This window comes from Carassius carassius, chromosome 40 (assembly GCF_963082965.1).
Source record: "Carassius carassius chromosome 40, fCarCar2.1, whole genome shotgun sequence".
In the NCBI taxonomy this organism is placed as follows: Eukaryota; Metazoa; Chordata; class Actinopteri; order Cypriniformes; family Cyprinidae; genus Carassius; species Carassius carassius.
This window is the reverse complement of record NC_081794.1, coordinates 7,812,990-7,883,947: the sequence shown is the minus strand read 5'-3', so window position 1 is coordinate 7,883,947 and position 70,958 is coordinate 7,812,990. Positions and strand designations below refer to the sequence as shown.

The window sequence follows — 70,958 nt, the reverse complement described above, 5'->3', positions numbered from 1 at the left end:
CTCTGCTCATGAAGATTATTGGTGACTTGTTTTTGTTCATGAAGATCATTGGTGACTTGCATTTGTTCATGAAGATCATTGGTGACTTGCATTTGTTCATGAAGATCAATGGTGACTTGCCTCTGTTCATGAAGATCAATGGTGACTTGCCTCTGTTCATGAAGATCAATGGTGACTTGAATTCTCCCATGAAGAACCCCGGTGACTTGACTCTGTCCTTGAAGATCACCGGTGACTTGACTCTGTCCTTGAAGATCACCGGTGACTTGACTCTGTCCTTGAAGATCACAGGTGACTTGACTCTGTCCTTGAAGATCACCGGTGACTTGACTCTGTCCTTGGAGATCACCGGTGACTTATTTCTGTCCTTGAAGATCACCGGTGACTTGAAAAGTGCACTCTGGAAGGTCAACGTTGACTAGCCCTGACTCTGGAAGGTCAACAGTGACTAGCCCTGACTCTGGAAGGTCATCGGTGACTAGCCCTGACTCTGGAAGGTCAACGGTGACTAGCCCTGACTCTGGAAGGTCAATGGTGACTAGCCCTGACTCTGGAAGGTCAACGGTGACTAGCCCTGACTCTGGAGGGTCCAAGAGCACCTGACTCGACTCTGGAGGGTCCCCGAGCACCTGACTCGACTCTGGAGGGTCAACCGGAACCTGACTTAACTCTGGAAGGTCAACGGGAACCTGACTCGACTCAGGACCGGCGACCATCTTGGGCAGTGGCGATTGGTTGGTGGCCATCTTGGGCAGTGGCGATGGGTCGGTGGCCATCTTGGGCAGTGGCGTTGGGCCGGCAGCCCTCTTGGGCAGCGGTGATGAGCTGATGGCCATCTTGGGCAGTAGTGCTGGGCTGGCGGCCATCTTGTGCTGTGGCGCTGGGCTGGCGGCCATCTTGCGTCGTGACACTGGGCTGGCGGCCATCTTGTGCTGTGGCACTGGGCTGGCGGCCATCTTGCATCGTGGCGCTAGGTTGGTGACCACCTTGTGCTGTGGCGCTGGGCTGGCGGCCATCTTGGGCAGTGGCACTGGGCTGGCGGCCATCCCACCGGAAGAGACAGGAGTGGCTGGGGCATCCCACGGAAGCCGATGCTGTAAGTAACACACAAATTCCCAGAACCCATATGTGTCCAGCTGAGCCAGTTCCTCTTGTGGAACCGGGTCATCCAGCCTGCTATTAAAATATTCCTTTAAGGCCGCCTCATTATAACCCATGCCCTCAGCCAGGGACCAGAACACCTGTGCCATGGCCCCCACATCATTACCCTCCTGGCGGAGGAAGATTAACTTTAATTATTTAGCCCTCCACTCCACCATACTGGCTGGGGAGGAGACATGAAAGGACATACCGCTGGATCTGTATGGATGGAGTCCTTCTGTGACGATCGCGACCCAAGTAAGACACAGGAGAGGGAGAGATCCAATTACAGGTGTGATTTTAATGGGATAATCCAAAACGAAGTCAAACAAGCCAGGGTCAAATCCAGAGAACAGTCCAAAATAAAACAAACAGGAAAGGGACAGGAAAGGGACAGGAAGGGAACAGGAAGACGAGGAATCTCGGAGGACGAGAAGACTGGGATCACGAAGGGTAAGGACTCCATACAGACAACATGAAAGGACTGGTAAATATAGGGAGGCTAATGACAATTAAGTGAAGGCACCCGGTGCAATTAGCAGGAGTGCAATTACTGTGATGAAAGGACAAGACTAGTGGAATTCTAGTGCGTACGGTGAAGTGCCTAAGGGGAAGTGAGCCCACTAGTGGACTCCCAGGGAAACAGAGACTAGACAGCGTGACAGCAGTAACCATGTTTACAGCCACACTCACACATTATGTTTCTAGCATGTTTTCTAGCATGTTTATAGGATTCTAGCATATTTTAGCTACTTCATTTTGTGTTGCTACAGTATAAAGTTTCTTCTATTTTTTTCTACATTGCATGTTTTACCATGTTGCTAATGCACTGCTACCAAGTTTTAACACATGACTAGAATGTTGTAGCATAAAACTAGGCTAGCTACTGATAAACAGCTTAAATACATTGTTGTATAATAGTTATAAAGCACCAATCACAATTTGCACTTGAATATTTCTATAGACACTGCAGTTGTAATATTACATCACACTCAGCGGTGTCTTTAAAAAAATATATAATTTATCCAAAATGTAAAAATATACTCTACTGCCAATTTAAAGTTTGCATTCTTTTAATTCAGCCAAGAAGCCATGGCGTGACGTATCAGTCTACTATTGTTTACATGTCCTCTTAGAGAGTTAGCCAAATTTGAACTTTGGAACTTAGTTGGGAACGAATTTCGCTTGAGTTTGCATTTCTTGTTTCCCACATTTGCATGCCAGTTTGATACAGAAATTCTGTAAGTCTGGTCAGTTAGAGTTTGATGGTCAAACCTTGAGCTCTAGGCCACATCAATTGAATTAAATTAATTACATAGAAAATTAGTACTGCATGTTAGTTTTGGAAAGCCAACATAATTATTAAATGTAGTTTTATGTTTCCCCCCAACTTCTGTCCCTGTTTGACTTGAAATTGATTAAGTGTGGTACTAAAACATAGCAAATACAAACGATATGCCATAATTAAAAGTTGCTTGAGTGAAATATATGCTCTCTGATGTGAAAGAGTGACTCACTTGTCCTAGGAATTGTTTCAGGAAACTCTGGGAGGAGGTAGGCTAGCTTTCCCGGAATGCTGCTTTCTATCTGACATGAACCCAGCTTGAAACTCTCACGTCATGATGTGGGAAGGAATAGTGAACAGCCTGATGAACGGTTGCAGGGAATATGTGCTCAGTTACAGCACTGAAACATGCCATGGCCACACAAACAGCAAGTCAAGCACATCTGCGTTAAGCTATAGTTTTGTGCACTGTATGTTTCATGTTGCTGCTATTTTTTTTATCTTATCCTGCACACAGTGTGTGTGTGAGTCCACAGATGTCCAGATGTTTCAATCAGTGTGTTTATGTGTGTAAGATTGCCAACTTTTTACTAAGCCCTTTATGATAAAAGTGTTGAAGAACTATCGCTCTGGGATGGATCAACACAATGTGCAGCTGTGATACGTCCTGGAGACTCAAAGGAAGTAGTGTGCAATTTATAAAACTGCCTATTATTTTTATATTTGTATCTGCACCTGTTTTTCTCAACTTGTTAACCTCATACTCTGTGTGCTTCTCTCAGACTGAATCAGTGTCTTTTCAAAGATAAAATAATATTACCTACATTTTTTTTTATATAGAAAGGACTTACTTTTATCCAGCAAGGATACATTAAATTGACCAAAAGTGACATTAAAGTCATTGTTACAAACAAAATATCTTTTACCAAACAAATGCTGTTCTTATTCATCAAATACTATAAAAAGGATTATGGTTTCCACAAAACTATTTTCAACATCTATGATAGTAAGAAATGTTTTCTAAGCATCAAATCAGCATATTAGAATGATTTCTGAAGGATCATGTGACACTGAAGACTTGAGAAATGGCTGCTGGTTTGCCATCACAGGCATAGGGAACACCTATTTTAAGTTCACAATATTACTGCTTTACTGAATTTTTTGATCAAATAAATGGAGAAGCTGAGATACAGCATCTGCCCTATAAGCTCAACATGTAAACCATTTGTGTTACAACATAAAAAGATACTTCAAATGTGCTTTTTACTTCCTCAGTGTTTGGACTTGTGCCTTTGCATAGTAGATGATAAAGCAGCCTAAAAATCCATTGACGTCAGTAAGATGCTGTTACACTGAGCACTAAAAAGGACTGAATTCATTACAATGCAAGTTAACATTATCAAACAGGTCATACATTGCAAAATGGTGAACTAGTATACATATTGAATGTTGTTTTTAAATGTTTTGGCACTCCCTGTCAAAGTATTATTGCAAATTAGATTTAATTAAATTGTAATGTTCTGTGAAAAGTGTGTTTCTGGAATTGATACAATCAGATGATGTCATCATCTTTCCCACCCCTAATCTCCTTTTAATGTACACCCTTAGTGAGGTGATGCTGGCAACAGTAACTTCAACAAACAAAGGCTTTCACAGAAAAGGTGCCACCAATAAGAACGATGCACAAGAAATATCCTGAACGTAAAGAGTATCCCAATATCCCAAACTCTCCACCTTATTTCTCAATGTGGACGTGAGTTAGGCTATTTCCTGTGAATGTGCAAGACTTTCCATAAACAATAAGAAGAATAAAAAAGTGCAGTAAATGGTAAAATGCGACAAACGTTTGTTTATGACTATTATATTAAGCAGCATAACAGACTGCTTTTGCATTGCTAAGATAACATTCATTTTAAAAAATAGCAGCACTGTCTGTTATATAAAAAAATTACATGGAGCACTTTGTGCAGAAAATGTGAGAAATTTGTAGTTCCCTTTCGAGCGAACTCGAACTGCGTCCTCTAGGGGGCGCTTTGGGGAACACCTCGTCATGACCCGTGTCTGAAGCATACACTGAAAAAACTTGTTGGCCGGCGACAGCCTCCGACGTCACTACCGGCGCGACTATAAATAAGCGACCGGAGAGCACGTCATTATCTTCTTCATCTTCACTGACTGTTTTGTTTGAAGTGTGCATCTGAAAGAACCGGTAAGGGCGATCTTTCTCTGTTTATCATGGCGACTACTAGCAAGCGTTTAGATGATGTGTGCATCCTTGTCAGCGTTATTTGACACCCGATCTTTGCGTCATTTGTTTGGGTGAAGAGCACGCACGCGATATCTTTGAGGAGGCAATCTGCGTGCATTGTGAGCATTTTTTCAATGGAAAAGGCTCCGCTCTCGTTCATCTCTCTTCTGAAAGAAAAGGGGAAAAAAAGGCAGCCATCTGCTTCCCGCGGTTCAGGACCTGTCCGCGTTGAGGCGTGGAACAGAATGAGCTCGTAAGAATACAGGTTGATCTATCTGAATGGTTTAAAGAGGGACTTTCCCTTTCGCGCTCGTAAAAAAAAAAAAAAAAAAAAAGAGCCTTCTCAATTCTCCTGCCCTGCGTATGTAGAGCTGTTGGAGGTTATTGAGCGATAACATCTGAGCGATAACCTCTGATAACCAAGCTGTTGGAGGTTATTTCTGCAGGATCTCCATACAGAGATTAAAAAGAAATGAAAGATGCCGTTTTCTTCTCGCATCCATCGGTTTCGGCATGAAAGTAATCTGCCGACATCAAGGTGATGCACGAAAGCGGCTACGAGGGAATGCCCCCTGTAGAAATAGCAAATTTTTTTATAAATTATTAATAAATAATTTTTATCTGTGAAAAAAAAATTCTTTCTGCAGGGGATACATCCTCTCTTAATCTCCCTCCTTGCCATTTAAGCCCCTTCAAATCATCTCGCTTAAATTGCAAGGCATTCGCAGTAGCAGGTCAGGCTGTGGATTTATTACAGCACAATGCTGGTGCTTCAAGCATATCAGACTGATCTGCTAAGAGACCTGGATTGAGGCAGGAGCCTTTTTCTGATCAGGTAGCTGAGCTGCACCGCACCACGGATCTCTCTCCGTGCTACCAAGCAGGCCGCCTCCACCATGGGCAGGACTATGGCAGCCATGGTGGCAGCGGAGAGACATCTGTGGATGCACCTGGCAGACATCGGGAGGAAAGAAAATTCTTTCTTTTAGTTTCTCAGGTTTCGCCTTGTGAACTTTTCGGTATTTCAATTGAGACGGCGATTTGAGAAGTTCAGGGAGACGAAGGCGCACTCTGCTGCTTTCAGATCCTTCGTTCCACGAAGGTCCAGGTCTGAGCCCGAACAACATGGGGTCCTGGCCTATCTCTATCTGAGGATCAAAGACGGGCACAGAAGGCTAGTGTCTCAACTCGCGCTGCTCCCCCACCTGCGGGCAGGGGTTAGAGGAATCGTGGGTCATGAGGAGGTAAGCAGAACCTAAGGGGTATGATCTAGACGAGGCAACGTTCTCATCCGAATCAGAGTGATACCGAGGTATCTACTCGTTCCCTTTGGAGATTTTTAACCCTCTGGAGTCTAAGAGGTTATCAAGAGAAAATAGCCTCATAACGCGTATATGCTTTAATCGACTTCAGAGGGTTAACTTATGCTTTTATCCTCCCCTTCCTAGTTCCCCTGTAACCACCAGCTCTCCACCTGATCGAGGTTAGGTGGAAACCTCTCGCATAACAGTCTCCTATGCTGGACCTATAATGTCTTTATGGTTCTATGTTTATAGCAACCACCTGACTGATGGTCCAGACTAAAAGGAGGTGCCCCTTGAGCGGGGCTCCAGCGCAGGAGGGTGGGTGAGTAAATGTAACCCTCTCTGTATATACTTCTGTGTATTTAATTGCTGGTGGTTATGTGTCTACTCATAAACTCTGTGAGTTTCCTTTTGCAGTGCTCAGTTAAAGTGTTTACTAAACATTCGCCAGCACCAGCCATCCGGCTTCATGTTCCGGTATTAAGCGGCTGAGATCCCAGTTTTCTGAGGGAGCCTCCTTGATCATCAGGCCTGGCACAGCACTGCAGGGAATTTCATGGATGTCCGGCCAGCTCACCCCAAAGGGGTCTCCTGGCCGCTTAGGGGTGCTGTCGCATCTAGCAGGAAGTGGAGGTGGCAGTTACAGAAGTCTTATTGTATATGCTGCCTCAGGTGATGCTCCCCTCGCCCGAGGTTTGTAAAATTGAGCTTGCCTCTCCCGTGAGATTCAGCGCCTCTGCGATGCTTAGGAACCTTTAAGTACACACGCTAAGCTTTGTGTACTTTCTCAAAACCACATGGTGGTCAGTGTGCACGTGAACACTTTGCGCACTTTCTAAAAATCCACAAGTGGTAAGTTTGCAAACAAGACTCTGCAAACTTTCTGAAATATTGTATGATAAGGGTTACGCGCTCCGCTTCGTTCCCTTTCTTGAGATGATTAGACCTTTGTTCCATGGGCTCCATTCAGCCAGTGTGTATTTGTTTTTACACCTCAAGCATCGCTTCCCTCAACATGAGGGGCTATTTGGGTGATTTTCGTGGTAACTTAGCAGCGCTCCCCTTTTTCCAAAAAAGGGTCGCCTATGAGCGCGCTACTCTGAGCTCGGAGTTCTCCATTTCATATGAGACTGAGTTTTCTGTTTTTTTCCCAGAGCGCTCCAGCATTGTTTCCATAGATCGAGTTGATGACTCTCAATCATACTGTTTTGAGATGCAACATTCCATCTATGAGCTGCTCTATCAGAGTGCCACGAGAGCCCCTCCTTAGAACAGTATTTGAAAATCCATGCTATGGTAAGTGTGCACAAGAAGTCTTTGCACACTTTCTGAAATCCACACTGTGGTAAGCTAAAATCCTATATGGTGAGGGCTTCGCGCGGTTGCTTCGTGCCCTTTCTTGAGTGGGTAAAAGCCCCGTTCATCTTGGGCACCACTCCACCTATGTATCCTCGGATACCTATCTAAACAGGGTGTTGCTACTAGAGAACTGTCGAGACAGCTCTTTCAGCAAGCTTATGCGTAAGCTAGCGGTAGCCCCTGTGTGACAGGCAAGACTTGGTAGAAATGCTTGGTTCTTAGCCGTATCCCTTTAAAGGGATCTTTCCTGATTCCAAGCCTTCAGCTCTACCCTGGGCCGAGGCCCTAACAATTAAGTTGGGTTTGTAGCTTAGGCCTTTTGGCCATAAGGGGTACTGTCACAGACAGCCGTCTAACGTCCCAGGGGCAACTCCCATGGAAATGGTAGAGTTGGTACTTAGTGCTCGCCATGATTCTGGCCTGCACTCCCCTCACTCAGCATGGCGGCGTGGGTATACTGTTCCCCAAAGTGCCCCCTAGAGGACGCAGTTCGAAGTTCCTTCGAAAAGGAACTGTCTCAGGTTACGTATGTAACCATAGTTCCCTGAGTAGGGAACGAGACACTGCGTCCTCTAGCTCCCTGCCATGCTTCGGACGCAAGCTTCAGACGAAGAAGATAATGACGTGCTCTCTGGTCGCTTATTTATAGTCGCGCCGGTAGTGACGTCGGAAGCTGTTGCCGGCCAACAAGTTGGTGTTTTTTCAATGTATGTTTCAGACACGGGTCACGATGAGGTGTTCCCCAAAGCGCCCCCTAGAGGACGCAGTGTCTCGTTCCCTACTCAGGAACTATGGTTACATACGTAACCTGAGACAGTTATGCTTCAGGATCAGAAATTAACAGGGACTTGCACAACATTATAGTGTTTTGTTAAATTAATTAATCTAAATTGATTAGGTTAAGAGTGACCCATTTATAAAAATGCTTCTTTCCTTCATTTTGAACAAATCAGTTAATCAGTGTTCATTTCATTTTTTAAATTACTAATTTAATTTTTATTATAATTCTATTGTTTATATAGCTGAGTAAGAAGTCTTTTCAGTCATAGATTTTCCTTCATTTGTAGACACATAATTACAAATTGAGATGAGCTGAGCTTGATCTAGAGAGACTTTTAGAATTACTGAGTTCAGTTCTGGAGAATGTAATGCAAAACTCTAAACACAACTTTACAAATCTTTTAAATATTAGCAAATGTAATAGCTTTAGCAAATTCCCCTAATCCGACACATTTGACTCATATTCATTTCATATTTTGGCTTTGTGAAAAAGTCATGGCTTCAAATTCCAGAATATTGAGATATTTGTGAGGCACAAATATTGAGAAAAGCAACATGTTTCCTAGGATCAGTGAGCATAAGGAGATCCACTTCCACTTCTCCCTTCAGAGAGCTGCATGGGAGGACTGCTTGGACCCGCAACTCTGTGAGAAGCACATGTAAAACATTTTCAAGTATTAAATCTGACCTCAGTGCTGAAGACAAGTCCATGAGCTTGGATCAGTGTTTGGCTTTTGGATCTATTTTTTTTTAAATGTAGTTTTAGTATGTCAATTAATAAGCACCACAAACTACGCACAGCATAGCAGACAAGTTAGACTTTAATGTAACTCCAGTTATATCCAAAAAGACTCATGCTATCTTATAGACTTATTATTTAAGCAGACTGGTAAATTAAAATCTTGATCATGGATATCTTAGATAACAAGATAAATGTTCAGTGTATTCTGATTTATATACACTCCAAAGAGCATAAAATGAACATTGAAATTAACAAACTGAATAAAACGTGACAACTTACACCAACCTTAATGAAAAATACTACAGCTAATACAGCTCATCCTTTCAGTTAAAAATAAAGTATCGTAAAGTTAAAGTGTTTCTGAAAACATTTGATCCCAAGGTCACTTTGCAAGGAACCTTCTAAAAAATAAAGGCAGCTATATTTTCATGGATAAAAGACCAGTTTATATTATGTCAGGAAAAAAAACTGTAAAATTGTCACATACCTGGACTCATTTTGTGTGTTTTTGCCCCTGTGACCCAGTTTCTGTCTTCCGTGTTCGGTTTGATTAGTTCCCAGGTGTGTCTATTCTATTTCCCCATGTGTTCCATGTCCCGGTTAATTTAGTCATGCCATCCACCTGTGTTTTCCCAATTATCGTTTGTACTTAAGCCTTGTCCTTTCAGTTCTGTTTTGTCGGGTCTACTCGTCTACTCGTTACTAGTTGCTTGTCCACTTGTCCATTTGTTACTTGTCACTTGCCACTTGTTACCTGTTACTTGCCACTTGCCACTTGCCACCTGTTATCTGCTACTTACCTTGCCTATGTTTTATTTAATAAATCCTTGTTTCGTTTATCCCTCGGCTCCGTGTTCCTTCCAGCAGCGTAAGCCGTGACAGAAGACCCGACCGAAAAAGTTAAAAACTGCGTGTTTTCTCTCCGTTTTGTTTTCCGTTTTTTCACAGTCTTTTTCTTTCCGTAGTGTGTCATGGATCCCCTCTATCGCCCCGAATACCTCCTCCTCCTCCTGGAGCAGGAGGGACTGTCTCTCGAGGACCATACCAGACGGTTTCTCTGGCTAGCTAATGCCACCAGCTACCCGGACCACGCGCTTGTCGCCCGAAGATGGTCCTCGGGAGGATTTCGCCGCCTTTATAGAGTGGAGTCTGGTGAGAAATGGGTCACCTCTCACGGTCGGCCCAATGGAGGATCTCGCCAGGTCCACTCTGGACCCAGAGCCCAGCCTACAATCTCCCCACGGTACGAGGCATAAGCCCGAGCCCACCGATGACGGAGAGCCAGAGAGCAACCCGTCAGACCAGGTACGAGAGCCGGCGACACTGCCCACCACGAGGGAGCATAATGTGGAGCGCCAAATGGGTCAAAATGAGGGGGTTTCCAATGCACCTATGCCAGATCCTGTGTTAAGCCCAGGAAGGGCTCCTGATCTTCCGTTAAGCCCAGGACGGGCTCCTGATCCTCCTGTAAGCCCAGGACGGGCTCCTGATCCTCCGTTAAGCCCAGGACGGGCTCCTGATCTTCCGTTAAGCCCAGGGCGGGCTCCTGATCCTCCTGTAAGCCCAGGACGGGCTCCTGATCATCTGTTAAGCCCAGGAAGGGCTCCTGATTCCCCGTTAAGCCCAGGACGGGCTCCTGATCCTCCGTTAAGCCCAGGACGGGCTCCTGATCTTCCGTTAAGCCCAGGACGGGCTCCTGATCCTCCTGTAAGCCCAGGAAGGGCTCCTGATCTTCCGTTAAGCCCAGGACGGGCTCCTGATCCTCCTTTAAGCCCAGGACGGGCTCCTGAACCCCTGTTAAGCCCAGGACGGGCTCCTGAACCCCCGTTAAGCCCAGGACGGGCTCCTGAACCCCCGTTAAGCCCAGGACGGGCTCCTGAACCCCCGTTAAGCCCAGGACGGGCTCCTGAACCCCCGTTAAGCCCAGGACGGGCTCCTGATCCTCCGTTAAGCCCAGGACGGGCTCCTGATCCTCCGTTAAGCCCAGGAAGGGCTCCAGCCCCAGAGCTTACTCCAATGCCTGCTCCTCCAAAATTCCCACCCTCCCACCCACTCCTGCCTCCTCCTCCGCTGTCGTCTGGCTGCCCCTCTGCTCGCCCTCAGCCTACCATCATTGTGGTGCGAGCTCAGCGGGACCGCCATCCTCCAGCGACGCCTTGGTCGGCGTCTCCCTCACTTCCACCTCCAGCCTCAGTCCTCGGTCACTCTGGCCTCACCGCGGCCTTCCGGATCCACATCGCCGCGTCAGTCACCAGAGCCATCAGTTCCGCCTAGGACCTCCGGCTCCTCCCCGTCACCCTGGCTCTTCGGCTCTCCGTCTCCGCCTCGGGCTCCTCCTCCACTTGCTCCGTTGCCGTGGGTCGAGTCCCTGGAGTCGGTGACCATTCCTCCTCCATGGCTCCTTCCTCCGTCGGCCCCACCTTGGGCCATTATGGCTGTGGCCTGGGTCCTGCTGGGTGCCTCCTGCTTCAGATCCTTCCTGTCTCCTCCCTGGCTCCTCCCTCCGTCATCTCCTCCCTGGCTCCTCCCTCCGTCATCTCCTCCCTGGCTCCTTCCTCTGTGGTCCCTGTCTGCTGGCCTCCCTTTGTTGTTTCTACGGTGCGAGGACGCACCTACCGGGAGGGGGGAGTACTGTCACATACCTGGACTCATTTTGTGTGTTTTTGCCCCTGTGACCCAGTTTCTGTCTTCCGTGTTCGGTTTGATTAGTTCCCAGGTGTGTCTATTCTATTTCCCCATGTGTTCCATGTCCCGGTTAATTTAGTCATGCCATCCACCTGTGTTTTCCCAATTATCGTTTGTACTTAAGCCTTGTCCTTTCAGTTCTGTTTTGTCGGGTCTACTCGTCTACTCGTTACTAGTTGCTTGTCCACTTGTCCATTTGTTACTTGTCACTTGCCACTTGTTACCTGTTACTTGCCACTTGCCACTTGCCACCTGTTATCTGCTACTTACCTTGCCTATGTTTTATTTAATAAATCCTTGTTTAGTTTATCCCTCGGCTCCGTGTTCCTTCCAGCAGCGTAAGCCGTGACAAAAATATGATAATGTTAAAAAAAGTATTTTAAGTATTTTTTTCTATCCTAAATTAGTGCACGGTTAAATTTAATGACAACAAATATGGACAACAGGATCTCACATCAATCTATGACTTAATAAAAATGTTGATATAAACTGTAAAGCATGAAAACCCTCAACTGTCACCTTAAAGAGATACTGTAATAATTGAATAATTAACATTCCACCTTTACCTAAGAGCTATTAACTGCTTTTTAAGTTATCTTCCTGATGTATCCAAATTCCTTAGCATATCCAAAACCTCAGAACAACTTGATGATGTAACAGAAACTATGGACTCTCTCTTTTTTAGCACTTTAAATAAAGTTGCTCCTTTACGCTCAAGGAAGGTTAAGGAAAACAGTTTGACACCATGGTATAATGAGCATACTTGCACCCTAAAGAGAGCAGCCCGAAAAATGGAGCGCAGCTGGAGGAAAACCAAACTAGAGGTATTTCGTATTGCTTGGCGGGAAAGTAACCTATCCTACAGAAAAGCATTAAAAACTGCTAGATCTGATTACTTTTCTTCTTTTTTAGAAGAAAACAAACATAACCCCAGGTATTTATTCAATACAGTGGCTAAATTAACGAAAAATAAAGCCTCAACAAGTGTTGACTTTTCCCAACACCACAGCAGTAATGACTTTATGAACTACTTTACTTCTAAAATTGATACTATTAGAGATAAAATTGCAACCATTCAGCCGTCAGCTACAGTATCACATCAGACAGTGCACTATAGACCCCCTGAGGAACAGTTCCACTCATTCTCTACTATAGGAGAGGAAGAATTGTATAAACTTGTTAAATCATCTAAACCAACAACATGTATGTTAGACCCTATACCATCTAAGCTCCTAAAAGAGGTGCTTCCAGAAGTCATAGATCCTCTTCTGACTATTATTAATTCCTCATTGTCATTAGGATATGTCCCCAAAACCTTCAAACTGGCTGTTATTAAGCCTCTCATCAAAAAAACACAACTTGACCCCAAAGAACTGGTTAATTATAGACCAGTCTCGAATCTCCCTTTTCTGTCCAAGATACTAGAAAAAGTGGTATCCTCACAATTATATTCCTTCTTAGAGAAAAATGGTATATGTGAGGATTTCCAGTCAGGATTTAGACCGTATCATAGTACTGAGACTGCTCTCCTTAGAGTTACAAATGATCTGCTCTTATCATCTGATCGTGGGTGTACCTCTCTATTAGTTTTATTGCATCTTAGTGCTGCGTTTGACACAATTGACCACAACATTCTTTTGTATAGACTTGAACACTTTGTTGGCATCAGTGGAAGTGCATTAGCATGGTTTAAATCGTACTTATATGACCGCCATCAGTTCGTAGCAGTGAATGAAGATGTATCATATCGATCACAAGTGCAGTATGGAGAACCTCAAGGCTCAGTACTAGGGCCGCTACTCTTCAAGCTTTATATGTTACCCTTGGGAGATATCATCAGGAAACATGGTGTTAGCTTTCACTGTTATGCTGATGATACTCAACTCTATATTTCTTGCGGCCCGGTGAAACACACCAATTTGAAAACTAATGGAATGCATTGTCGATATAAAAAACAGGATGACGAGTAATTTCTTACTGCTAAATTCTGAAAAAACAGAGGTGTTAATTAAGGACCTAAAAACTCCGCTTGTAATAACCTAGAACACTGTCTTAGACTTGATGGTTGCTCTGTCAATTCTTCGTCATCAGTTAGGAACGTAGGTGTGCTATTTGATCGCAATCTTTCCTTAGAAAGCCACGTTTCTAGCATTTGTAAAACTGCATTTTTCCATCTCAAAAATATATCTACATTACGGCCTATGCTATCAATGTCAAATGCAGAAATGTTAATCCATGCATTTATGACCTCAAGGTTAGATTATTGTAAAGCTTTATTGGGTGGTTGTTCTGCACGCTTAGTAAACAAACTACAGCTAGTCCAAAATGCAGCAGCAAGAGTTCTTACTAGAACCAGGAAGTATGACCATATTAGCCCGGTCCTGTCAACGCTGCACTGGCTCCCTATCAAACATCATATAGATTTTAAAATATTGCTTATTACTTATAAAGCCCTGAATGGTTTAGCACCTCAGTATTTGAATGAGCTCCTTTTACATTATAATCCTCTACGTCTGCTACGTTCTCAAAACTCAGGCAGTTTGATAATACCTAGAATATTAAAATCAACTGTGGGCGGCAGATCCTTTTCCTATTTGGCGCCTTAACTCTGGAATAACCTACCTAACATTGTTCGGGAGGCAGACACACTCTTGCAGTTTAAATCTAGTTTAAAGACCCATCTCTTTAACTTGGTTTACACATAATATACTAATATGCTTTTAATATCCAAATCCGTTAAAGGATTTTTAGGCTGCATTAATTAGGTAACCCGGAACCGGAAACACTTCCCATAACACCCTATGTACTTGCTACATCATTAGAAGAATCCAGTCTGTATCCAGATCAGAGGGTCACTGCAGTCACCCGGATCCAGTACGTATCCAGACCAGATGGTGGATCAGCACCTAGAAAGGACCTCTACTGCCCTGCAAGACAGCGGAGACCAGGACAACTAGAGCCCCAGATACAGATCCTCTGTAAAGACCTTGTCTCAGAGGACCACCAGGACAAGACCACAGGAAACAGATGATTCTTCTGCACAATCTGACTTTGCTGCAGCCTGGAATTGAACTACTGGTTTCGTCTGGTCAGAGGAGAATTGGCCCCCCAACTGAGCTTGGTTTCTCCCAAGGTTTTTTTCTCCATTCTGTCACCGATGGAGTTTCGGTTCCTTGCCGCTGTCGCCTCTGGCTTGCTTAGTTGGGGTCACTTCATCTCCAGCGATATCGTTGACTTGATTGCAAATAAATGCACAGACACTATTTAACTGAACAGAGATGACATCACTGAATTCAGTGATGAACTGCCTTTAACTATCATTTTGCATTATTGACACACTGTTTTCCTAATGAATGTTGTTCAGTTGCTTTGACACAATGTATTTTGTTTAAAGCGCTATATAAATAAAGGTGACTTGACTTGACTTGACTATTATACCGGAATTAACCCATAAAAATAACTTGAAATTGTGACCTTAAATAATGTACATGATTTAACCCAGAAAAAAAAGAGTTTTAATAGTAGAAATTAATGTATTTAGGTTGATTCAGGGAACGGTTTCAATAAAAGTTAATTTACATGTTACCATTGTCATATTACTGCTCACGATCTGCTGCTGTGCTGGAGTGAGAAGACGAATGAGCAAGGAGGCAGAGGGAATCCAGAACAAATATAGATTTAACACAAAAAAGAACACACACCTAGCAAGACATAGATGAACAATACCGGACGCTATTCAGGACTTGAGCCCTCTCCAGGCAGGATTCAGGGACTGGAGCCCTGTCTGGGCTTGACATGGAGACAATTCGGGCCTTAATTCGGGAACAGGAGCCCTCCTTGGGCTGGACGTGGGAACTGGAGAACTTTCAGGAGTGGACTCAGGGGCTGGAGCCAACAATGGAGTGTACTCAGGGGCTGGAGCCCACAATGGAGCGGACTCGGGGGCTCCAGCTGACAGTTGCTTCCTCCTTAGATTCCTCCTTTGGTTAAGGATGAATGGTGTGGTCGGCGACTTGACACTGTCAACAGCATGGCCAGCAGAACTGACTGAAGAACGTCCTGTGGGCCTGAGAGTGCAGCAGCCAGTGGCCTCAATTTCTGATCGGCCAGCAGGCTTGACAAAGGAGTAGCCGGCAGATTTGATGAGCAGTGATCTCCATAGTCACTGGGGAACAATACAGAGAAAACAAAAAACTTTCTAAAAGAAAGCGGGGAAAAGGAGGTGCTGCTTACTGTTTGTGCTGTAGGCCCAGTATTCTGTCACGTTCTGCTGCTGTGCTGTAGCGAGAAGAGAAAGGAGCGAGGAGATGGAGGGAATCCAGAACAAATATAGATTTCTTTAACACAAAGGACCTCAGAAACATACACGTAGCAGGGGATATTCAAACAATACCAGACGCTAGACATGAAAAGATACAGAGCTTAAAGGGTTAGTTCGCCCAAATAGCAAAATTATGTCATTAATAACTTACCCTAATGTTGTTCCAAACCTGTAAGACCTCCGTTTATCTTTGGAACACAGTTTAAGATATTTTAGATTTAGTCCGAGAGCTCTCAGTCCCTCCATTGAAGCTGTGTGTACGGTATACTGTCCATGTCCAGAAAGGTAAGAAAAACATCATCAAAGTAGTCCATGTGACATCAGAGGGTCAATATTTTGAAGCATCGAAAATACATTTTGGTCCAAAAATAGCAAAAACTACGACTTTATTCAGCATTGTCTTCTCTTCCGTGTCTGTTGTGAGAGAGAGTTCAAAACAAAGCAGTTTGTGATATCCGGTTCGCGAACGAATCATTCGATGTAAAGTAAACTTTTTGAACCAGTTCACCAAATCGAACTGAATCGTTTTAAACGATTCGAGTCTCCAATACGCATTATTCCAACAATGACTTAAGCTGTTAACTTTTTTTTTATGTGGCTGACACTCCCTCTGAGTTCAAACTAACCAATATCCCGGAGTAATTCATGTACTCAGACAGTACACTAACTGAACTGCTGTGAAGAGAGAACTGAAGATGAACACTGAGCCGAGCCAGATAATGACTCATTCACGAGTCAAGAACCGGTTGCATCAGTTTTCGGATCACCAGTAGTTCTTTCGGACAGTTAGATTCAATAAACCGGTTGAAGAAAATGGTTCACCGGTTCTTTTGCACTCGACGTAATGGCGTCATTGGCGATGATTGCCCTTGATTCAAGCCTTCGGTTTACCTGGGCTCATAACATTAGGACAGAATCAGTTCAGAATCAATAATTAAAAGAATCACTTCGGTTCAGACGCTCTGTGTGTCAGTCTGCTTCACGCTGAATCACACATGCGCAGTACCATCAGCTCCTTGGTTCTCGAATCGGACGTGTCTGACAGAAACGGTTCTTGACTCGAGAACGAGTCAGTCTATTGTTCGTTATCTGGCTCGGCTCGGTGTTCATCTTCAGTTCTCTCTTCACAGCAGTTCAGTCAGTGTACTGTTTGAGTACATGAATTACTCCGGGATATTGGTTTGTTTTAACTCAGAGGGAATGTTAGCCACATTAAAAAAGTTAACAGCTTAAGTAATTTGTGGATTCATGTGGAGACGCGAACCGTTTAAAACGATTCAGTTCGATTTGGTGAACTGGTTCAAAAAGATCTGGTTACATCGAATGATTCGTTCACGAACCGGATATCACAAACTGCTTTGTTTTGAACTTTCTCTCACAACAGACACGGAAGATAAGACAATGCTGAATAAAGTCGTAGTTTTTGCTATTTTTGGACCAAAATGTATTTTCGATGCTTCAAAAATTCTAACTGACCCTCTGATGTCACATGGACTACTTTGATGATGTTTTTATTACCTTTCTGGACATGGACAGTATACCGTTCACACAGCTTCAATGGAGGGACTGAGAGCTCTCGGACTTCATCTAAAATATCTTAAACTGTGTTCCAAAGATAAACGGAGGTCTTCCGGTTTTGGGACAACATGAGGGTAAATTATTAATGACATAATTTTGCTATTTGGGTGAACTATCCCTTTAAGTAATGGGACTAATTAAGGAAATAAACTAGAAACACCTGAAACAAATGATCATAATCAAACATGGGAGAAACTGGGGTACGGAGCACGTGAGGGGAGGAAAACACAAGACACTGGAACACTGACATTACAGTTCTTATTGCCTTTTTCCATTTTATTTTATTAAACTTACCTCAAAATATACTTTGAAGCAAAATTTCCATATTGTGTAAGCTCCATTCATTCATTCATTCATTCATTCATTCATCTATTCAACTATTTATTTATTTGCATAGGGTTTTTATTTTATTTTATTTTTATTTTTTTATTTTTTTTTAAATGTTTTTACATTTGATGTATTTCTATGAACAGGTGAATGGGATTTGTCAGCACAATATTTATACACATGCTTGAGGCGTGGCCTCCATGTTTACCATTGCACCCAGTCCCACTCACAAAGATGACGTCATACACATCCATCCAATCGGCGTTGCTGTTTATACTCCCTAAGCTTTATAAAGTCTGTCACTGAAGCGCAAGACAACGGGCATTTGACAGCACAATAAACTCTCTCAAGTTTACGTGCATTACATTTTTATTTGTCCGGTGACGTTTTCCTCAAATTACTTACTTGAACAGATTCTAACGTTACTTGAAACGTTTGTTATTACAGATTAATAATAATATGCATCTGTGGGTTTTCTGCGCGTCTGTTATTCTGGTGCCTCTGCTGTGCGATGCTCGGATCTCTAAGCGTTATGTGATCGGCTGTCCGGAGCGCTGCGATAAGAGTCGGTGTCCGCCCATACCGGCCGACTGTCTGGCAGAAAAAATCCTGGACCAGTGCGACTGCTGCCCGGTGTGCGCGGCCGGCGAGGGTGAGCCCTGTGGCGGTACAGGGAAACTGGGAGACCCGGAGTGTGGAGAGGGACTGGACTGCGCCGTGTCTGAGGGGGTCGGAACAACTATTACCGTGAGGAGGAGAGGAAAGACAGGCGTGTGCGTGTGTAAGATCTCCGAGCCCGTCTGCGGCAGTGATGGGGTGTCCTACAAGAACATCTGCGAACTCAAAAGCGTCAGTAACCGGGCAAAGAAACTCCAGCAGCCACCCATCATCTTCATCCAGAGAGGAGCCTGCGGGAAAAGTAAGACTGCCGCTCCAAACCTGGTGCGCTGCCTACACTCTTAAAAATCAGGGTTCTTCATTGGCATCTATGGTTCCATTGAGAACCTTATAATGAGAGAGAGAGAAGTTTATTTACTTATTTAATTTAATTTTATTATTATTATTATGTAATGTTCTTCAAACCTGAATGGTTCTTTGGGAAACCAAAACTCCCGAGAATCTTTTCTTTGGGAAACCAAAACTCCCGAGTTGGCAGAATGCTCAGGATCTGATATTGTGTCATTTAAACTAGCTCCTTCTCAAGACAGTAAACACAGAAGCTAATTAGATTTTGCCAGTTCATCTGCAACCCCATTACCGGTATTTATGCTTGGCACTTGAAAGTACAAACTGAAACAAGGTGCAAAAAAAAAAAAAAAAAATTTATCACACCAGATAACCACATGCCTGCGCTCTTCCCTGCAAGAGGAGTCAGCTTTAGTTCATCCAGATTCTCTTGCAATTGCAAGAGGAAAAGTAGATTCCAAATAAGTTTGAGTTTCAAGAGAGAGTGTGGTCTCCATAAATCCAGTGCATCAAAGGGTTCGGTCCCATCAGGAGGTGTTCATTAAATGAAATGAAGAAATCCAATCACTAAATGTTTCAAAAAAGGCATTTTGCCCCATATTGTTATCCACAATCAAAGCAAATGCAATTAAAAGCAGCTTTTTAAACATCCAACAACATTATTCTTTCATCTAAAACCATTTTAGTCAGTTTCTAAAGGCTCTGATGCATAAAATCCATTCTGAGCATGTGAAAAGAGCCGTGTCAGTTTGAAATCAAGCAGAAAAATGGAAAATTTGATCTCTGACTGCACAATTGGACCAATCTCTCTGAAATTTTAATTGGTCAATGGTTGAAACTAGTGTTTCAACAGGCAGCAACAAGTTTTTGAAACTGATCTGCTAATCATTTTTGTTCTTCTGAACACACTGAACAAACCTCATCCGATGTGATTAATTAGGTATTACCAGGCTTTTATGTCACTGGACATAATGATTTCCAAATCAAGCCTGGCATTGTCTGAACAAATTCACGTAAACCGGCCCATTAAGTTATCACCTCACTTCTGTTCTGGTCACCGTTTGACTGGGCAAAAATAGCTCTTTACAGTTTGAGTGTTTGTGAACCCAAGTTCTGCTGAAAGTTAATCTGAGATCTACAGCCAAAACTCTGTTTCTACTCAGAAGCTATCACATATATTCAGTCAAAGCTATTACACCAAGACATCTCCCATCACATGATTCTCCCATCACAGTTCTTGAGGCTGGACATTACCTAATAAAATTATTCTCTGAGGATCCAGATCTAGGTCAAATTTTACAGTCTCAGAGCAGTTTTTCATTACCCACATTTTTCCGGAGATCTTTAGGAGAAACGTTGGACCTAGTGGACTTTACACAGTGTCTGGGCTGTCTTTAGCTGCGGGGTGGGGGTCACCTCGGTCCGTTCGTGATCGTGTTTCTTTCCTCTCCGGGTCCGTTAGTGATCGTGTTCCAGGTGGTGGGTTGGTTTGTTTGGGGGGTCCCATCGGTCCGTTCTCCATGGAGCCCCCTCAAGTGTGGGACCCGGTGTGATCGCACCAGTCGCACCCCACTAAGGATGGCCCTGCACACTGTCACTAGATTATTTTGTTCATTAATAATATCCAGCAGTGTTTTTTTTTATTTTTATGAACACATCAGAATAATTATTTTGTCTGATATTATTCTGTGATGGAAATTACATTACTTTTTAAAAATGTTTCATATTGAAAATTTATATGCATACCGTATATGTTGTCAACGCCCCTGTGATGAGAGGTCTAGGGGCCTTGCCCAAACACTTTAATTGTTGTACGCCCAAATGTTCCATGAAGGGCATATGTGTGAAATGTTTTGAAATTCCCCAAACTGAAAAAATAGGGCATTAGGCTTTAATTGCTCACAGACATCAGTTTATGAGTTAACTGGTGATTTATTGAGCAAGAGAATCAGTGGTGTAGAGTTTTGACGAGTAAAGATTTTACTGCAGAAATGACAGCATAAAGAGTGTCTGTCTCAAATATAAGCTGAAGAAGTAAGGGTGTTACTGAATGCTGCAGTGAAGCCAACACACACTCTCTTTGGTTTGCCCCAAGTGCTGAGTTTGCATCAGATGAGGAAATGCATACCGCAAGCTAATCTCAGCCGGTGGCATGCAGAGTATAAAAACTGTAAGGAAAGTTTAAGAATCTTATGTCGACACCGCAGTTCTGAGTTCAGGCAAAACACCACTGATGTGGAAAAATCATTAGGGAGGGCGGGTATGTTGTAGGCATGTGTTACCCCATTGATTGGGACTACTGAGCCAAAATTTTAAACTTATAGTTGCCAGATATAACATGACGAATGGATATAAGTTTGATCACTTTACAGTAAATTGAATGCCGCAAGTTTAGGAATCTTAAAGGAAAGCGCCACTGTTTTTCCATATTCCACTATGTTCTTCCCTCAACTCAGACGAGTTGATACGTACAGTACCTCTCCCGTCTCAGTGCGTGCACTCAATCGCTCTAACGTGTAGCTAGCGTTTAGCTTAGCACCATTCATTCCTTAGGTTAGGATATTACTGCGCTGAGGTCGAAGTGCTGCAAAGTGCTCTTCCGGCCATACATTATAGTCATCATTTTTATCCGCTTAGGAAATCGGCACTGTTTATTTTGTGTCCCCATACTTACTCGTGCAATTACACATGTAACCGTCTTTATATAGGGAAGGTTTGGTAACTTCTAAATTCATCCATGTTTGGATCCTAAGGAATGAATGGTGCTAAGCTAAATGCTAGCATGGTGGCACAGCGCACTACAGCAATTGAGTGCATGCACTGAGACGGGAGAGGTACGTATCAACTCGTCTAAGTTGAGGGAAGAACATAGTTGAATATGGAATAACTGTGGCGTTTTCCTTTAAGGATTTTTTTTTTTTTTTTTGCCTTTATTGTGATAGGAAAGTGTAGAGGACACAGGAAATGATTGTGAACTGGGATTCGAAATCGTGAAGTGTGTAATTCAACAACTCTATATGTCGGCACACTGTCCAAAATGCTATCGGCACCGACCAAGTATAAGACTCTTACTACGCTTTTGTTAATGGTTAGTGATTTGAACAATAAGTCAAGTTTGGAATGTGACTCATCCCACATGTTCATAATACAAACATAGAAGATACCTCAAATTACTTTTTGGGGAGAGATCTAAATCATTGGATGGTTAAAGCTTTGTGGTTGATAAAACAAGAGATTAAAAAAATAATTTTAAATTTGTTTTAATAAAAAATAAATTAGAATACAATAGATAATAATAAAAGAGTAATAGTTTCAAAGTGGTTATTTGATACCCCTAGGCTTTAGCATCCTGGTAGGCTCATATTTGCAACATATAAGATATATGCTTAAAAAATTCAATTACAATCAGGTTTAACCTAGTGCTCTTGAAATATGAAAAATCATGTGGCTACACTAATACTAGAGTTGGTTAGAAATTGTCTCTCTGTTTAAGTCAATAGGATGTGACCTACTAATAGCACACAGACGACATTACATCACAACTGTCTCTAAGTCTATTTGCAAGCCTTCCTACTATAGCTGTACTGTAGTTCACATGAGGCTAATATGACATCTGTTTGCATTACGACAGTTTTCCCATTCATAAAAAGAACTGGTCCAGATTTCACCTGGAATATCTTAATTTCCACATGATTCATAAACTTCTAGCTGCAATACAAAACAATTTCAAACACTTTTTTTTTTGTCTGGTGGCCATGATATACTAATCCTAGTAATATGACAAGCAATACATACTGTAGCAACATAACTGAATTTAACTAAAGAGCCAAATGGGATTAGTTTCTAAATTTAGAAGAAACATTTTTGCCAGCATACTTGATCTCTGTTTCTTAACAAGACAACAGGACAAATTTGTAAGGATTATAATGTCATATAAGCCTTTTACATAATTTACAAACATGCAAACTGCACTTTGCATGCCAACACTATCATCCAACATTAGTAAAACAAAGTATAACATGCTGATACACCTGATGAAGAAACTCATGATGCCTGATGAAGAAACAAGGGGCAACCTTTTAACCCTTTTTTCGAAACTCACTAAACATCTGATATGCTGCATGTTTAAGACTTTTGCACACCACTATACAGTGTCAAATTTCACTTTAGTATCTTTATTGCAGTCCTGTCTTTATAACACATTGCTTTTAATAAGCGCTTTCAAACACTGATCCAGGTAAATTACCATAAAATTGCCAGACTTTTCTGGTAAATGTACCACATCTGTATCACATCAACAGCTTCCTTCTTTTGATTGTTAAAATTCACACATCAACATCAAGATGTCATTAAAGTCTGATGAAACTGTGATTATTAAAGAGCCATGATGCTGTACAGTAGTATCCAAAGATGTTAGCCTAATGCACATTTACATAAGCTGCACCTTATGTACTATGTACTCAAATGTGTAGCGTATTAATTATTTAAGGTAATTTTTATCGTTTATAATCTGAGTCTGATAGCCCCTCCACCTTTACGATGTAATTAAAGTTGACAGTTGAGTGCATGAAGTGTCCAATGTTCCACACTTTTTTTTTGGTTAAGTGCATCATCCAGGCATTTAAAGGGAACTTTTTCTTTTTGGAATTTTCAATGTGAACACTACTTGCACTATTTATACTACAAAACGTAATAGAATAGTGCATAAGTACGCAATTTGTTAAATGATACTGGACCAGTAATATTTACCAAGGTGCATGATTTGTATCTATTTTAAATTGATTTGTATAAATTTTATTAAACTAATAAATTGAAACTTTTGCATTACATAACCAGCTCCATTATGTGACTTTTCTGACAAGGTAAATTTGCTCAGTTACAGTAAACTTGCTCAGTAGCGAACCTGGTACAGAGCTGAATTCACAATGCTGAGTGCTCAGGAACATGACTTAAAGACTTAAAAATCTAGCTAAAATAGCATGGTTGTGTCAGCAAATGCATTATCTCACATTTACATATTTCACTGCTGGTTATATTACTTTTGTGAGAAGGTATTAACATTTTGGTGCCACTGCTGCAATATGCACAATAACCAACATAATAAAACATGTCCAGATTTAATACACCTACTTTGGTAAAACTGAACAAGCTTTCATCGCCACAAACTGGACATTTCACCTATAAAGTTGTGGAACTTGTAAGAAGAAATTTAATATAATTTTGGTACGTTATCCATTATGCCTGGGTGTTTACCATTAAACATTAATTTTTCAAGCAAGCTATATTTGCAGTTTACAATTAAATAAATGCTGTTTTATAAAAGAACTCATAGAGCTTTCAGGAGAAGCAAAATTCAGTTTATGTCAGTACTATTTTATTTTCATGGTATTTGCAAACAATGATTGACTGTCGTAAAACTGATGAACTTGAAAGTAATTTCATGATCATAATCAGATTTTATGGCAAATATACTTGAATCTGAGCTGTGATTTTGATAACATGTTTTATTTCTGACATTTTTGTCTTGGCTAAGCTCTGACTTTGATGAAGTATTTCTGAAATTTTTGTTTTGGCTGGTAAAATTTCTGAATAGCCTGTAAAAACATGCAACGGATGCAGCTGCTCCACTCTAACAAAGGAAAAAGTAATCATTTGTAGGGTGGGTGTCATTTGATGCAGAGTTATGTGTTGAAATTATATAAACATCTAACGGATGTTTACAGCTGTTTCATAATCAATAGAGTGTTGTGAGAGGAGTCTCTACAGATATCCCAAAGTCATTCTCATTAAAAAAAAATCAGCAGCCCTGTGTCCAGAAAATATGACTTCTTATATATATATATATACACTTCATATATTATATATTATGCACCCACACACAAAGAAAAACAAATAGATAAAATAGAGAGTGTTTTTTTAAAAAAAAAAAAAGATTAATAGTAGAAAACAATTAAAAGGTAGAAAAAGTAGAATTAAAATAGAATAGAAAGTGCTAGAGAGATGGAACAGATGTGTTTTTAGTCATTTCTTGAAGATGGCTAAGGACTTAGCTGCTCGGATTGAGTTGGGCAGGTCATTCCACCAGGAAGTAACAAATGTAGGTAAGTGGGGGAATTTAGGTAAATGGGTGCAGAGCCATTGTTGGTTTTGTAGGCAAACATTAATGCATTGAATTTAATGCAAGCAGCTAATGGTAGCCAGTGCAAATTGACAAACAGAGGTGTGAAATGCATTATTTTCGGCTCATTAAAGATTAATCTTGCAGTAGCATTTTGGATTAATTGTAGAGGTTTGGTAGAAGTGGCTGGAAGACCTGCCAAGAGAGCATTGCAATAGTCAAGCCTGGACAGAACTAGAGCTTGAACAAGGAGTTGTGTTGCATGTTTTGTAAGAAAGGGCCTGATCTTCCTATTGTTGTTTAAAGCAAATCTGCATGATCAGGCAGTTTTAGCAATGTGGTCTGAGAAATTCAGCTTATCAACAATCACAACTCCAAAGTTAAGGTTGATGAGCCTAACTGGATGGGGAAATTTGGGATGGGTTTGTTGAAACCACAAGCAGTTCTGTCTTAGCCAGTTTGGGTAGAAGGTAATTGTCTGTCCTCCAAAAAGAAATGTCTGTTAGACATGCTGAGATGCAAGCAGCTATCGTTGGATCATCAGGATGGAATGAGAGGTAGAGTTGAGTGTCATCAGCATAGCAGTTATAAGAAAAGCCATGTTTCTGAAAGACAGAACCTAGTGATGCCATGTAGACAGAGAAAAGAAGTGATCCAAGAACTGAGCCCTGAGGCACCCCAGTAGCTAGATGTTGCAACTTGTACACCTCATCTCAAGATACCTTGAAGGACCTATCTGAGAAGTACTGTAAGACTCAATCCACTGGCGTGCGGTTCCTGAGATGCCATTTTTCAATAGGGTTGACAGGACAATCTGATGGTTCACCATATCAAAAGCAGCAGACAGATCCAGCAAAATAAGTATAGAAGATTTGGAAGCCGCTCTTGCTAGTCTTAGGACTTCAACAACTGAAAGCAAGGCAGTTTCGGTCGAATGTCCACTTCTGAAGCCAGATTGGTTGCTGTCCAGGAGGTTGTTCTGTGTGAGAAACGCAGAGATTTGATAGATATATAATCAATATACCTGATGGGTCAAAAGTTCATAATAATTTAGACTTTTTTGCTTTGCTTTTGAAATAAGTCTCTTATGCTTACCTAGGCTGCATCTTTTATCAAAAAAATAATGTAAAAACAGTACTATTATTGTAATGTATTTACAAGAACTGTTTTCTATTTTAATATATTTTCAAATGTAATTTATTTCTGTGATGGCAAATAACTTTCAGCAACCATTAATCCAGTCACATAATACTTCATAAATCATTCTAATATGCTGATTTGGTGGTTGGTTCTTTTCAATTGTAATAATACTTTATAATTTTACTGTTATATTCTGTATTTTTTTATAAATAAATGCAGCCTTGGAGATCATAAGAAACGTTTGACCAGTAGTAGATCAGTGTTCCCGCCGTATTTCAAATCAACAGGTGCCTTTCAACTTGTGTAATATCTAGAATTCAGAGTTTCCCACTTTTACTGTAAGTGCTGAAAACAAATTATGATATTTCCAACTCACACATCAGACATCCCATAACAACATCAAATACATAACAATTGTGAACCAGTATTGCAAGGCATCGTATGCACACTTCTGACTTGAGCATAATTAGTGAAAAAAGTTTTCAGATTCTAAGGTTATACATCAGTTTACCCAACTGGGGGCTCACTCGGTTTCTGAACAGAGCAAATCTGTCAAAAAAAACAACAAAAACAACAACAACAAAAGCACTGGAATATGGCTTTTAATTAAATTTTGTGAAAGCTGTGACATTTTATTTTCAGTTTATTAAAATTTCACTTGCATGGAGCAGATGTCCATGTGGCCATTTCCTGACCTTTCCACATGTCCCCGGAGTCTATAGAATCATTATTTGTACTTTTCACATAAAACATGACTTGTATGTGGGTTGCACAAATGTGTTAGATTTTCAGCCAGCTATGACATAACAAATGAAATGTTCTCTCGTTTAAACGTGCTAAACCCTCTACAGATGTGCAGCCATATTATGAGGGAGGAAAAACAATTCCATTATCAAGATTCCAGAGTCATGATGAGATATGCTAGAGGGAATGGCAATCAGTTATATAAGCCTACAAATATGTTTTTACCAGCCTGTTTAGTAAAATGTAATTCCTTTTCACAACCAATTTTCAGTTTAGTAACTTAGGATTTTTTCCCTCTCCCAGAGGTTGTCAAGCGACATTAAAAAAATACATTTCCCATGAATTTAGCATCTGATATTATTTATTATAGCAAAAAAACAATAACAAAAAAACAGCGGGGTACAGATGATTTGTTAGTTCCACACTCGTATTGTAGGTGGTATTTGGTTTGGCAATTGTGCAATTAGTCTTTACCCATCTGTGTTGCATTATGGTAATTGCTCTTTTTTACAACCCAAATAGTCAAGCATTCACTATTGCAGCAAACCAGAAATGAGAAAAAAAAAAGCCCATAAAAGTGTTGGTGTTTTGGGTCAAGGTGCTGTTTATCACTGGGGATTTCAAACAGTGGATACACAGAGCTGTACACATACCCTTAGGGAAGAAACAAACAGCATCCTATCTAACATGGACAAGGGGGCAGTGCAGATTTTCTTGCATGCAGATGTTGTGAAAGGAGGGTTATACAAGGTAAAAAAAAAAGTAGTGTTACATGTGCAAAGTTATAAAAGGTTTTGACTCGGATCCAAGTTTTATAAGCACTTTCTGCCTAAGGATGTATCATTTTCTAGACACGTTGACCCCTGTTTCTCAAAAACTCACATTCATCTGTTTTTATAAGCAAGATTATGTCTGCTGGTGAATAATTCTAATGAAAAACTTTCTCCAGAATAGCTGCTTTGTCCTGTTTGAGCAATCATGGAATTCTGTGGTCAGATATTTTTCTATAATGACACTAAAAACTTGCACTAGTCTCCTTGCAAGACATTCCTAGCTGTGCTAGTTTCATGTTTTCCGTAGCACACCAATTTGTCATTTATATTTAATTATAAAGCAATTTCCATTCAAATCAATATTTCATGTAAATTTTAGGTAAAATATCCTGTTAAATTATGGTAAAAAATACAAATAAAATACCTCTGACCCAATCCCTAATCCAGTTCTGGAATAAATAATGATATAAAATTAGAATTATCTGCACTCTATGATTTGGTTTAAATTTTATGCAGTTTATTTCCTGTACCATATTGGTTTATTTTGTCTCTCTGTTTGCCATGTGTTCTCCAGGCCAGGAGGATAATCCAGATAGCCTCCGGCACAGATATAACTTCATTGCTGATGTGGTGGAGAAGATCGCTCCAGCTGTGGTTCACATTGAGCTGTTCCGCAAGTATGTATCCTGAATCACTCACTCCATTAATCAGTAATCTCATGTCTCAGAGAGGACATCTTTATCAGTGGAAACTTTCCATTGCACAAAAAGTTCTTTCAAGGTTTTTTTAGATTATTAAAATGTTCTCTACACAAGGAAATTAACTGGTTCTTTAAAAGGTTCTTTGAGGAGCCGAAGATGTATCTTCTATGATAGCTCTGCAAAAACACCATTTTGGAACATTTATTTTTGAAAAGTGAACTTGATAAATTTTCATTTTGTTATCATTCTCTTTCGCAGCCGAGTCAGCAAAAACAGATATTCTGTCTGGTTTTGTCTTTTATTAGTCCTCTAGCATCAATATAAATAAAATGACTTCTTTCATGTATGTAAGATTGCGGGCCCTATTTTAACGATCTAAACGCAAAGTGCAAAGCATACGGCGCAGGTGCACTCAGGGCGTGTCCAAATCTACTTTTACTATTTTAACGACGGAAAAACGGTTGGCGCACCCGGGCGCATGGTCTAAACGGGTTGTCCCTATTCTCTTAATTAGTAATGGGTGTTTTTTGGGCGTAACGTGCAATAAACCAATCAGAGTCTCATCTTCCATTCCCTTTAAGAGCCAGTTGCGCTCATGCCATGACGGATTTGCTATTTTTGCATCTTTACTGATCCTAAAACATCATTCTTATCAGCTAATGGGAGATTGTAGGTTGAGAGGTTGATTAATCGACAAGGATGTTGTTCCAGGAACATGCTAATTATGGATAAATCATGTTGTGTGTGTTTAAGGGTCAAGTGCTTTGTAAAAATTATTTGTATGGCATCCTCATTACAGTATATTATAACATTGTTATAAATTAGGGTTTGATGTATTTTTCCCCACTTGAATATAGATTAAATATCTATCACAATATCTTCATCATTGCATAAGACACAGTTTGTGGAATGTAGAAAACAGCCAACCTCGATTTTAGGCTGAAACTGAGCACTGCAGTAAAAACTATCTGGAGAACAACCGTCATGTTTTCCACAAATCACTTGTCAGAGGAAGTTCCTCCTTGGTCTCAAATCTAGCTGGAAAATATAGTCAAATCAATAATGTTGAGCAACCATAATTCTTTGCCATTCCTCTGTGGAAAGTTGTCTTACGGTATTATGAGGAGGTTGCTCCTCAAGAGTAATCTTCAAGAAGTTCTTCATTCCTCTTTCTTAGAATGATGTTCTCCAAGCGGGAAGTGGCGGTGGCCAGTGGCTCTGGTTTCATGGTATCTGAAGATGGCCTGATTGTAACCAATGCTCACGTGGTAGCCAACAAACACCGGGTGAAGGTGGAGCTTAAGTCTGGTGCCACCTATGAAGCCAAAATCAAAGACGTAGATGAGAAAGCAGACATCGCTCTCATCAAGATAGACGTTCCGGTAAGTACCTGTTCATATAGTATGTCACACTCAGGTTTTGGATACCACATATAAACTAAGACTCAGTTTTTTCCAAAATCTAGTGAGAACCCTGCATAGGTAAGATTTTAGGGCATCATACTGTACCTTCTTTTATTCAAATTTTAGGGCAGCTTTAGATGCATCCTTCAAGAGAAGGGGTGAAAGGGCCTTTGCTGTAGCTGGCCCTAAGTTATTGAACAACCTACCCTATCATATCTGCTCCTACATTAGCCGTTTTTAAAAGTCACTTAAAAATCCACTTCCTCTCTATAGCCTTTGCGAGTGTAGAAGGCTGAGTTTTATTGCTTTTATGGTTTTGTGTTGTTGTTTTATGATGTGATTTTACCCTTACCAAAATGTTTTATTAATGTCTGTAGCACTTTGGAGCAACTCCTTGTTGTTTGAATAGTGCTTTAGAAATAAATGAAATTAAATTAAATTTGCTATGAATTTAATGCTTATAAGAGTATCACATATTTAGCTTAGCAGCAAACTAATACCAAACTCCATTGAAATTGATTACTGTGCACTTCGTGAGGAGACTGTTTACATATTTATGATGTATTTACTTATTTATTTATGAAGCTGGGTGAATTCTGAATTGCTGATGTAAGTTTTTAACTATACTTTCGTCAAAAAGATTAAATAAGAATGTGCATCAGGTGTTTCATGCTTTTCAAATGTTTTTTGTTTAATTCATGAAGGTACTGTTAATCAATTCGTGATATATTCTTCCATAATTGTACAATAATATCATATTTTGATAGTAGTGACTTAGGTATTTGTAATGTAAATAAAAAATGTTTTACTTATTTTCAAATTTACAGTTAATACTGATGCTGCATCTATTGCGTCTGCCATGTTTTTTTACTGACATGCCCTCAATTTGGAAACTCTGGGCTCAAACAAAGTTTGGGTTTTCCCACTTGCAGTCACAACTTTGTGTTTCCGTTCATGTGCATTCAACTCAATGCACATATTTTTGTGACATACTTAGATGAGCAATCAAGTGATTTTCCTTTTTCAGGAGCTTTCATTTTCAAGAGATTGATAACATGCCTAGTCTTGTTAAATTACCATCTGAGATTGTTTCCATGATGTAAGATCTTCAGCAATGAATTGCAAACAAAATTCATGCCTGACCCAAGAAGCTGCCCCATCATCAAAGTAATCTCATGCCATTTTCCCAACAGAGTAAGCATAGAAGCAGGCAGAAATATGCTTTTTTTGGCTCTGAGGATAATGACCCTGCTTTAAATAAGGCACTTCTGTATCAGGAAGAGAGACAGATCCAGATAAGTCATGTTGAATTGCTCTACTAAACAAGCCTGCCTCCACACCCAGACAGGGTAAAAAAAAAATTTTTTTAAATAAAAACACATGAAGAGACCATTTTTGACAAGGGTTTGATTAGAATTGCTCATATAACTCTGACAGCACATTAAACTAATTACACTCAGTGGAAAATGTGATTTTGCACAAAAAAGTTACATACTGTTAAAGTATGGATGTTTCCAATGATTTCATAATTCGTTTTAATTACACATATAATGAGTTCCAGGTTTTATAATTATAAAGTAATAAATCATAATAAATCATAATGCTTATTTATAGTTATGCCTTAAAAATTGTAGCATTTCATGTGAAGACACCAAATATTGTGTTGTACAGTATATCATGTTGTAATGCATTATAATGCAATATAATGATAATGCTTTATAATGGATTATAGGTTTAACCTTGCATAGGTACGTATGATAAAGTACAATAAATGTGTTAAAAAATATATATTTTTAAATATTTATGAAAAGCATTACAATTTAATTATAAATCCTGAACAGTATCTTTTTGTTTTTTAAATAAGGTGCAAAAGTTTATATTCCATGCAACAGAGTGACTATATTTACATTATACCACAGTCTCAAGTGCCTTAATGCTTTTATAAAGTGGTTTTTACATAAAAATATTACAGATGCAAATTTTTCATCCTTCCACTAGAACATATACAGTAACAGTTTCCTTTCTGAGTGCTTCATGGAGACATACACAGTAGATGGTTTCATGTTGTACAGTTGGTGTAAATATGTCAAGTATTTTAGTACAGCTCGAATGCTGTACTGACCAATCAGCATCCTGGACCAAAACTACCAATTTCATAATCTACAGTATATACTGTACAAGCTTTATCTAAAATATTCTCAAATATGTTAAAATTGTCATGGGTACATAATATCTTTAGATAATAGTATAGTGGTTAAAAAAAAGCATATGTAGTTATATAATTCAGATTTATTTACCTAATATATAGGCAGCACTGATCCAGAATGCTTATGATCGTAAGTGGTGCAGGACTTACTTAACAATAGGAATGGCAATACTGTTTGTTGGGGTTTGGTACCAGTTACAGGCTTTTGTGTTGGCAGACAGCAATGCCACGTCTCTGTAATTCCTCTCCGGACTCTCATGCATAGCTCCCCCTTCCAATCTGGCTCAGGTTCGGCTTAGTCACTGCCGTTCTGTGAATAATTTATATTGGGTAACTGTCTCATATTCTTTTCAGCTTGAGTTTCATGCCAGACTTCGTTTGATTGTTTCATGTCTCTGTCACCACTGAGATTTCCATGTCAGAATACGTCTTCCTATTTAAAATGATATGACAGGACAGGACAGACATGGGAAATGTTCATGCTGTTTCTAAATATGCTGCAGGGTTGTTACAGCAACCCTCTTGTTTGCCTGGTTATTTTTGGATGGAAGTCATTTTCAAACTCATTACGGATTATTTACGATGTCAAAAGGCTCTCAATGTATCCCCTCTCTAGAAAACCAAACGGGCTGGGTTCACCCGCTGGGCCAGTTGCACTGCCCTAAGGGAGGCCCTGTCTGCACTTATACAGATATTTTCTTACTATTGGGAGATTAGAGGGTCTGTATTAATTACCACTGGAAAAAGCATAACAACTAATTTGGATCACAAGACACCTCAGCCAATCATACAGTGGCCTCTGGTCTCCTTCCTTACATACCGCCAATACATATCTATGGCCACAGCATTAGCATTAGCCGTTATGCTTTTTTTACCTAAAGGTTGCAGGCTTGCCTTCCAGTGGCTTAGGCTTACACCTGTTTTTTCTCAGGGTTGCTCACTGTGCTTTTCGATCTAATCTGATTCTTGTTTTCTTTTTTTCCCACTAAATTAGCCAATTCCTTAAACCAGAGAGAACATTGCAGCCTAAATCAACATCATTTCACATCCCCAAAACAGCTTGAGGAACTTGTTGACCTTGTTTTAGACAGCTTGTTGGATGTAGTGCACTTAGGTCTGTATCTTGCATCTGCATTTAAGCACCCAACAAAATGTTCATTTTAGCGTTAATGTTACAGTAGTCATTCAGGCTGCATGCATAAGCATTGAGTCACTGTGTTGCAGTGCCACAGAACAGATCTAGAAGTATAGTTTATGTGCACTTATTTTTGCTGTGCATAGCACATTGAATTAAGCAGAAAATAGAGAAAAAATGCACCGTAGACCTAATTATGTTCTCAGTCTTAGTTATATAGTCTTTTTTTATGAAGCCACATAAAAATAGAGGGAATTACCCTGTAATGTTCGATGCAGATTCCACATGCAGTGACTGGCACACAAGCTATTTTATATTTAGCAGATCTGAATAATTTGCTTCATTTTAGCAGTTTATAGCTTCAGTTTGAAGTTTGGGTTTATTTGGATACTATATGCAAAAAAAAAAAAAAATTATATATATATACATATATATACATATACATACAAAGATATTTTGCCTTTACAACTTTTTTTTTTTTTTTTACTATTGGAGAGAAAACTGTCTATCTCATTTTCACACTTATTCACACTTTATCTATTTTTGTCCGTAGATTTCAATTCAAATATTATAATATCCAATAAAAATATCAAAATCTACTACACTGAGCCAGAAATCTGCACATACACCAAACATACATACACCAAACTGATTTATTATGGATATTCAATATTCTGGCGATTTTAACAGTGGTTTGCTCATATAACATTTACCTGATTTATATAATTTTTCACTCTTTAAAGTATGGTTCAAATTTACATTTAATGATTGTATATTTGATTTATGAAGTGATAAAAAAGAACCTTTATCTCTTAAATATCAACAAACTACGAAAAAAATGTGAAGAAGACCCTGACTTTTTTTCGAATGTCAAATTTTTGTTCAGGAAATGTATGCAAATGAATGCATATTTAATTAGATAATGCGGATTTACCATAGTTTATATATTAAAATATATTATTATTATTAGTCCAGCATTACAAAACTTGAAAGAGTGAAACACTTTTATCATCGTACATTAATTATCAGCCATAGCATGAAAGTAATTCTCAGTATCAGCCACACATTTTATAATAACTGTGCATTTCTAGTTCTACACTGTGGCACATAGCCTAATTGGTGGGACAAATGGACAAAGAGACTTTTTTTGCAAACGGGGCCTGAGATGAAAGTTTTTTGTCGGCCCAAGAATCGTGGCGATGCTGCTGCTGTAACTTTGCAGATGCAATATGTGTGAAACAGGCCAAACCTTGCATGAGAAAAGCATACCCTGCAGAGATACAGAGGAAAACAGATGCCAGCAGAGCATGTTAGAGCATGTTACTCTTTGTGTTCCAGATTGTATTACATAAATGTTATAGACGGGCCTCGACAGGCCACATCAGGGTGAGAGGGATGAGGGGAAATATCAGGTAAGGATGACTAACACTGAGTCTTCTGCATTTAGATCTGGGTCATGATACTTATGAAACATCAGTGAACATGTGTGAATGTTTAAAAATGTGTATATCTGCTGTTTATACGCAAGCTTTGGCAAGAGGGACTGTGTGTCAGGATGTATTTCCACTCAAGGTCTGACTATACACGTCTGTCTTTATTTAACAGCTGTTCATTTGTCTGCCAAGCACGTTGCTCGTAGATGAAATAGACAGATCTGTTAGATGGTTGTTATTGAATTAATGTACATTCAGGAAGTTCTGGTTTACAGATTCTGTAATATTACTGATATGGTTGCACACAAGAATCACAAATGTGTGCAAAACATGCAGCACTGTCATCTGAACAGTTTATTGAACTTTTAAACAGAAATATTTAAAAAAGTTTGCACGTGTTTTTTTGAGTATCATATTTGATACATCCAGCTTTGATGGAGCATAATAAGGAGCTCATATTTAAGGAGGAAAAAAATAGCAAAATTATGCAATTTACAGTAGTGAAGTTGCTGATATGTATATAGGCAAAAAAGCTTTTAATCTAAATCAAGAAGGTCTTTATAACAGTAAACACACTAAAAATGCATTTTTAACACTAAAAATGCATGTACATTTCAGTTTTCACTCTATATCTCCCAGTAATATATCTCAGTGAGATGATTTTTAAATGTTTAGTATTATGATCAAATAAAACTAAAAAGTAGGAGAAATTGGAACACTGGCAGCTCTAGAAAAATAAGTCCCTTCTTCCAAATAAAAGAGGCAATCAACAAATATCTGGTCTTTATTTGACCCTTGCATTCAGCCTTTGAGATACACTGCACATGCATTGGCTGGACCAACCTGAAATATATGTCATCTGGGGGTTTACCATTTATGTCAGTTTTGATTGCTTATTTGAAATATGTAATTGAAATGTTTGTTTGGAAAATGGGATTTGAGATTTCCATATTTTCCCTACGCAGTTGAAGAGGAGCTGAACTTGCATGACTGAAAATAGCTGCTCAAGCGGAGTGCAACTAGAATTCAAGGATGGATTATGGATACCACAAAATCTCAGACTGCCACAGAAAATAGTATATGCAGAAGGATAGGTTCAATCTTGTCTCTTTTATCTGGGCCCTTTCTTTATTCAGAATTTTTTGGTTTTGCGGGATATGCTCATTGATGTGGGTTATGTTGCCCATTAGTAGCTTCATGTTATTAGAAGACTACACAAACAGATGAACAAGCCTGACAAAACTGTGTGCTTTTTAATTTACTACAGTCTCAGGAAAAGTCCCTGTCATTAAACAGTCTCAAAATGCCAGCTGAGATGTACAGCTGTCTGCAGTTGTATTTAAGACTGATGGGGTGTTTGATTAAAGTTTGAGCATGCAAATATCTTTATTTTTCTTAATTTTAGAGTGACCAAACATCCTCTTTTTCCCAGACCTGTCCTGTCTGGGATATCTACATTTTCTAAAATGTCCCAGTTTGGCTATGTTTTTGTTTTTTGATTTCATACTTGCTGAAGGCAATGACTGTAAAGTAGATTGGCCATCGATTCGATTATGTACAGGGAATCTACAGAGAACAGTCAAAGCAGTGTAAAAAGGACTGCAGAGAGTATCAATTAGAAAACAAAGCCAAAAGTGGTACATTTTAGCCAATGTCACAAAAGAGAAAGAGAACGTATCAGCATACAGTATGTGCAACTTCCTTAGACTTTACACATTTGTGTTTAATCATTTTCTATTTTAACTTTGAGTTTGAAGATTTTAATAAAAACATCTCCATAACATAACATAATATCTCTGCAGTCAAAATTAAAATGTCTTAATATCAGTTAATTAGGTACAAAATACTACATCAAACAAAGATGTATCATTTGAAATGAATAGCATAAGCCACTTTTTCAAGCAAATATTCTTAAAAAGTATAAAAAGTAGCTTTGAAGTACATCTTCATGCAGCCAATGAAAACCATGTCCATGCCTGTGAATTAAAACCCATTGCAAAACTGATGCAAAACAAAATGGTTCTAGCATTGCAGATGTCACTTGTCATACATTTAAACTGGGACATTTAAATTGTGGCAAAAGTGTCCAAATACTTTTTGAGGCCACTGCACATTCACATACCTGGCTTAAAAACAAAATAGTGTGAATTATACTAAATCAAATATTCAAATATTGCGTTTATATGTTTGTTCAGTGTAGTTGGCTGGAATTGTTCTATCTGAAATGTCCCTTTAAAGTAATTTGGGAAGCCCTGCTGGCATCATTTCTCTCTCAATGAAAAGGAATTCATGTCAATGCACCATAAAGATAATATGAAGATGATATTTGTTCATTTGCAATGCCAGCAGGCTACCCTGGTACTGTTGTGACTTGCCTTATGTTCTTCATATCTCTAATTAGGCCTCATTAGTGGAAATTTGCCTTTAAGGACACATGTCTCCTAATATCTGGGTCAGTTTTTGAAGCTGGTATTGGTTTAGGCCCATGTAGTGTAGAAGTCTTGCTCAGACACATCTTCCTGACTCATCAGAGCAAAGAAAGAGCGGCCTTCAACGTTTGACTGTTGGCATTCAATTGCTTATACAAATGAAGGTAAACATTTTTTTGGGTAAACAGCGGCTGTATTTGTCATTGAATTCTTTTTATGTGTGTACTTTTCCAGTGGTTAATGCATACCACAAAGTTAGGCCGCAAACATTCGTTCTGGCAGTTTTGCATTCAAAGTTGATCGATGCCAGTTCAAAGACATACAAGGAGTCTTGGCATCCTTCGGGGTGTTCAGGAGATGAAGTCTGGCAGACATGCAGTCGTCATTCATCCTGAGTTGTTTCAGCACATATTTGAAAGGGTTTGGTCTTGTCTTCCAAGAAAGCAGTCTTGCTGAGTTTTTCCATGATGGGGCAAGACACCAAAATTGGGTCAGACTCCTTATTGCAAAGTCCTTCATTCAGAATTTGTGTGAAAAAGTGATAAATGGATGATTTAGAGCCATGTTTTTGAAATGTCACAATTAATTTATGAATATATCCCTCTGTGAGAAATACACAGCAATAATTTATTTGGAATCTTCAGGGCACTGTGTTCTTGCATTCACATCTAGTGTGTTATACTGATGCCTGCCTTGCCATTAAAGTTGTGGAGGTGATGATAAAAGCTAAGATTTGGCAAAAAACAAAGCCAGTCTGTCAAATTACATAAAGCCCAAGTCAGAAATTTCTAGACAGTCAGTTTGACCCACTCCAGGGTGACTGTGACTTTGAAAACACCAGCCCGATGGGATCTGATTTACGGTTGCTGAGAAACAGGAAGAGTCAAAGATTCCTGCTTTTTCTGGCAGAACATGGGAGTATTAAAGGACTCAGCTGGGATTGATTTTCTCTAGTTTTGCTCACAGTAAACACATATCCATATCATGTGTCGTTTGAGTCAACAACCTTTTCAAATAAATGGAATTCTTTACAGAAGAGTTGTCCCATCCAATATTGTGTTTATAGATGTTTTCTGAATCAGGATAGTTGCATATAGTTGTTTTTTTATATTTTTAACCAATTTATCAATTAAGTCCATGCAAAAAGGACGGTCACTTTAAGACAGAGAGAATGCCATTAGAATATGGCTGGTTTTCCTACCATCTTTATGGAAGTGCTGAGAGGACATCTTCAACATTGAAAATAGTTACATCTCCAGGATGCCTTTAGACAGCATACACTAAAGATTTAAAGGAACTGTTTACCCAAAAATAAGAATTCTGCCATTATTTACTCACCCTCATGTCGTTCCAACCCGTAAGACCTTCTGTCATCTTGGGAACACAAATTAAGATGTTTCTAAATAAATACGAGAGCTTCTGGACCCTTCATAAACAGCAACGCAACCACCACGTTCAAGGCACAGAAAGGTAGTACGGACATTGTTAAAATAGTCCATGTGACATCAGTGGTTCAACCTTAATTTTATGTTCATATGATAAAAATTTGATTTGAACATTGTTAGTGCCACACTCTACTGTTTGAGCTTGATGTGTGAGTATAAAAGATAAACTTTTTATGTCATTTTCTTTTACTTTATGAATTGTGGTGAATTGTATTAATTCCAAATAGGTCTGGATTATTTTTGACAATCATACCCAGAATTTTAACATACAGTAGTAAAAAAAATAAAAAAAATAAAACAGTCTTGAATTAAATACAAAGCAATTCCCAATAACCCCTTCCTTGATAAATGGGGCATCTTGAGGCTGTTGAGCACACTGAGTCATGGGATAAAGTGTCAGCAGGAGACAAACAGACACAAAACATCAGTTCAGATTGGTCCTGCATCGAGGCTGAGTTGTCTGAAATCAGGCCAGTCATTCTGCCTTGAGGAAACGGTCCTGTAAAATCAGACTTATCAGTTGGGATAATTCATCTTTGTGGGTCTGCCAGGGGTTGTTTGTTTTCTTTCTCAGAGAGCTTTCTAAATTCACTTCAATGATCCACTTGTAAAGAGATTAGAGGGACTTAATGAAATAGTCGTCAAATCCGTTTCCACTGTTACAGACAACACAAGCTGATTAAATCGCCCTGTAGGACGATCAATGAACATTATGCTTTGGTTAGCTGACTGATGGAAAAAGAAAATAAAAGAAAATAGGAAACATCTAGACTCAGGATTAGAGGGTATATGAGAAAGAATTTGTATTTCAAACAATATAGTGTCAGCTATTTAAAGTAGGCCTACATATAAATATAAAATAAAAATAGTAAATAAATAAACATGCTAATTAACTTCTTTATAAATTACATATTGATCAATATAAAAATAATATAATAAATGAAATACAATAAATTTAAATAATAATAAACTGGATGCCTAAAGCAGAATTGTAGCTATTATTATGGGAGTTAAAAAAACAAAACAAAAAAAAACATCTTTTACATTTTTAGAACGGAATAATTTTATTGTTTATTCAAAGAATGTATTAGTGTCAAAGTTTCTATAGTTGGATGCTTATATAAAATTCCATATTCAAGAATGTATACTATTTAAATTTACTCTGTATAATTGTTATGTAAACATAAACACACACATTTATATTTAAAAAATATTTTCATTGACATCTTTATTATTTTTCAACCATAATATGCGTGTCAAACTATGTTGAGTTGTAGGCCTATACTAAATAAAAAACTTTATAAATAAATAAAAAATAAGGAATAAAAACAATAAATGTAAATAACAATAATAATAACATATTTAAATATTATGATTTAATATAACATTTAAAATTACTTAAACAATTAAAAATAGATGCGATTCTACTCCACTTCCAGTTTCACAAGGAGTTCTTGATAGTCATTTGCTGTCCCTCATCGCCTCATGTGTTTACATGATCACCTGATCATCTTGACCAGTTTGCACAGTACAGTCAGAACTAAATGTCAATGCCCTATACTTATTGAGTAGCACTCAGCAAGGGGTAAAGTGTCAGGTTTCAAGCTGACGCAGAGATTAAACATCTCTGAATAGAGATGTTTAAAACGAACGATGAGAAAAAATCAAATGATCTGATGAATGTTGTTTTCTGTCCTTCACTGACCTATTTCTTATTGGAAACAGGAAGTTAGAAGCATGAGCATTGTTACAAGACAACTGCATGTCAGGGATAAGTGGTATTTAAAATTTAGGAGGAGGGCACATTTTCACCATTATCTCTTTCTGTTTTATGCTATTGCAATAATAAGAGCAAAAGAGGACTCAAATTATGCCTTTCTAAGACAATTCAAACAGGTGCAGTGTCGAGAAACTAGAGAAGGGATGGTCGGCAAATATAACATATATTGATTTACACACAAAAGCACATGTAATTTAAAGACTAAATTTAGCAAGGCCAAATTTGGTCCAGGACGCAGCCTGCTGACTTTAAGAGCATGATTGTAGGCTGTCAGATGCAGTCAGAGGTTGTGGGAGTGAGTGAAGGAGTAGAACAGTAGCATGTTATCTTTAGCTAAGCATTGATTGTGCATCTACAAACAAGACCGAATGGAATGCTCAGCTGCGATTCTCCCATACTCCCGCCACTCGCTTTCAAAAATATGGGCTTGTTTTCTCATATCTGTCCTCTGTACCCTCTGTTAGGGTTTCAGTTAAACTTTAAGACATGCTTTTGTCTTGTACATTTCATCGGGCACATTTTTGTTTGATTTTTAGTAATTAAAATGTAATTCTATGAGATATCATCAGTTCAGATTGGTTTTACTGGATTACTGTGTGACAAACTCCTGGGGCTGGGGGTTAAGGAGTCCATATGTAAGTGGATTCTTGACTTTTTAACTGATAGATCTCAAGTGGTTAGGGTTAATAACCTTTTGTCAAAATCAATGTCCACCAGCATTGGCACCCTCCAGGGGTGTGTTCTGTCTCCCCTTTTATACTCTTTTTATACCAATGACTGTTTTTCTCATCATGACTCAGTCAAAATTTTTAAATTTGCATACGATACCACTGTGGTAGGCCTCATTACTAATGATGATGATTCGGACTACAGAACAGAAGTATCCTTACTGGCTTAGTGGTGCACAATTAACAGCTTGTCCCTTAACATCTCCAAAACCAAGGAGATGGTTGTTGATTTTAGGAGCAAAAATATTAAGTCGCTCCAACCCCTGGCCATCAAGGACAAAACTGTAGAGTGGGTGGAAAGTTTCAGGTTCCTTGGAACCACCATATCCTCCAGTCTTAAATGGAACCTTAATGTCAGCCAGATTGTTAAAAAAGCTCATCAGCGACTTTTCTTTTTGAGACAACTTAGAAAATTTAAAGTATCCAAGGGGTGAATGCTCCACTTTTACAGAGCTTTGATAGAGAGCATTCTCACTTTCTCCATCACCGTATGGTGGGGTAGCTGCTCGGCGGAGGATAAGTCTGCATTGAACAGGGTAGTTAGCACTGCATAAAGAATAATTGGGTTGGACCTCCCTAAGATCTGTGACATCTATAACATTCGTCTACTCAAAACTGGTCTGAAAATACTCAAGGATTCATCACACACTGCTAATTCCCTTTTCATCCCTCTACCATCAGGCAGAAGGTTAGGAAGCATAAGATCCAGAACCACCCGTTTTTCTAATAGCACTTTCGCGCAGGCTGTGAGGGCTCTCAACTCACAACAACAATCTCTATCTACTTTCCTTTTACAGACACAGCTATGCCCTCCTTGTCACAGTGTCTGGGTTGTGTCCCTGGGTTTCCACTAGATGTCCTCCTTTCCCACGGTGTCTGTCACCTTATTAACTGTCTGTTCCCTTATTTGGTCACCTTCCTCCTTGTTTGAGTTAATTGATTATTCCCCACCTGTCTCCAGTTCCCTCATTCACCTTCTGTGTATTTATACCCGGTCTGTCTGAGTATGTGTCACGGAATCCTTGTTGAATGTTTAATGTGTGTTCGTGTCTTGTTTATGTTTGGATGGATGTTTTGGTCTCGACCCCTGCCTGGACTATTTACTCTATTTGGATTACCCTTTAATAAAAGACTCACCTGCAATTGTTTCCCTCTCCCGTGGTTCTTTGTAACACCGATCGTGACAAAAGGATTCCGTCACACAGGGAACCAGCGGTATGTCGTTTTTCCGTTCCCCAGCCAAGATGGCGGAGCGGCGAACCAAGTACCTTCGGTTGATCGCCCTCCGCCAAGAGGGCAATGAAGTGGGGGCCCTGGCTCAGGTGTTCTGGTCCCTGGCCGAGGGCATGGGTTACAACGATGCGGCCCTAAAGGACTATTTTAATGGCGGGCTGGATGATCCAGTGTCTCAGGAGGAGATGGCGCAGTTAGAGACACTGGGATTCTGGGAATTTGTGTGCTACCTGCAGCATCGGCTTCGGTGGGATGCCCCAGCCACTCCTGTCTCTTCCGGCGGGGTGGTCGTCAGCCCAGCACCACTGCCCAGGATGGCTATCAGCCAAGCGCCACAGCACAAGATGGCCGCTAACCCAGCACCAATGCCCAAATTGGCCACCGTTCCAGCACCACAGCCCAAGATGGCCGCCAGCCCAGCGCCAATGCCCAAATTGGCCACCGGTTCAGCGCCACTGCCCAGGATGGCTACCAGCCAAGCGCCACAGCACAAGATGGCCGCTAACCCAGCGCCAATGCCCAAATTGGCCACCGTTCCAGCGCCACAGTACAAGATGGCCGCCAGCCCAGCGCCAATGCCCACTTTGGCCACCGGTTCAGCGCCACAGCCCAAGATGGCCGTCAGCCTAGCGCCACAGCACAAGATGGCCGCTAACCCAGCGCCAATGCCCAAATTGGCCACCGGTCCAGCGCCACAGTAGAAGATGGCCGCCAGTCCAGCACCACAACCCCAGATGGCCGCCAGCCCAGCACCACAGTACAAGATGGCCACCAGCCCAGCACCACAGTACAAGATGGCCGCCTGTCCAGAGTCATGGCCCAAGATGGCTGCTTGCCCAGCGCCGCTGCACAGGATGAGAGTCTCAGCTGACCCTCCAGAGTCGAGTCAGGTGCCAGTGGACCCTCCAGAGACGAGTCAGGTGCCAGTGGACCCTCCAGAGTCGAGTCAGGTGCCAGTGGACCCTCCAGAGTCGAGTCAGGTGCCAGTGGACCCTCCAGAGACGAGTCAGGTGCCAGTGGACCCTCCAGAGTCGAGTCAGGTGCCAGTGGACCCTCCAGAGTCGAGTCAGGTGCCAGTGGACCCTCCAGAGTCGAGTCAGGTGCCAGTGGACCCTCCAGAGTCGAGTCAGGTGCCAGTGGACCCTCCAGAGTCGAGTCAGGTGCCAGTGGACCCTCCAGAGTCGAGTCAGGTGCCAGTGAACTCTCCAGAGTCGAGTTAGGTGCCAGTGAACTCTCCAGAGTCGAGTCAGGTGCTAGTCACCGCTGATCCTCCAGAGTCAGGTGCTAGTCACCGCTGATCCTCCAGAGTCAGGTGCTAGTCACCGCTGATCCTCCAGAGTCAGGTGCTAGTCACCGCTGATCCTCCAGAGTCAGGGCTAGTCACCGCTGATCCTCCAGAGTCAGGGCTAGTCACCGCTGATCCTCCAGAGTCAGGGCTAGTCACCGCTGATCCTCCAGAGTCAGGGCTAGTCACCGCTGATCCTCCAGAGTCAGGGCTAGTCACCGCTGATCCTCCAGAGTCAGGGCTAGTCACCGCTGATCCTCCAGAGTCAGGGCTAGTCACCGCTGATCCTCCAGAGTCAGGGCTAGTCACCGCTGATCCTCCAGAGTCAGGGCTAGTCACCGCTGATCCTCCAGAGTCAGGGCTAGTCACCGCTGATCTTCAGGGACTGAGTCAAGTCACCGGTGATCTTCAGGGACTGAGTCAAGTCACCGGTGATCTTCAGGGACTGAGTCAAGTCACCGGTGATCTTCAGGGACTGAGTCAAGTCACCGGTGATCTTCAGGGACTGAGTCAAGTCACCTCTGATCTTCATGAGCAAAGGCAAGTCACCTCTGATCTTCATGAGCAAATACAAGTCACCAATGATCTTCATGAGCAGTGTCAGGCCAGCACCAATCTTCTGGAGTCCAGTAAGGACACCAGGGAATTACCAGAGTTTCGTCGTCCCGTTGGTCCAGCCGCACGGAGGTCTGCTCCGCCTTGGGGGGCTCTGGTCCTGACCACATGGCTGTGGTGGTCTTCTGCTCCGCCCTGGGGGCCTTCCGTCCCGACCACACGGCTGTGGGGGTCTTCCGCTCCGCCCTGGAGGACTCTGGCTTCGTCCATAAGGACGTGGTGGTCTTCTGCTCCGCCCTGGGGGACTTCCGTCCTGACCACACAGTTGTGGTGGTCTTCTGCTCCGCCCTGGGGGGCTTCCGTCCTGACCACATGGTTGTGGTGGTCTTCTGCTCCGCCCTGGGGGACTCCAGTCTCCACCACACGGACGTGGTGGTCTTCTGCCCCGCCCTGGAGGGGCTTCATGTTGTTTTTGTGTTCACTCCTGTCCCTGTTCCTCTCTGTCAGTCTGGCCCTCCGTCCCTCCCCCTGAACCTCCTCCGGTCCTCCTCCCTCCTGGTCTCCCTGTTTGGTGTTCACACTTCTGGTGTCTGTTCCCCATGTTTTCCTTTTCTGGCCCTCCGTCCCTCCCCCTGAGCCTCCACCTGTCCGCCTCCCTCCTGGTCTCTGTAGCCGCTCCGTAGAGGGGGGGCTACTGTCACAGTGTCTGGGTTGTGTCCCTGGGTTTCCACTAGATGTCCTCCTTTCCCACGGTGTCTGTCACCTTATTAACTGTCTGTTCCCTTATTTGGTTACCTTCCTCCTTGTTTGAGTTAATTGATTATTCCCCACCTGTCTCCAGTTCCCTCATTCACCTTCTGTGTATTTATACCCGGTCTGTCTGAGTATGTGTCACGGAATCCTTGTTGAATGTTTAATTCATGTCCGTCAGCTCTTGTCCTTGCCTTGTGTTCGTGTCTTGTTTATGTTTGGATGGATGTTTTGGTCTCGACCCCTGCCTGGACTATTTACTCTATTTGGATTACCCTTTAATAAAAGACTTACCTGCAATTGGTTCCCTCTCCCGTGGTTCTTTGTAACACCGATCATGACACTCCTTCTTCTTAGGGTTACTAAATACACTAGCACTTGGTCTGATTAGCTTTATTACTAATTATTAGCAGTAATTTAAGTATTTGTTTTCTGTTTAGATTTCATGTTTTTATTGTATAATATGTTATGTTGTACTGTCTTGTGTGAGCCAATTCACCAAAATGAATTCCAGGCGATGTGGGTCGTTCTGGCAAAATAAAGACTTGACATGACTTGACTTGACTCATCTTTTGTCTGTTTTCTCATGCCACGTATGTGTCTCTTAATTAGATAGTTCCACATAAGAAAGAAAGCCATACATATTTGAAAAACTAATATAATATAATATAATATAATATAATATAATATAATATTGACAAAAATAAATGTTTTTGTTTACATTATATATGTATGTGTACTGTGTATATTTATTATGTATATATAAATACACACACATACATTATATATTTAGATAAAAATGTTATATATACATTTATATATTCATATATATATATATATATATATATATATATATATATACAGTACAGACCAAAAGTTTGGACACACCTTCTCATTCAAAGAGTTTTCTTTATTTTCATGACTATGAAAATTGTAGATTCACACTGAAGGCATCAAAACGATGAATTAACACATGTGGAATTATATATGGAATTATATACATAACAAAAAAGTGTGAAACAACTGAAAATATGTCATATTCTAGGTTCTTCAAAGTAGCCACCTTTTGCTTTGATTACTGCTTTGCACACTCTTGGCATTCTCTTGATGAGCTTCAAGAGGTAGTCACCTGAAATGGTCTTCCAACAGTCTTGAAGGAATTCCCAGAGAGATGCTTATCACTTGTTGGCCCTTTTGCCTTCAGTCTGCGGTCCAGCTCACCCCAAACCATCTCGATTGGGTTCAGGTCATGAAAATAAAGAAAACTCTTTGAATGAGAAGGTGTGTCCAAACTTTTGGTCTGTACTGTATATATAAACATAACATATTTTTCTTAAATCCATACATGCATGTGTTTGTATTTATACACATGCATGTATAAATATTACCATTAATATACACACATATATTATGTAAACAAAAACTTTCATTATGTAAGCGATTAATCGCGATGAATAATTTGACAGCACTAAAAAAATAATATAATATAATATAATATAATATAATATAATATAATATAATATAATATAATATAATATAATATAATATAATATAATATATTATTAGTTTTAACTCCAATGATTTAAAAAAGAAAGACAGAATTATACTACTGGTGTTCTCTAAAATAAAATAAAAAAATAAATAAAAAGAAATATTTTGATTATTATAACCATTTTATTTACATTAGAAATTAAAATACTGAAAATACAATTTCAATTTTATTTAGAATAATTATGCAGCCTCTTTATTCATTTACATTTCTGTAGCACAGTACAGGACGAGTTACATGAAAAAGGTTTAGCACTTCATCTTTTAAGCAGTAGTAGTTATGCTTGACTCAGCACATAGATAACATGTTTGCCAAATGTCATTACAGCTTTTTGAAAATCGTCTTTACCCTTAATAAGAATACCATAATTTCTATTCCTGCATCTGGAATTATCCTTAGGCTACAAGCTGACAGCTGTACATACCAGCAGTGCACATGCAGATAGATAACAGTATGTGATGAGGCATTAGAAAAGGACATCCCATATAAATAATACTATAAGTAATTTATTTGTATTCTTTTTTATTTATTTTTCTCAGATTACACATCTGAAATGTTTTGTGACTTTCAACAGCTATGTTTTCAATCCAGGCCCAGCTTGATGATATGAGCAGCCTCTTCTGTTTCTCGCTGCACTTTTGCTTCATTTCCTCCCTCTTTTCCTGTTGCCAGAAGGAGAATGGTGTTGAAATCTCAAGACTGAAAAGGGAGGATGTAATCTGACTCAGAATGGTGTCAACCATACAGCTGGGGTCACCGCAGGCATTAATTGCACTTTGATTTATTATTTTTTCCAAACAACAGAAAGTTCACAGTCTGGTGCATAACCAGGATTTATCGTTCCATGTAATTCCAAACACAGAATTAATGAGCTGTAGTTCACTTACTTGATCAGTTGCACAGATTTGCTTTGTTAAAAGAACCTAAGAACCTATGAAAAGGATGAAAATGGTGTAATTTCTGAACTAATGAGATATGTACAGCAACCAATGTAATAAACCTTTTTCACTTTTTCTTCAAATAAAACTCCAGCACTTTTAGCACCACTCACTGGATGTTACACTTTGAATGCGTTGTGAACAGTGTTGGGAAAGTTACTCTGCAAATGTAATCAAATTACTGATTACTGATTACTCCTTTTAAAAGTAATCACATTACTGTTCTGATTACTTTATTTCAAAAGTAATAAGTAATTAGTAATGAATCTTTCATAATGTCTACAATTCGTGAGTTATAATTAGAGGATTCGTGAGCACGCAAATTTCAGCACTGCATTGCTCAACACTCTGCATATATGCTTGCACCGCTTATATATTTTTATATTTTATACTAGTTCATGTTGCTTTTGTGCAATAGATGAATAAAAATCTATTTGTTTTAGATATTTAATGTTTAGATATTTCTATTTTGCGGGAGTCCCGTGAATCATTTTATTCTCCCGCATCCCACACACACGTCTACCCACTCACAGCAGCATCTTGTCCCGTGGTGCTGTTGTGTCGGGTCTCATGGGTGCAGGTCTCTATTCCACTGGCACTTCACTCAACAGTGCGTATGCTAGGCTACATCCTTTTTACAATCTCTAGATTATAAAACACCGCATTCTGTCAGCAATGTAATGTGGCAGTAACGTAAAGAGGCCTCAGCTTCAAACTCTAATTTAGAAAATTAAATTAAATTACTTTTTAATGCATTACTGCCCAACACTGGTTGTGAAACATGCAAGAGGCAAAGTAATATAATTTTGGCACAACATAAGCTTTTTTTCTAATGAGCCTGGGTTAGTAGTGAGGCAACAAAGTAACTGCCTTTAGAGGAACCAGTCAATGGGCTCTTTGCTCATGGTTCGAAGCACTTGGTGCAGGTGCACTTAGGGTGTCTCAGAATCCACTTTTGCTACTTTAATGATGAACAAAATGGTTGGCGCTCCAGGTGCATGGTCCAAAAGGATTGTACCTATTCTCTTAATGAGTCATGGGTGTGTTTTGGGCATAACATGCAATAAACCAATCAGAGTCTTATCTTCCATTCCCTTTAAAAGCCAGTTGCGCTTGCATCATGGTGGATTTGGTATTTGCATGGCAGAATTTGCAAGAGCAAAGACAGAATGCTTCTCAAGAGGGGAAACAGTGTCTGGCTTGTTGGTTGTTGATAGATACCTTCATCTTGAGGAGTCAGTTTAAATACATACAAAGGTCTGACAATAAAACTCTAAATGGCGCAGTCCAATAGGTATAACTCAGTATAACACAATGACATCATCATCACATGTCACAACTGATTGGTTCTCTCCTTTATCGGTAGCATATGAGCTTGCTGCTCAACATTCAAATACTTGGCTAATGCTTGTTGTAGCAGTTTGCAGTACACTTCAGAAACCCACACCTTCCCCAGCTCCACTTGTATAGATCTGCTACTGGGTGATAATTTATGCTATGGGGGTTATTCATTATTATTTGGTTATTTATATATGTGCAGCAGCAATATTTCTTACATGCTCACAGCAGTATGTTGTGGATGTATTGGCAGTAGCAAGTCTTGGTACTTGCTCTCCTGAAGCAGCATACAATAGCAGATCTATTACGCCAAGACTAAGTACATTAACATTGTCATGTATGTACATTACCATGCCAATCAGAGTTGTCATGACAGAAATGTGTGTATTGCAATGATTGGTAAAATAATTTGCCAATTTCATTCACGATTATTGCAGATAGGTCATTCTGATACATGCAATGACTTTCCATTGTGACATGTAGGCATGTTTATCTCTATGTAAATAATAATATTTTACATTGTAATCCTTTCATTTTTAATATTTGGCATGTTTGTGTGCTGCTGTGCGTTCCGGTGTGTAAAAAGCAGAGTGTACTGTACGTGCGTTGTGCACCCGCCTATAGGTGTATATTACTAACGTTTCCTTTAAATAAATAAATACTGCGGCATTGACTTTAGACCTGGTCAATGGCGCAATCATTTTCAGCTTGCCAAACCACTTCATACACTCCTCCCAACCCAAGAATCTCCTCATGTTAAGAATGTTCTTACATAAAAAATCGCAGCTGTGAGATTAACACCACAATGACATTAAATGGATATCAAATACAGACTTTTGCTTAGGTTTCAGTAATTTCCCAGTTAGATCCCGGTAATTTCACATCTGTATTTACTTTACTCTACTTTGCTTTGTTTTGAAACTTTACTTTATAGAAATAGTAAACCCAGTCAATGTATTCACTGTCAGGCCATCCAAATGTTTTTAAGTTTTTAAGTGTTTCTTTATCTCAAATGGCCTGCTAATGAGTACATTTTAGTTTTTGTGTAAACTATTACTTTAACTAATGATTGTTAAAATATTTAATATTTGTAAATAAATGTATTTATTTGATCAAATAAATACCATATTAATAATAATATAATGAAGAACTTATTTTCATTAGACATTAGAAAATCCTTAATTCTGTTTTAATTTGAATAAAATGATGGATTATGGCTTGAGACAATGGTATCAAAATCTTATGCTGTATTTGATTTCATATTGCAGATGAAACTTCCAGTGCTGTTGTTGGGCCGGTCAGCTGATCTGAGACCAGGCGAGTTTGTGGTTGCTATCGGAAGTCCATTTTCCCTTCAGAACACAGTGACCACAGGCATCGTCAGCACCACCCAGAGAGGGGGCAAAGAGCTGGGCCTGCGAAACTCTGACATGGACTACATCCAGACAGATGCCATCATCAATGTGAGCCCAAACACAATTAATCATGCACTGACTACAAACAGTTTGTTGGCCAAGTGAGGTCAGTGACATGATGCTTAGTTTCATTTATATGTATTAATAAATAAATAAAAAGATACTAGACTGTAACTTAAGTACACAGCTTCTGTAATGAACATGTGAAGACAAAATATCAAAGACTAAATTAATATTTTATGAAGTAGTTTATCATAATCTTATTGCTTCCTCTATTCATGATGTTTCCATTCTTATGTTATAACTAACCATGATTTATCCTATAAAAATTAGTATTTAAATATAAATTAATATACTATATTTAGGTTGAATCAATGATGGTAAATAATACTTGACTTGAATAAAAGAAGTTGTCATTTTTTAGAATTCACTCTAAAAGAGCTATTTCTACCATGATTTAGATTTAGACTATAAAATAATGTGTGTGTATATATATCATATATATATATATCACTTTATTAGGTACACCTTGCTAGTATCGGGTTGGACCCCCTTTTGCCTTCAGGACTGCCTTATTTCTTTGTGGCATAGATTCAACAAGGTGTTGGAAACATTCCTCAGAGATTTTGGTCCATATTGACATGATAGCATCATGCAGTTGCTGCAGACGCATGATTGCACCACATCCCAAAGCTGCACTACTGGATTGAGATCTGGTTACTGTGGAGGCCATTAGAGTAATGTGAACTCATTGACGTGACATTCTGCCAAGTATGGTGACCCATACTCAGAATTCGTGCTCTGCATTTAACCCATCCAAAGTGCACACACACAGAGCAGTGAACACACACAGAGCTGTGAACACACACACACCGTGAACACACACCCGGAGCAGTGGGCAGCCATTTATGCTGCGGCGCCCGGGGAGCAGTTGGGGGTTCGATGCCTTGCTCAAGGGCACCTAAGTCGTGTTATTGCCGGCCCGAGATTCAAACCCACAACCCTAGGGTTAGGAGTCAAACTCTCTAACCACTAGGCCATGACTTCCCCAGCCATGTCATGTTCAAGAAACCAGTCTGAGATGATTTGAGCTTTGTGACATGGTGCATTGTCCTGCTGGAAGTAGCCATCAGAAGATGGGTACACTGTAGTCATAAAGGGATGGACATGGTCAGCAACAATACTCAGGTAGGCTGTGGCGTTTAAACAATGCTCATTTGCTACTGAGGGACCCAAAGTGTGCCAAAAAAATACCCCCCACACCATTACACCACTACCAGTAGTCTGAACCATTGAGACAAGGCGGGATGGATCCATGCTTTCATGTTCTTTACGCCAAATTCTGACCCTACCATCTGAATGTCGCAGCAGAAATCGCAACTCATCAAACCAGCCAATGTTTTTCCAGTCTTCTATTGCCCAATTTTGGTGAGCCTGTGCTAATTGTAGCCTCTGTTTCCTGTTCTTAGCTGACAGGAGCGGCACCAGTGGGGTCTTCTGCTGCTGTTGCCCATCTGCTTCAGGGTTCAACGTGTTGTGTGTTCAGAGATGGTATTCTGTTACTGTTGCCTTTCTATCATCTCTTACCCATCTGCCCGTTTTCCTCTGACCTCTGACTTCATCAAGGCATTTTCGTCCTCACTGGATATTTTCTCTTTTTTGGACCCTTCTCTGTAAACCATAGAGATGCTTGTGTGTGAAAATCCCAGTTGATCAGCAGTTTTTTAAATACTCAGACCAGACCGTCTGGCATCAACAACCATTCCACATTCAAAGTCACTTAAATCCCCTTTCTTCCCCATTCTGATGCTCGGTTTGAACTTCAGCAAGTCGTCTTCACCACATCTAGATGCCTAAATGCATTGAGTTGTTGTCATGTGATTGGCTGATTAGCAGTTAGTGTTACCAAGCAATAGAACAGGTGTATCTAAAAAAAGTGGCCAGTGAGTGCATGTGTGTTTATATATATATGTATATATATATATATATATATGTATATATATATATATATATATATATATATGTATATATGTATATATATATATATATATATATATATATATATATATATATATATATATAAATATATATATATATATATATACATTGAAAAAAAATGTAATTCAAGTCATAAATAATTTAAAAGCTTAAACCATGATAGAAATAGCTATGTTACACTGCACAAATATAATATAGTAATTTATATTTAGCATGATATTTACACTTTAAGTTTGGAATAATATATATTTATTTTCAAAAATACAGTAGAAACGGTTAATAATGTAAAATCAAATTACTTGTGAAATACATATATTTTTTTATTCTATTCTATATACGAGTTCCTTATTACCAAGAGAAAAAAAATAATCACTGAATTTCATAAATCCAAACTCTTTCTGTGTTTCAGTACGGTAATTCAGGAGGGCCCCTGGTGAACCTGGTAAGAGTTTTGCTCTTTGTTATTATGTTCTTCGCATATGTAAATAATGAAACAGCTTGAGTTTTATTTTTAGTGAATTATCAGGAGTAACAGAATGCAGCCAGCATGTTTTTATGAGCCTAGAAACATATGTTGGCAGAAGGGCTCTGTGTTGAGTCAACCCTGACCGTAAACACATGTGTGCATGCATAATGATCAATGGAGGAAACATCCCATTATGACAGGAAGACATCTGGGCATGCAGATGTGCGGTGTGTTTGTGTGAGTTCACATTTACATTTTTGTCTTGATTCTTGGGTCTGTTGCTGTAGGATGGTGAAGTGATAGGAATCAACACGCTGAAGGTGACAGCAGGAATATCCTTCGCAATTCCTTCGGACAAGATCCGACAGTTCCTGGCCGAGTCTCACGACAGACAGGCTAAAGGTCAGGAGAATAATGATCGATTAAATGTGCTAAATCTGAAACACTTACATTTCCAATCAAAAGTTCATAAAAGTATCAATTAATAATATCCCATATTTGTTTTCAGGAAAAACAGCCACAAAAAAGAAGTACATCGGTGTAAGAATGATGACATTAACCCCAATGTAAGTCTCAAATGCAGTCTATGTGCTTTCTGAATACTTTTGTGCATTTTTAATTATGGAAAGACATTTAAATCAGTTAAATCAGCCATGTAAACAATTTCCATTTTACATATACATAGCAGAAGCTGGATACCAGAAAGCATGATATTTATGTCTGTACTGTGTCACTCACAGACTTGCTAAAGAGCTAAAGGAAAAACAGAGTGATTTCCCAGATGTCACCTCTGGAGCGTACGTCATTGAAGTTATCCCCAAAACACCGGCTGAAGTGTAAGTACCCCATCGCAGGTAGCCTCTAGTTTTATACAATACACCAAGCATATTCAACAGGGAAAAGTGGAGGTACATGCAAGAATGAAGTCAGGTGGTTGGAGGGATATGTGCACTCAAACCAGATCACAATAAGAAGTGCACTGATTTTTTGGTAGCACTTTATTTTACAATCCTGTTCCTCGTGTACATACTATGTACTTATTAAAGTAATTACAATAACTATGTAATAACTAGGTACTAACCCTAAACCTACCCCTAAACCTAACTCTACCCCATGTAGTTACCTTGTATTACCAGAACTTTATAGATAAATACACTGTAAGTACACTATAAGTACATGTACATACACGTACTGTAAGATAAAGTGCAACCGATTTTTTTATGCTGTCCAGCAGTTTATATGTGATGCTGTATTTACCATGTAGATGCTCTATTTGAATCCATAATGGTTTAAATGAACATTTTCCAAAATAGTCATCTTCCAAACTGCTGCTTTCTCCTTTTTTTTATTTTTTATTTCGCTTAGAAGTTAAACGTTTTTGTAACTAAAATTAACTTTTGGGATTTCATTGTGTGTGTGGGAGAACTTTGAATCACAAGTAGTCCACACAGTTTTAGCTTAAATCAGATGATGTGAACAGTACATAAGTGGCCACTTCCTCTCATTGTGGGTAGCCAATTTAGTATACGAGTACAGCACATAGGAACAAATTGTGGCTAGAATCTACAGGAAATTACCATGAATTCCAGCATAATCAGTTACATGTAACTATTACAAATTCAACTAGAGCCGACTCTCATGGGTTATGGTGCTGTAAGTATATGAACATTTCTGAAACTATATCTTAAAAAAACTCTCTTACAAATAAATGTTCCGAAAGGGGGTTATCGCAGTAATTTTTCAAAAAAGAAAAAAAAAATCAGTAAAGAAACTATTGTCAGAAATATCAAACCATTTTTTTTAAATGAGAAATGTCAAAACATAAGATTGAACAGAAAGGGATGATTAGAATGAATATTTACATAAAACTATATCAGTATTAAGCCAACACCTAAGCACTTAATGAGAATGAGCCAAATATATTCTGAAACTGAGGAGAAATGAGTTTCTCACTAAACAATCGAGCTTAAAACGGTCATGAACTGCCTCTTTTTTATTTTATTTTTATTAAGTACTGCTCTCTGAGGTCCACTTATAATGTTATCAAGATGGGTTTTTTTTTAACATAATTTAGAAGTAATAGGCTATTTTATGTCCTGTTTTTCACCCCATTCATCTGAACACTCCATTTGAATAAGCGGATTGTAGACTCGGAAGTAAACGCTCACTTTTATCAGTAGATCAGAAGAAAGACAATGCAAAAACAACTTGGTACTGCACAGCATCTTATTGCCATCTTTAGCATTTGGTTTCCACATAGACCTGTGTGTTTGTCTCTCTTGTAAACGATATATGCACGAATCGGTGGGAGTGGCTAAATAGGCAGCGATGTAGAAGCAGGCATTGATCTTCTTCTGTGTAGGCGGTGTTTAGCCACACTATTACATCATAGAGTTGTCCGTTCCACAGCCTGTCATTTTGGCAAATTAGCTTCAATATAAGTTGATTTTAGACTGACAGGAAAGATAAGTTTTGAGTTCTGAAAATTACGAGATGTTTTTATAGTACAATGGTCTCTTATATTTCAAAAGATCAAGATAATTTTTATTTCTCAGTTCATGACCCCTTTAAAGTTAGCTTAGACATAATGACATCACCTCTTAATAAAACCTAATACTGTTTTGTAATGAGAATCCAATAATGTGAAGCCAATAAAAGCACAGTTAGAACAATAACCTAATTTTAAGTCAGTTTTAACTGCTTCCTGTTTTGTTTGCCAGTGGCGGTCTGATGGAGAGTGACGTCATAATCAGCATTAACGGTCAAAGGATCACATCAGCCAGTGATGTCAGCACGGCTATCAAGAAAGACGACAGTCTGAGAGCAGTGGTACGACGCGGCAATGAAGACGTCATCCTCACAATCATTCCTGAGGAGATTGACCCTTGACCTCCCTCGTGCTCACCTATGAGCTGGTTCTCAGACTTTTACTGAATGTGTGTCCGGAGCCACACTCCTTCACAGTGAACACTTTCTAGTCCAACCATCATCCCGCCTGAATATTGCTCTTAGCTTTAGAAAAGGAAATGTCCTTTCTCACTTTTTTCCCCCATATCTTCCAAGTCATTTTCTGTTTATTCATTAGTATACCATGTTAGAATGAGCCCTTTGTAAATACTGTATTTTCCGGACTATAAGTCGCACTTTTTTCATAGTTTGGCTGGTCCTGCGACTTATAGTCAGGTGCGACTTATTTATCAAAAAGAATTTGACATGAACCGAGAGAAATGAACCAAGAGAAATGAACCAATAGAAAACATTACCGTCTACTGCCGCGAGAGGGCGCTCTATGCTGCTCAGCTCTCGCGGCTGTAGACGGTAATGTTTTCTCTCGGTTCTTGGTTCTAAATAAATGCGACTTATAGTCCAGTGCGACTTATATATGTTTTTTCCCTCATCATGACATATATTTGGACTGATGCGACTTATACTCAGACTTATACTTATACTCGCGACTTATAGTCCGAAAAATACGGTAGATATGAGAATTTAGTGCTGGCTAGTTCACTAACACTCCGAAACGTATATATTTATGCTGTTCCAAAACCTAGTAAGCTGCCTAAGCTTGTGATGAGCAGAATGATTCCATTCAAGATGGTGAAGGAAGCAGGTAAATGTTGATTATAATCTTATATTTTATTCATTACTGAAAAGTATCTACTAAAATAATTTTATGTAATTAAAAAATAATTGTATTACCCATTTTTATGTGTGCAATTTATTTGTAAGCCTCCCTTATGAAAATTAGTTGTATTATATTAAGAATGTAGTAACGATGTTTTATGGCAGACTGATTACCATTTGTATAATCACAGTTTCACAGAGTGGCTGCCTATGTGTTTTCAGAATCGGTCATGTTTGGCAAGTAGTTCACTAGGTTTTGGAACAGACCATATATTTTGTCCTTATGTAGCCTATACATCAGCAAATCATCATGAAATGTTGTTGTCTGTATTCAGCTTTCTACATATTTTTATATTTACACTCAGATCTCAAACTTGACATTATTTGAAACAGAATCGTGGACCATTAGAGGATGACTATTATCTTGGAATACCATCTCTTCCTTAAATGTGTGTCTGTGTTTGTCAGACGGCAATTTCTGAAACAAAATTAAAGAAGGTTAATGTTTTTAAACCGTTTCAGTGTCATACTGATTGTCTTCACAATCAACAAGAACTAATGGCATTTTTAAGGTCGATTAGAGTGAGGTACTACTAGATTGAACCAGCAAGAAACAATCTAGCAGGGAATATTGAGGAAGTGAGTGCCCAGAATTGCTCTCTTAACAATTCCTGGGGTTTTATTAAAGGTCCTGCTGTGTAGATCTGGTCTCTTGAGGTCTGGTCCATTCTTTAACAATTTGTCATGCCTGTACGGAGATCAATTTCAGTATTCTGCCTTGAATAGATGTCATGCTTGATTTCATATTAAGATAATATCTTTTCTCCATAGCATTAATGATTCATCAGTTATGTATCAGACCCATTCTTCTTCAACGTCTGCTTCACCTCACAAGCCTTAAACAGTTTGGACAGCGAGGGACACATGAAACTCTGACTGAATATTATTGCTCTTGTAGAGTTACTCTCCAAAATCTCACCAAGTTGCTGAGCTCACTCCTGGAGTTCTTCTAGTACATATTCCCATCTATCACAAATGACCTTAGAACTCACTTAACATGGTTTTCACAGAAGTACCTGTTCCTAGATCAATTGACAAATCAGAATTTGCAGTTTGGGTTACACTCTCGGTAAAAGCTGTCACTGGGGTGGTACCTACTAATATGTACCATTTATTTATGTACAGTTTAGTTACAATTATGTACCATCACATTACTCAAATGCATACTTAAGTGGTAAATAATTAGGTACAAAGATAAATGTTCTGAAAGCGTACCATCCCAGTGACGGCTTTTGTATCTTTTTTCTGAGAGTGTATAGAGTTAGTACTAGAAATAGGTTGAATATAATATTCATTTTAATTAGATTTTATTGGTCGGTTATGTTTAGGCTAAGACTTTAGAATACCCAAGATGAAGTCCCGATTGCTATAGAAACAGTCAGCGTTCTGAGACATGCGCTAAGAACTGCGCATAGACACTGGCTGATCTAGCCTGAAAAATAAGCTTTTTATAAGCTATTTGAGCAAAAGTAACAAAATTTATGACACAGTTGTTGTCAGGTTTCTTTGGTGATTTCAAATATGAACTTTAATCGTAAGCTTAGTGAACAGTTTTGGAGAATTTGATGTTTCCCCATTCAAAAAGATAGGAGTTGCACTTGAGAGGTGTTTCAAAGATGGCAGCCAAATTTGGAGAAGATATGGGGTTTGATAATTATAGGATTATTAGGGCTATATCTAAATATTTCATGGAACATTTCTGGCAATGTTTTAGCACTTATATCCAATAGAGCTTGTATTACTTTGTACTTCTATTTGTACATAGTACTTGTACCCTATTTATGTCTGAGAAAAAGCAGTGATTTTATCATATACACACACTCACCTAAAGGATTATTAGGAACACCATACTAATACTGTGTTTGACCCCCTTTCGCCTTCAGAACTGCCTTAATTCTACGTGGCATTGATTCAACAAGGTGCTGAAAGCATTCTTTAGAAATGTTGGCCCATATTGATAGGATAGCATCTTGCAGTTGATGGAGATTTGTGGGATGCACATCTAGGGCACAAAGCTCCTGTTCCACCACATCCCAAAGATGCTCTATTGGGTTGAGATCTGGTGACTGTGGGGGACATTTTAGTACAGTGAACTGATTGTCATGTTCAAGAAACCAATTTGAAATGATTCGAGCTTTGTGACATGGTGCATTATCCTGCTGGAAGTAGCCATCAGAGGATGGGTACATGGTGGTCATAAAGGGATGGACATGGTCAGAAACAATGCTCAGGTAGGCCGTGGCATTTAAACGATGCCCAATTGGCACTAAGGGGCCTAAAGTGTGCCAAGAAAACATCCTCCACACCATTACACCACCACCAGCAGCCTGCACAGTGGTAACAAGGCATGATGGATCCATGTTCTCATTCTGTTTACGCCAAATTCTGACTCTACCATCTGAATGACTCAATAGAAATCGAGACTCATCAGACCAGGCAACATTTTTCCAGTCTTCAACTGTCCAATTTTGGTGAGCTTGTGCAAATTTTAGCCTATTTTTCCTATTTGTAGTGGAGATGAGTGGAACCCTGTGGGGTCTTCTGCTTTTGTAGCCCATTCGCCTCAAGGTTGTGCGTGTCGTGGCTTCACAAATGCTTTGCTGCATACCTCAGTTTTAACGAGTGGTTATTTCAGTCAAAGTTGCTCTTCTATCAGCTTGAATCAGTCGGCCCATTCTCCTCTGACCTCTAGGATCAACAAGGCATTTTCGCCCACAGGACTGCTGCATACTGGATGTTTTTCCCTTTTCACACCATTCTTTGTAAGCCCTAGAAATGGTTGTGCGTGAAAATCCCAGTAACTGAGCAGATTGTTAAATACTCAGACCGGCCCGTCTGGCACCAACAACCATGCCACGCTCAAAATTGCTTAAATCACCTTTCTTTCCCATTCTGACAATCAGTTTGGAGTTCAGGAGATTGTCTTGACCAGGACCATACCCCTAAATGGACATTTCTGAATCTACATCTTTTATTAGTGAACAATTTTCTAATTGTCTAATTGTTGCAAGCAGTATATATATATATATATATATATATATATATATATATATATATATATATATATACATACATACATACATACACACATGCATATACACTGGTTGCAACAATTAGACAATTAAAAAATTGTTCACTAATAAAAGATGTAGATCCAGAAATGTCCAGCTTAGGCACGCTATGCCTCAAACCCAAGATTACATTCTGTACATTCAAAATGGTACATTCTTTATAATATATCTGTAAAACATCAAGCCTGGACAAAAGGTTCTTCCATTATGATATACACAAAACTGCATAACATTTTCAGGATCTGTTGTGATATGCTGCCCTCATTTGTTGGTTTATTGAAGGCACAATGTGATATGTCTGCTAGCTGCCTCCCGTCACAGAGGTCAGTTAATTCTCAGCACATAGAGACTTTTTCACCTAGATATCACACTATAGAGACTGTGTCTGTTCCCCGAACTAGAAAAAACAAAAAACGTCCAAACCAAGTTAAGATTAACAATTTAATTGAGGTTCAACAAATAAAAAACAGAAGCAATATGGATAAACAAATGATAAAGCTTGGCTTATTGAATATCAGATCCCTTTCTACGAAAACACTTTTTGTAAATAATATGATCACTGATCATAATATAGATGTACTCTGTTTGACAGAAACCTGGCTAAAACCTGATGATTACATTATTTTAAATGAGTCCACCCCCCAAGATTACTGTTATAAACATGAGTCACGTCTAAAAGGCAAAGGTGGAGGTGTTGCTTCAATTTATAACAACGTTTTCAGGATTTCTCAGAGGGCAGGCTACAAGTATAACTCGTTTGAAGTAATGGTACTTCATATAACATTATCCAAAGAAACAAATGTTAATGATAAATCCCCTGTTATGTTTGTACTGGCTACTGTATACAGGCCACCAGGGCACCATACAGACTTTATTAAAGAGTTTGGTGATTTTACATCTGAGTTAGTTCTGGCTGCAGATAAAGTTTTAATAGTTGGTGATTTTAATATCCATGTTGATAATGAAAACGATGCATTGGGATCAGCATTTATAGACATTCTGAACTCTATTGGTGTTAGACAACACGTTTCAGGACCTACTCATTGTCGAAATCATACTCTAGATTTAATACTGTCACATGGAATTGATGTTGATGGTGTTGAAATTATTCAGCCAAGTGATGATATCTCAGATCATTATTTAGTTCTTTGCAAAATTCATATAGCCAAAATTGTAAATTCTACTTCTTGTTACAAGTATGGAAGAACCATCACTTCTAACACAAAAGACTGCTTTTTAAGTTATCTTCCTGATGTATCCAAATTCCTTAGCATATCCAAAACCTCAGAACAACTTGATGATGCAACAGAAACTATGGACTCTCTCTTTTCTAGCACTTTAAATAAAGTTGCTCCTTTACGCTTAAGGAAGGTTAAGGAAAACAGTTTGACACCATGGTATAATGAGCATACTCGCACCCTAAAGAGAGCAGCCCGAAAAATGGAGCGCAGCTGGAGGAAAACAAAACTAGAGGTATTTCATATTGCTTGGCGGGAAAGTAACATATCCTACAGAAAAACATTAAAAACTGCTAGATCCGATTACTTTTCTTCTCTTTTAGAAGAAAACAAACATAACCCCAGGTATTTATTCAATACAGTGGCTAAATTAACGAAAAATAAAGCCTCAACAAGTGTTGACATTTCCCAACACCACAGCAGTAATGAGTTTATGAACTAATTTACTTCTAAAATCGATACTATTATAGATAAAATTGCAACCATTCAGCCGTCAGCTACAGTATCACATCAGACAGTGCACTATAGACCCCCTGAGGAACAGTTCCACTCATTCTTTACCATAGGAGAGGAAGAATTGTATAAACTTGTTAAATCATCTAAACCAACAACATGTATGTTAGACCCTATACCATCTAAGCTCCTGAAAGAGGTGCTTCCAGAAGTCATAGATCCTCTTCTGACTATTATTAATTCCTCATTGTCATTAGGACATGTCCCCAAAACCTTCAAACTGGCTGTTATTAAGCCTCTCATCAAAAAACCACAACTTGACCCCAAAGAACTAGTTAATTATAGACCAATCTCGAATCTCCCTTTTCTGTCCAAGATACTAGAAAAGGTGGTATCCACACAATCATATTCCTTCTTAGAGAAAAATGCTATATGTGAGGATTTCCAGTCAGGATTTAGACCGTATCATAGTACTGAGACTGCTCTTCTTAGAGTTACAAATGATCTGCTCTTATCATCTGATCGTGGGTGTATCTCTCTATTAGTTTTATTGGATCTTAGTGCTGCGTTTGACACAATTGACCACAACATTCTTTTGCATAGACTTGAATACTTTGTTGGCATCAGTGGAAGTGCATTAGCATGGTTTAAATCGTACTTATATGACCGCCATCAGTTCGTAGCAGTGAATGAAGATGTATCCTATCGATCACAAGTGCAGTATGGAGTACCTCAAGGCTCAGTACTAGGGCCGCTACTCTTCACGCTTTATATGTTACCCTTGGGAGATATCATCAGGAAACATGGTGTTAGCTTTCACTGTTATGCTGATGATACTCAGCTCTATATTTCTTCGCAGCCCGGTGAAACACACCAATTTGAAAAACTAATGGATTGCATAGTCGATATAAAAAACTGGATGACGAGTAATTTCTTACTGCTAAATTCTGAAAAAACAGAGGTGTTAATTATAGGACCTAAAAACTCTGCTTGTAATAACCTAGAACACTGTCTAAGACTTGATGGTTGCTCTGTCAATTCTTCGTCATCAGTTAGGAACCTAGGTGTGCTACTTGATTGCAATCTTTCCTTAGAAAGCCACGTTTCTAGCATTTGTAAAACTGCATTTTTCCATCTCAAAAATATATCTAAATTACGGCCTATGCTCTCAATGTCAAATGCAGAAATGTTAATCCATGCATTTATGACCTCAAGGTTAGATTATTGTAATGCTTTATTGGGTGGTTGTTCTGCACGCTTAGTAAACAAACTACAGCTAGTCCAAAATGCAGCAGCAAGAGTTCTTACTAGAACCAGGAAGTATGACCATATTAGCCCGGTCCTGTCAACACTGCACTGGCTCCCTATCAAGCATCGCATAGATTTTAAAATATTGCTTATTACATATAAAGCCCTGAATGGTTTAGCACCTCAGTATTTGAATGAGCTCCTTTTACATTATAATCCTCTACGTCCGCTACGTTCTCAAAACTCAGGCAATTTGATAATACCTAGAATATCAAAATCAACTGCAGGCGGCAGATCCTTTTCCTATTTGGCGCCCAAACTCTGGAATAACCTACCTAACATTGTTCGGGAGGCAGACACACTTTTGCAGTTTAAATCTAGATTAAAGACCCATCTCTTTAACCTGGCATACACATAACATACTAATATGCTTTTATTATCCAAATCCGTTAAAGGATTTTTAGGCTGCATTAATTAGGTAAACCGGAACCGGAAACACTTCCCATAACAACCTATGTACTTGCTACATCATTAGAAGAATGGCATCTACGCTAATATTTGTCTGTTTCTCTCTCGTTCCGAGGTCACCGTGGCCACCAGATCCAGTCTGTGTCCAGATCAGAGGGTCACTGCAGTCACCCGGATCCAGTACGTTTCCAGACCAGATGCTGGATCAGCACCTAGAAAGGACCTCTACATCCCTGAAAGACAGCGGAGACCAGGACAACTAGAGCCCCAGATACAGATCCCCTGTAAAGACCTTGTCTCAGAGGAGCACCAGGACAAGACCACAGGAAACAGATGATTCTTCTGCACAATCTGACTTTGCTGCAGCCTGGAATTGAACTACTGGTTTCGTCTGGTCAGAGGAGAACTGGCCCCCCAACTGAGCCTGGTTTCTCCCAAGGTTTTTTTCTCCATTCTGTCACCGATGGAGTTTCGGTTCCTTGCCGCTGTCGCCTCTGGCTTGCTTAGTTGGGGACACTTCATCTACAGCAATATCGTTGACTTGATTGCAAATAAATGCACAGACACTATTTAACTGAACAGAGATGACATAACTGAATCCAATGATGAACTGCCTTTAACTATCATTTTTGCATTATTGACACTGTTTTCCTAATGAATGTTGTTCAGTTGCTTTGACGCATTGTATTTTGTTTAAAGCGCTATATAAATAAAGGTGACATTGACATTGACATATGTCTACAAGCAGGAAGATTACACACTCCAGTCATTATGTAAAAAAAGTACAAAAGTCTTACTCAATATGTCTCTAAAACAAACTGTACACACAATTTGCACAAGCAGAGTCTAATCCACTGCATTGAGTTCATTAGGTAAAATAGGGGATGCTTTTCGTTTTAACTTTGATGGGATGACTTCAGACTCTGGACTTGAGTAACAAGGCGGGTTTGCATTCATTTCCTCTTTAACATATTAGCTTTGGTTGATCTTGGATGACTGGTTGAATCTTGGGTTGATCTCAGGTCAGAGATGAAATAAAACCTCAAATATGAGAGACAGAATTAGGTCATTTAAAACTCTAAGTCATATTTTACTGGCACTCTGAAATACAATTATTGTTAAGTGCATTTGTCCATGGGGACTAATGCTGTCCAAATTTTGACTGTTAAATAATTCTCAGAATTATTACGCCAAACATCTTCAAAACTTTTTGAAATCTTACAGCCTCTCTATTAAAGAAAAGAAGATGTGTCTGATTCATATATTTTTGGACGGTGATTATTTCTGTCCTTTCTATCAGAGGTTTGTTACTGAATGAAAGACAAATTCCACCCAAATACTGCGTGATTCATCAGTGTTCAGGTTATGAAAAGCTTTTGCTTAAATGCCTGAAATATTGTCTGTGGTAAACACAAACTCAGGATATTTTTATGTTTTACTATCCCACATAAAATACATTATTCATACCCCCTTGTGATTGTCTTGAAAAAGGAAGTTACTAACAAGTGGCTAACTGGGACGAGGCAGTCAGGGACAAAAAACTTCATCACACCAAACAGGAAAAATCATCTTCTCACTATTCAACTTTCACAGCCTCATGGATTAATCGTTTACAGTAAGTTCTATGATGGTTTTAGCAAATGGTCAAGTGAATTTCAAGCTGAATTTAAAGCTGTTTGCTTGTACTCAGTCCATGAGCACTTGCATGAAGTGTGGCAGAAACATGACTTTGTTGATTCAGTTGGGCCGGTTTGACTCTGATCCATGGGGATATTGGCGTGGGTGTCTGCACAAAAAGAGCCACTGTTCATCATCGGTACCACATCCACTGCTGAACCACTTCTCTGTGGTTACAAAACCCCTTCTGAAGTGGACATCTTTGTTTGTCACAAGACAACAACAGCTCACTGTTTGAACAAATCTGCTCATTGAACATCACTGTGGGGTAGACAGGAGACACCCATGTCAATCTGGGTTGAGTCTTACATGACGAGGCCAACATGGTCACGGTGGAAAGTTACTCAAATGGGTCAAAACTGCTAATTTGTAGTGGTTAATTTTCTCATTGATTCACACAAAGTTTCCTGTAATGTGGAGCTTGTTCATTCAGCTGTGTTTTCTTTGCTGTTCCTGAGTGAGGTACCTCTCCTTCATGATTGATGGGCGACTGCCAAGAATAGTACAAGTACATGTTCATAGGATGCATGAGATGGTTTTAGAAAAGGTAGACGTGGTTTTCCGCAATGCAGAATTTGAGACAACCATGCACTACTCAGAAAAGACGAGGTTAATGAGAGATGCCAGAAGAACCATCTTAGGCAGAGTGGAAGTTTACAGACCTGTAGCGTTAAGTTCTGGGTTCAAAAGTTCATGTGCAAATTACCAAAAGTTTAATTTGTCCTCAATATGCAAAAGAAATTGTAGTAACACATACAAACCATCTATGAAGCAAGTGTACTTGAGGGTTTAGAAGGAAAAGTCTGTACAAAAATATGCTATTTGAATTGTAACATGGTAAAATCACCCTTTTACTGTTGGAAACTTAGGGTTTAATGAATGTTGCATCCCATTTTGTCTACTTATACTAAGCCCTTTAATTATGTACTGTACTCTACTTTGGAGAGTAAGCAAATTCCTGGAGGGCCGTTCCAGTTTAGTTCCAACCCTGCTTCAACACACAAAACGTGGTTTTCAAATAAGCCTGAAGGACTTGATTTGCTGGATTAGTTGTGTTTAATTAGAGTTGCATCTAAACTCTTCAAAACGGGGACGCATTTAGCTGTATAGCCTAGGCATCCATTTTGTATCGCATAAGCGTTTAATCCACACAGATCCAGTGTTTTGGAAAAGTGAAACCAATATTTTTTGAAACCGGGTCCAAAAGTGGATAAATCTGAAAACACCACTCTTGCGTTTTTTGTGTGGACAGTGGATCCATAGATTTTCTGAAACAATGACATCATCAGCCCACGTCTAGCCCCTAGTAAGACAACACTACATCAAGCTACTTTTTAATTTCTTATGGAAAAATTTAACTCTGAAGAAGTCTGTTCTAACAAATGACTATGAAAAGGGTGGATTAAACTTTATCGATTTCTGTACTCTTAATAATACTTTTAAACTAAATTGGTTGAAACATTTCTTTAAAAATCCTAATTCTATTTTGAATGTCATACCATGTCATATTCTGTCAAAACTGGGTGAGTTGAGCTATTTCTTAACCTGTAATTATAATATTGATAAAGTCCCGATAAAAATGTCATCCTTTCACCGTCAGGCCTTCCTTTCATGGTCTCTTATTTTCAAACACAACTTTTCACCCAACAAATATTACATATGGAACAACAAAGACATACTGTTTAAACACAAATCTTTATCTATTGATTACTGGTTTAATAATAGCATTATTTTTGTTGACCAATTATTTATCAGGGATGGTTGTCTTTACTCTTATAATGAGTTTCTAGAAGAATACAAAATTCCTGTGTCTCCTGGAGATTATGCCAAAGTCTTTGGAGCAATTTCCTCTGGTGTCTGCATGTTATATAGAGCTCAACCAAGATTGGATACACAACAACTAACTTTGTCATCGTTGACTGACACTTCAGTTGTTAAGATTTGTTTTTCTTGTAACAATGGTAAGAACGATACTAATTAGATCCCTGTTCAAAACAGATATTATCACAGTCCCATATGTGGTGCCATACTGGAATAAATTTGTGCAAAACATTGACTGGAAGAAGGTCTGGCTCTTACCCAACCGATATTTGCTGACCAACAAAGTTAGAGAAATATAATTTAAAATAATTCATAAGTTTTACCCGTCTAATGATCATATTGTTAAAATTTTTTAAAAAGACATTGATGTAATGTGCACTTTCTGCTATATGAGTATTGAAACAGTTACCCATTTGTTTTGGCGCTGCCCTTTTGTCCAGAGTTTCTGATCTGACATTTGTAATTTTATTGCAGAAAAAATTGAGAAAGATTTCAAGTTGTTTTGGAAGGATGTTCTTTTTGGCCTTTATGACCTCAATAGAACTAAGACTAGTCCTAATGAAACTTCCATTATTAATCTCATTATTCTCTTGGCAAAATTTTATATTCATAAATGTAAGTTTGCGCATTCCAAAACATCTTTTATTGCTTTTAACATTGAGGTCAAGCAATATGTCAATACGATTAAGTATTATCTTAATCAAAAGGCAACAAAAACTGTGAAGGTGTGTAAACAATTTGATATATTTTTGTAAGTCTGTACTTCCCCTGGCAAAATGTAATGATGTGAGTCTTTTGTTTATTTTTTGTTTATGTTAAAATACTTGCAATATTGGAAACTGCACAATATGTTATTTTTATAATGGAGATTAACGCTCATGTAAACTGTGCAATTGTTGAAAAAAAAAAAGACAACACTACATCATGTAACAGCGACAAAAACATGAACAACAATGAAAGATTGTCTAATTAACTAACATGAACACATAATAAATGTATTGTATCCAGGAACCTTTTTTTAATCTCATATATTTTCTGAAATTCTGACCTGGTTGCATATGTAGGCTATTTGCAGAAATGTTCTCCTTCAAACAGTAAATTTATTCAAAGAGTATTTGAATAAATCATGCAATGCAAGGTTTGATTTGGGATAAAAACAGGACAAGAGTTCTTCAGATACATATTATTCTTTAGTATAAACATTTTTAATATTGTTTTTTTTTTGTTCTTAGTTCTCCAGTATGAACAGTATAAACATATGAACATGATCTACACAAAGGCAATTTACAGTCTGTCAGTGCAGCCAATGTTTGTAGTAACGTTTCGATAAAATTATTACATATAGTATAAACAGTGTTATTAAGATCTTCAAGTAGCTGTGATTTGTGAAAATCACCTGATACTGTTTGTGCACTTGCATTAGATAATCGCCTCATCAAGCTGTTAACCACATAAACCAAATAAGTACAGTCTCTTTGGGATGTGCACATGAAGAGCAGCAATTGCTATTAAACCGTAAACCATTTCCACACAAAGCTGTAGAGACTGCTGGCAAAAGAAAAATGTTACAACCGTTTTTTGTTATGAAGGGATAGTTGACATGAATGAAATGTCCCTTTACAGAATAATACAGTGGTCATTCAAGTAAAAGCTCAGGACGGAGATCTTGCTAAAAGTGTTCAGATTAGTATTTTGTTATGGAGGATGTTGTTTACTGCTGTTGTTTCTGAGAGAGTGCCTGCTGAAGTGTGATCTCCAGTCTCTGCTGAAGAGCGTCCAGACGCAGGTCCAGATGTTCCTTTAACCTTCTCTCCATCTCATCCATCCGCTTCTCTACAACAGTCTCCAGAATTTTCTCAAACCCTGCACAACATACATGACCCTCCCTGTAATACAAAAAAAAAAGTATATACAATTTGTGGACAAAATAAAGGAAACATTCAAGGGATAGTACACCCAGAAATGTAAATTCTCTCATTAATTACTCGCCCTTATTTTGTTCCAAGCCCTTAAGACTTTTGCTCAACTATGAACACAAATTAATATATTTTTGATGAAATCCGAGAGCTTTCTGACCCTGCATAGACAGCAAGGGAACTACCACATTCAAGGCCCAGAAATGTGGTTAAGCACAGTAGTTAAAGTAAGTAGTTAAAGTAAGTTAAAGTAGCCAATGTGACATCAGTGGTTCAACCGTAATGTAATGTAGCTATGAGAATATTGTTTTGTGCGCAAAGAAACAAAAATAACTTTATTCAACTATTTCTTCGGTTCCATGTCAAACTAATTGCCAAGAATAGACTTTTTTTTTTTTTTAATTTATGAAATCATATTATATCATTGTAGAACAGACTTTCAATCTCATTCACTCTAACATTTGATTCACATGACACATCAAAACATGACCTGCAATGTTTGTATATGATGGGCCAAACATCTCATCATATTTGAATTGAATGAGACTGCAGAGCTTCACTGGGGTTAAACCTTTTCAGTGAAAAAGAACCTGTCTGTTCATCATACAAATCTATCATAAAGCTTCATAAACTTGGAATATATCATGTACAAGTCATGGATTCTCACTGTATACAACACAGTACTTATAGTACGTAGTACTTTGTGTTCCCTTAAGAAATAAACCAATGCAGGCTCAAAAGGTCTTGAGGGCATATTTCAATGTTGTGATTAACTAATGTTTCATCTTTAGCAGCCCAAAAAGTATTAAAAACATCATGTTTTTATCAGTATTATCATTCATTATTCATAGTACTTTCACTGTTATCACGATGAGCTGGTTCCCACAACCAATCTTATGTGGCTTCAACCACCATGGTAACTGAATTTCGGTTTATGAAAAAACCACACATGACTCACACTTACCGTTCTCCATTCTTCTTCCTCTCTGGAGATATGGCTTCTTCCAGTCGGAGCTGCGTGACCTGACCGCATACGCTCTGCAGCACTGGAAGCAGGTCTGTGTTGATCGTGCCTGTTTCAGAGCTCAGCGTGGCAGACATGGCTCCGGGGATCTGGTTCAGAAGCTGCCCAAGGCCAGATGGTAGATTTGGGCCTGACTCTGCTACTGCAGAACTAGAATCCCCACCTCCTCTTGACAAACAACTCAAAGCTCGTCCTCCCATGAGCAGAGGAATGAATCCATTGAGCATGTCTGATTTATTCTGGACACAACACACACAAAGAATGATTGTTCATTTGTAAGGAAGCTTTGTGCTTTTCCTCCAAATAAACTATTGTCAAAAAATCTCACTTTAAGAGTGAATATGTAATGCGAGGTTATGTGAAAAAGATATGAATAATAATAATTACAATTTGCAAAACAAATTTACATATAAAAAAACACAATACATTCCTTTACTATACTTGCCACTGCAAGGCAAAAGTTTGGAATAATTATGATTTTTACAAAGAAAATAATAATAATAATACAGTAAAAACAACAATATTGTGAGATATTGTTAAAATTTTAAGATTTAGAATTTTAGGATTTTAATATTTATAAAAAAAAGTAATATAACTGTCTCTCTATCTATCTATCTATCTATCTATCTATCTATCTATCTATCTATCTATCTATCTATATATTCCTGTTCAGTTTGTTCTGTTTCTTCGTGTTATTCAAGACAGACTGATGATGATGATGATGACATCTCTGTGTGGATCACTGGCTGCCATCTCACTGGATTATTACATTTAAATGGCAAAATGAACATTTGGAAATGTAAAAATATATAGTTACTTTTATTAAAACACTCTTCTTTTTAACTTTCTAATTATCAAAGAATTCTGAAAAAAGAAGAAAAAAATAAACAGAACAAACAAAAAAATATATAATTTATGGAGAACCGATAATTGATAATAATTAAGCACCAAATCAGCATATTAGAATGATTTCTGAAGGATCATGTGACACTACAGAATGGTTGCAGAAATTTCACAAGAATAAATTACATTTTACAAAAACAACAAGCTTTTTAAATTGTTATTTTAAAGTGCAATAATATCTGACAACATTGTGTTTTTTACTGTACTTGTCATCAAATGACAAACAAACAAACAATTAAATAAAAATGCAGACTTCGTTAGCATAAGTGATTTCTTTGAAGGAAAAAAATACACAACAAAATCTTAATTATTCATAACTTGACTGGTAGTGTACAGTGGTACTGTACGATGAAGATGTGGTCTATGGCTAAAGGCAACCATGATGTACATATTGTAATTATATAAAATTAAGAGTAAACCACAATAACACTGAAACACACACATACACAGTCAAAACATGTTATAATGAATAAAAAAAACCTACATATACAAGACAAAAAAGAAAGCCCTCAAATATCACATAGTTAAAGCTACGGACAGACTGTTACAAGAAATACCTAAAAGAAATGATATCTGCCACAAGGGCCAAATCTGCTGAATCTAATAGATTTATACAAAAATGTGAGTTGGAATGGAACTTGCCCATGAAAAACTGATCACCACAATGATTGCATACTGCTATGAGTTAGCAAAAGTGTTTTCAATGTTAGTGTGTTGCTACTGCCTGCTTACGGAGACAAGAAATTCTACACTTGAGAATTTGTCCAGACTATATAATATCACATTGAAAAGCCTAAAGCAGTGGTGATTCTGCTATAATAAGAAGCTGGATTCAGACCTTTTGCTGGCACTGCACAAGTTCCATGAGGTTCTGCGCTCCTGGTGAAAGGGTGGTGCCCATCTCCTCCATCATGGTCTGCACACGCTGAAGGTCAATGCCTGGGTCTATACTCGGCCCAATTTGTCTGTCCTTGAGCATCTCCAGTCCCACACCCACATGGGCGATAGCCACAGATGAGCGGCCCCCGAGAGAGAGCAGCTGTACAGAGACACCACACTGATGCTGAGCCGACAGAGATCAGTTTGTGTGTTTGTGATGAGAGCCTGGATATTACTTCCAGCTTTCCTTACCTTCACCTCACAGGATGCAACAGGGAT

At 39.1% G+C, this 70,958-nt stretch overlaps 2 protein-coding genes across 2 annotated transcripts in view; one reads left to right on the top strand and one right to left on the bottom strand.

Moving 5' to 3' along the window:
- The first annotated feature begins 18,074 nt into the window (after window positions 1-18,074).
- On the top strand, window positions 18,075-55,411 carry htra1b (HtrA serine peptidase 1b). The gene is made up of 9 exons (XM_059531939.1): window positions 18,075-18,688; window positions 28,085-28,187; window positions 29,389-29,593; window positions 49,687-49,881; window positions 52,241-52,273; window positions 52,585-52,699; window positions 52,806-52,863; window positions 53,038-53,133; window positions 55,018-55,411. The coding sequence occupies exons 1-9, from the start codon at window positions 18,229-18,231 to the stop codon at window positions 55,184-55,186; spliced, it is 1,434 nt and encodes a 477-aa protein (XP_059387922.1). The 5' UTR covers window positions 18,075-18,228; the 3' UTR covers window positions 55,187-55,411.
- Window positions 55,412-67,140: 11,729 nt separating this feature from the next.
- LOC132122066 (ATPase PAAT-like) overlaps window positions 67,141-70,958 on the bottom strand; it is a 6,187-nt gene continuing 2,369 nt past the window's right edge. Inside the window, exons 4-7 of the mRNA XM_059531937.1 lie at window positions 70,932-70,958; window positions 70,639-70,839; window positions 68,838-69,136; window positions 67,141-67,843 (exon numbers count right to left, since the gene is read on the bottom strand). The exon at window positions 70,932-70,958 is cut by the window's right edge and continues 46 nt beyond it. Coding sequence (XP_059387920.1) covers window positions 67,669-67,843; window positions 68,838-69,136; window positions 70,639-70,839; window positions 70,932-70,958 — 702 coding nt within the window. The 3' untranslated portion in view covers window positions 67,141-67,668. The remainder of the gene's footprint in view (window positions 67,844-68,837; window positions 69,137-70,638; window positions 70,840-70,931) is intronic.

Excerpts from the sequence above, each read along its gene's own strand:
- htra1b (XM_059531939.1), top strand. The coding sequence starts at position 18,229 with ATGCATCTGTGGGTTTTCTGCGCGTCTGTTATTCTGGTGCCTCTGCTG. Across the intron at positions 28,188-29,388 it reads CACATTGAGCTGTTCCGCAA|AATGATGTTCTCCAAGCGGG; the intron begins GTATGTATCCTG and ends CCTCTTTCTTAG. Across the intron at positions 52,700-52,805 it reads TCACGACAGACAGGCTAAAG|GAAAAACAGCCACAAAAAAG; the intron begins GTCAGGAGAATA and ends ATTTGTTTTCAG.